This window comes from Notolabrus celidotus, chromosome 7, assembly GCF_009762535.1.
Source record: "Notolabrus celidotus isolate fNotCel1 chromosome 7, fNotCel1.pri, whole genome shotgun sequence".
Classification (NCBI taxonomy): domain Eukaryota; kingdom Metazoa; phylum Chordata; class Actinopteri; order Labriformes; family Labridae; genus Notolabrus; species Notolabrus celidotus.
This window is the reverse complement of record NC_048278.1, coordinates 5616691-5673529: the sequence shown is the minus strand read 5'-3', so window position 1 is coordinate 5673529 and position 56839 is coordinate 5616691. Positions and strand designations below refer to the sequence as shown.

The window sequence follows — 56839 nt, the reverse complement described above, 5'->3', positions numbered from 1 at the left end:
CAGTCATTAAACATCCTGAAGCAGCTTCAGAGTGAAACAATTTCTGCTTGAGAAAGTGACTTTAACCTCACTGTGTCACTCAAATCTCCTGACACTGCAAACTCAACCCATGTTTTCACTGTTTTTTGTTCTCTTGATTGGTGTCACTTCCTCCTTCACTGATAGCAGTTTGTCTTTTTTTGCAGAGGCAGACTCTTGCCTCTTGTAAACTGTTTAAATTAACTTTAAATGACAAAGTCGATGTATTATTGCAGAATATGTGACTTTCCGGTATGAAAGCCAAGAACAGCAGTCCTCAGAGTTATTGCTATCTTCAACTCACTACTTAATTTGTTATCTTGAGAAAACAAACCTTGAAACCCAAAGATGATTTTACAGTCCACTTCTTATCATGAGGAAACCAATCTTCTCTTTTAATGATCACAGATCAGGATCATCATCATGAAGCAGCATGCAAAGATGGCATCAACTGTAGCCACTCTATCAAGGAGAACCCATCATTGATCTCTTCATTATAGGTCACTGTCCTTCAGTGAGGCTTATCCAGGCGGTCCACTTATTAACCCTCTGAACAGTGATCATGAGCGCTGAGTTGAGGTGTGATAAACAAGCCTCACACTCATTATGGAGGTCTACATAGGTGTTAATACAACAGTTAGTTTGACTAAGCAATCTGATCAGACAAGCTGAATACTGTGCTGATATTTTTATAGCACAACTCACATGCTGCAGAACTATTGGCTTCTGCCACTGAGCTCCTGGCATATGCTTCAGCTACTAGACAGAGAGATACGTAGGCTGCATATTGTTTTATTTACATCACATGTACTGTTTTTAGCTCTGCTGTGATAATCTTTAACAATCAGCCTGTGGCCAAAACACAACAACAGTGATATTCAGTACAACATCACAACCTCAAGAGTGATATTACTTCAAGAATCATGAGACCTAAAGTGTTATTTTTCATCTTGACTAATCAATTCTTTGAATTTTGGTGAATCAGTTGTGGAGCCAAACTTTTTTTGACTGGAGTGGCCTAACTTTGAAACAAACCTATAAAAGTTTGGGGGTTTTTTTTGAGCATTTTCAGGTTTTCTATTTCATGTTTGTAGCATTTTCTGTTTTTGTATTTAATGTGTATTTTGTATGCTATGTTTGTTTTATGTGGACCCCAGGAAGATTAGCTGCTGCGTTAGTGGCAGCTAATAGGGATCTTGATAAAGGAATAAAGGGTGGCCAAACATGAACAGGATTATCTCCACTGATCACATCTATAGAAGATATTCTTTGATTCATATTTATTACTTTGAAAGGAAGCTGAACAGGGCGTCAACATTTAAATCTACTGAACTTAACTCATTAGGACTCAAAAAGAAGATGTCCAAAAGTCTGGAGATATTGAGACTTTTAAACGTAAACTAAAAACGTATCTATTCAGTCTGCCTTTTATGTTGGGTTTAACAATTGTATTACTTGAATGTTTAATATTGATTTTAATGTTGTTTTATTATTGTATTAATCTGTTTTTTTTATTATTTATCTACTCAATCTTCAACTCTTATCCATACCCTTTTTTATTTATTTATTTTAACCATTTCTATTCTTAATGTTAATTTGTTGCAAATATTTCATTTTAAAAATCAAGACAGCTCCTGACTTGAATGTCCTTACAAAAGCCTCAAATTGATTCATCTGCATCATCTCCTGTGTAAAAAAAAGGAGAGGCACCCTACTGCAGGCAAGATGGCGCCGCCACAACATCCACACCGGAAGTCCATACCGGATGTCCATACCGGAAGTGATTCTTTAACCCCCTCTCTACCCAATGCCGGATGCTTCGAACTGGAAGTTTCTTCTTCGTGTAGCGTATTGATTGCATTAGTCTGTCGCTGCTAAATCAATTAGCAGAAAGCTAGCGATAAAACAGCCTTCTCGAGACACGACACTCCAATAATTAAAGTGAACACACATGCACACTGCTCCTTCCATTGTGTGTGCGTGTGCTTGCGTATTGAAATGTATATTTATTCCTTTCTTCCAGATGCATCCGTCGATTATTGAAGGAGACCAGGGGTTGGAGTACACAAGTGTGTCACCATCCCACTTTGGCTGTCCCCTCTGCCCCAGCTTCACCACACGGAGTGCAGGAGTCATCAAGAGGCACCTGGAAGCTCATGTGACAAATGCAGTGCATTTCATGGGTATGGCCTTAAAAAATATCTTTTTGAGATCATATACCTTCACATGTCATTTTTAACGATACCTTGGTTTCTGCATGTCTAAGGTCATACTTTAACCAGTGTTATATTGTAGTTGCACTCCTTTGCAACTGTTTATAAGCTTATCACATAAAGCAAGTTTCTTTCAAGTGATCCCTCGCAGCACTCAGGGGAATTGTTTCACTTTTTGAAATAGACGTAACTGTTTATAGTAAGGAAAGATACATCTGTATATACTTTATTTATTTTTATATTTAAATATATGATGTTAAATGAAAATGTTTCTCTCAGATACTGGATGATTTTTAAAAACAATTACTCTCGCCCTTTTTTTGAGAAATGATGATCTGCAGATGCAATCTCCACTGCTCCAGATGAGCCAGATGTGGGTCAGTCAGCGCCGGCTACTGCTTCAGAGGAGCCCATTGCTTCAGAGCCCATTGCTTCAGAGGAGCCCATTGCCCCAACCCACATTAAGTGCCCGTACTGCCCAGTTGTCCTCTTTAAGAGGAATTTGGTTATACATGTTCAACGAAAACATGATAAAGAAAAAGACATCACGGAACTCAAGCTGTACACAGAGATCTATATTCACCACAAAAACAACAGAGGCTCCCCAGAAATGTGTACTGTACATCTATCATCAGTGGCTGACAGTGGTGCCTCAAGTTGAAATATTTTAGTCCTAATATTTTATGTTGATTTGGAGTTTGTAATAGCAAAAGTGCATTGTTCTTTTTCAAGTACAACATTATCAATACAAAAGGGTTAAGACATCATACATATAACATTAAAAGAACATAAAATAAAGTATAATTCTACATTTCAAGTAGGGGTTGGATGGAAAGAAACAGTAGCTATGTATACATTTGCAGTTTTTCTAGTCATTCTAATTGAAGGTTCCAACTTCAATGTTTTCATGGACGCCAAATAAAGTGATCTTGTTAAGACATTGGTGTACATGCATCAAGCATTCAATCTGAATAAAACTGTTTGACAAGCTCAGAGTGTTTACGCCCATCTAATGTCTCAAAATAGAAGGAGAAACCATTCCCTCCGTTTGTTCTTGTGGTTAATGAACACCCGTCACTGTGTCATTGTAACGTGTTACAAATTATGTTAAAAAAGAAACAGTCACCACACACCTCTACATTTTCCTCCTCCACTCGCCCCTGCACCATAGATAACATTCTGCTCTTCTCTCGTGACTGTGGATCTACTCTGGATCTGTATTTCATTCATTCATTAATCTATACATATGATCACATAGGCAGACAGCATGCAAGGTAATTTGGAACAAACACTACAGCAAACTGTACTGAGGTACAGTCAGGCTAACACAACATAAAATAACATATGACCCAGACAAAACAAGAGAGGCATATGCAGATGTCATCACGGCAGCATCATAATCAGCTTTAAGTATTTCAACACACACTCGGAACAAAAGGCTGCGCATGGCTGAGACGTTAACACTATAACTTAGTGATTCGTGCAGGCTTCTAAGTAACTTGAATTCTCAACAGCCTGTACACTTTTGGAGTCAATCAACTAGTCAATAATACTGATACGATTAAAATGTAAGTGCAAAAAAGTTCATAGAATTACGCGTAAACCTACGTGTTTTTGAAGGCTTTTATTTTGCGTTCACGTTCCTGTTTTTCAAGGCTTTTATTTTTGTAACTTCCGGTGTGGATGTTATTGCAACGTTTTTAGCTTTGTAACTTCCGGTATGGACTTCCGGTATGGACTTCCGGTGTGGATGTTGTGGCGGCGCCATCTTGCCTGCAGTAGGGTACTCTTGAAAAAAAGGGTTAAAACTGTGTAATTTGAATGAGTGCGTAACCAGCTAGCAGGGAATATTCCCACTACATTGGGTAATATATTCCCTATAAATTCTGATAATGTTTCAAGACAAGGTTCTGAGTGTAATATTCAAAGAACATCTTAAGGATGTTTATCAGTTTAAAAATGTTCCTTTTTTAACTATTAATGACAGAAGAACAGTTGTCTTTAACATTCAGGTCCAGTTTTGATAATATAATATTGTTTCCATAATGTTACTTAATCACAAAGAAGCAACATTCTCAAGTAACATGTAAAAAATGTTTTCAGGATGTTTCTGTCGCCTCAAATCACAACATGTTTTATTTAAGAATATTCTGTTGATATTTAATCAGAACAAAGATAGAATGTTTTATCTTTAACATTCAAAGGATGTTTTGATAACATTCTTTGGGTTACAGATTATTGAATGTTTTTAGAGTATGTTATCTGAGAACAAATTGTGAACATAAAGAAAACTTCCAGCTGAGAATGTTTGAAGAACATTAGGGCATAATATTGTCACTTAACATTTTATAAATGTTTTTAGTGGATGTTACTAGAGAACATTCTTTGAACACAAAGCAAACTTCCCGCTGAAAACATGGTTGGGTATAGGCCAAGTACTTGAACCCTGCAGGTTAAAATGATCTGGCTCTGTGATCGACTGCATCAGACCTGATCCTCTCCTCTGCTCTCTGCTATCTGTTGATCTTCCTGGATTACAGCAGGAAGCGGACGTTCTTAGAATAACACGGAGCTAACGAGGCTAACAGGGACAGCACAGACAAACACAAACAAACACAGCAGCTTTATTAGTCTGTTTCCTCTTCATACAACGTGACAGTTTGATAAACCGCCTCGTTTCCACACGGTTACCCTCACACAGGAGTGCGGGCTGCTGCCATGTTGGACGGGCCGGCTGGGTTTGGAGGCTCTTCCTTCCTCCGGGCTGAAGATGTCGGTGAGACTCGCTAGCTGCTCCTGAGCTCCTCTCTGCTCCTCTCTGCTCCAGAAGTCTGCTGTGGTGGCTCACTCAGATCAGGGTAAGTTATCCCACATGCACCCAAGAAGTTATGAATAGTTGTGCAGGATTAGCAACAGTATGTGAACAGTGTCTCTTTATTTTAGCAAGTCGAGTTAACTTTCCTGTTTGACAGCTTCACACAGGCCAGAGCTCCGAGTACTGATTTAAGGAGATAATGTTCATTTCTTTGTCTGCTTACTTTTATAAATACTTACATTTAATGAGCATGGATGGAGATCAGTCCAAATTACTACCCATGCTTTTTAAAAAATGTTTAAATTATGATGACTTATGTTGAACACAATGTGCTCAGGCTAAAACAACAGTGAAAGTTGCTATTTTGAGGACATACTTAGATCTTATTATGATCACTGTTTAAATATAATATTTAAAGTAAACGCACTCTACTGTAGAGATTCAGATGAGCTTGGACTTGGTGTGCCATAATAATAATACTTGGTTACAGGTAACAAAGTGCTTCACAATGGGCAATAAAAACAAGTAGAAATGCAAATAAAAAGAAGCAATACAAAACTTAATGGCATACAAACTTATGAATTAAATTCAATTATTTAATTTAATTTAATTTAATTTAATTTAATTTAATTTAATGAAACCACAATAAAAGCTTTCCTGTAAAAATGTGTATTGAGTAATGAAATAAAACAAGGGACTGACTCTGCAGGTCTAGTCTCCTTTAGCATGCTGTTCCAAAGTGTAGCCATCTCCCCTTTGGTTTTCAGTCGGGACCATGGAAGAGCCAGCAGAGCACTGCTAGAGGATCTCAGACCACGTCCTGCTTCATAGGGGGATACAGGGTCAGAAATACAGAGAGGGGCAGGTCCATGTTGTGTTTTAAAAGTGATTAAAGTGCCTTAAAATCAGTCCTAAAACCAACAGGGAGCCAATGTGTGGGTTGCTCCTTTGCTGACATACTTAATTCCTATTATGACCACTCTTTAAATAGCATTCAAGATCAAGATTCAAAGGTTTTTATTGTCAATTTTCACTGTATATACGAGACATACAGGAAAAATGAGATGCTGTTTCTCTCTTCCCGCTTTTAAATATCTAAAATTTAAATATAAATTAAATATAAATCATATAGCATTAAGATTAAATGCACTTTGCTGTAGAGATGCTGTTAATCTTGGACTTTGAACACTCCTCGGTGTGCCATAATGATCACTAGTGGCCAGAATATCCATATGGCAACATATCATCAACCTGTCCCTTTTAAAGGTGACATATCACGCTTTTTTCATCAATATATATTGGTCTAAGAGGTCCCCAAAACATGTATTTAAAGTTTATGCTCAAAAAAACACTTTGAAATCAGATTTTGGCATGCCTGAAGAACCCTCTTTGTCAGTCCTCCTCAGAACACGCTGGCTGTTTCCGAAATCGCCTACTATACTAGCAGTACGTACTGATATGTCCAAAATTCAGTATGTAGTAAGTAGTATGTGAACAAGAGCAAAATCTGCAGTATGCCAAAACTCCCCGGATGTCTACTGATTCGGGAAAATATCTCAGTGTGCATCGGACCAGTCTTCCTCGCGTACTGTTTCCCACAATGCACAGCGCTCGTTCTGCTTTTTCTTTTTCCTCATTTTTTGACGGGAGGAAATCCATTTTTGGGTGCTGTGAAAGTTATCAAATTACATATAAACCACTTCCTAACTTTTTAAATCATAAATGGATGCAAAATAAGCATTTTATTTATCGGCTTCGCCGTTGTTTACTTCCGCTTTCCGAAACCGGAAATCCAGCGAAGTCTGGCTCAGCATGCTGCATGACAGATCGGACAGAACAGTCATACTACATACTAAATTCCAACGCAGTATGTAGTAGGCAATACCTACTGCCTACTACATTAGTAAGTAGTATGTAGCAGGCCGTTTCGGAAACAGCCTCTGTTTTCTCTCTGACCACGCCCCCTCAGGAAGTGGATGTGGCCTCGGCTCTCCGGCATGTTGATCTAATGTTTACATGTTGGCTGAATATACACGGCTGCTCACAGATAGCGTTACTTCAACCCTCTGAATCTGATCCAGAATCTGATCCTGACTGAGAGGCGTCTGTAGCAGGACCTTTCTGAAGGATTGGTCACAGATTTAGTGTTTCTTGTTGTTTTATTTATCAGTATGTCGACGTGTGTCTTGGTACACAGCTACGAACATGTAGCTATATGGCTATGCTAACTAGCGCTAGCACTTATCCATGGCAAATAAAAACCATCCACTAGATCTTCAAATCTGCAGACGTGGGGAGTAAAACCGACCTCTGCCAGAAAGGCAGCAGGACCTTTCTGAAGGATTGGTCACAGATTTAGTGTTTCTTGTTGTTTTATTTGTCAGTATGTCGACGTGTGTCTTGGTACACAGCTACAGCTACAGCTAGAGCTATGAACATGTAGCTATGTGGCTATGCTAATTAGCGCTAGCACTTTTCCATGACAAATAAAAATCTTCCACTATATCTTCAAATCTGCAGACGTGGGGAGTAAAACCGCCCTTTGTGTTTATTAAGACAGCCTACAACTAGCATGCCTCCCTCCTAAGCTCCTTGTTAGCACACATGTGTGCAGGTAATGAAAAACAGAGGAGGGGTTGAGTTGTATTTTATACAGTCTATGGGCTGAACAAGCTCCGAGCTCTGACTCTGTGACAGACCGGATATTGTTGTTACGTAACAAAAACACGGAAGTCTGAAACGGCTCGTTTCACACACATTTACAGAAAGGTGGAGAAATCAAAACAGGGGCAGAATGGATTTTTTTCATTCTCGGGGGGTTTGTAGACATGCCAGGGACACATATTTCGGGTAGAGAACCATTAAAAAGTCCATTTTGCATGATATGTCACCTTTAATACTATATTGCCTGTGTGCATTATATATGTTTTAATTCAAATATAATATGGCATTTTAAACAGATTTCTCTTCTAATTGACCCACTGTGGCACAACTTAATGACCCCTCACAGCTCTGCTTATGACATTAATCTGCATATGATTATTTAGCAATTCATTGATCATGCTACGGTCGCTGCGTTGTGATGTTATCATGTGCATTGTATTGTATTGTGAGTTACTCTGCGATTCCCACCTCCAATAGTCACAAAAAGTTACTCCAAGCTTTTCTTTTAATCTTGATGCTGCAAAAATAAACAAAAACACTGTTGCAAAAAATCTTCATTAGATATGCAAACATCTGTAAAAATGATGACCAGTGATCTACTGCCAAACTGCTCCTCACTTTGAAGTCCCAAGTGTCAGTTAAATATTTGACAGTATCCATTGCTGGAAGTCAAACTGCACCGTCTGGTTCAGGCTTGGAAGTGTGTTGCACTTCTACTGGGTGTGTATGGGTGTGATTCAAAAACCTGAGCGACACATCTGAACACAAAGAGGCACATTCCTCTCGTACTCACATGAACTTTGATGACTTTAAGTGTGCACGACATCATAAACAATGCAGAATGAGGAAAACAGATCTGACAAAGTATCTGAATCCTAAATACATGGTACCATCTCAGACAACGCTTGTCAAAAGACGGTGAGCAGGGTCTCATAGAGCTCAGTCTGTAGCCTCAATTAACTTTAATGTAAGGTGACAAAATGACAATGTGACATGCTATTAAAAAAAAAGTGTCTTTCCAACATATTGTCCTTGTTCTTTTCCTCCCAGCTAACCCAGCAGTCCCCACAACATGTAAACATATTAACTAAGAGTAGCTGCAGTCTGGTGGGGATTTATCTTCATGTTCAAATGGTGTGAAAAAAAGGACAGTTCATGAGGCTGAATCTGATTGTGCAAAAACTTTCATGCTGACGAGTATAAAGTGAACGATGTAATTTATGTGACTGCATGGCACATTGAACCCTTTTTATAATTCACTGAGACAAAAAGCCTTTTATAGTGTTTCTAGTCTCCATGTTTAATTTGTAGTGAGGAACAAAATGCTTGTGCAGTTTTAGATGTCAAATGATTCAGTTAAAGGTGTCAGCCTCCCTGCCTGACATAGACGGGTCTCAGAGGCAGGGTCTCAAATTGGGATAGGACCTGCAGGGTAACTCACAGCACGATACAATGTAATCCTGCATTCATGTGGTGTCAGACAAGTGAGAAAAATAAGTTTCGGTGTTGAAAAATGCTCGTAAACATCTGCCCTAGTCAGAACAACACTTCAGAGACTCTGGAAAGAATTTGGTGATGGTTGATGGTAAGAAACGTTTTTATCGTTGTCATCAATTCACGACTTTCTGAGTTGAAAGAACATGAACACACCGAAGTCTGAAGAAAGTCTTCCTTACATGGAAGCTGTGATCATCTGGGGAGCACATGAATGCAGAATAAGATACACTACAGAGTGCATGACCAACAATGATAATAATATCACAGTACAGTGAGTCTGCAAAAATGTATTTATGTATTATTATTTTATTTTTTTAAAGTAAACTTAAGACATACCTTTTTAATCTACCTTTTTAATTTGGAAAAATTATTTATTTATTTTTAGCCCTAAGCTGTATTATTATTATAATTATTGCTCTAACATTTATTTATCTTATTTATTTATTTATTTATTTATTTATTGTATTCATCTGATCTTGTTAACACTACCTTATTTTAAACTTTTCTTCCCACTCTTACTTATTTTATTAATGTTACTGTATTGATTTTATTTTATTTTTAAGTTTTTTATTTATAATCATGCCTATAATAATTTTACCATTGCTGTTGTTTTCTGTCTCTCTGTTATTCTGTGAAGCACGTTGGGCTGCATGTTTTTAATTATGAACGGTGCTAAATAAATAAAGTTGAGTTGAGATGATACGTCTCAATATCTGATAAACCGAAAAATGCAAAATGCCCCTAAAAGGTAAAAAGCAGGATTAATGTCTTTAGCTCCACCATGGGACTCATGAAGTACTTCCACTGTCGTATTAAGAGTGAAATCTGTTACTAGAACTCTGTTTTTTCTTTATGAAAATATTGATATTAAGCCCCAGCAATGCACTTTCACTTCTTCTTTTAACTGAAGAAATGATGATGAACTCAGAGAGTTTGTTTTCATTTTCTCTTTGTCTTCTATAACAATGAATAGACCTCTCAAGCGCTCTGACTCTAGACTGTAAAGATTCATGGTGTCATATAAGCCCATGTGAGCTGGGCACATAAACATATTTATGACACGATGATGAAATACTTTAAACACCAATAATTCAGTCAGGATCTCTAGCCTTGTCACCATTTGAATCTTTCCTGTCTTCTTCTCCTCTCTCTGTGCAGGAATGACGATGCACAGCACTCCCGTGTCCCAGGACCCCTCCCATGGTGCAGGGGAAGGGGCGGAGCTAATGCACACCTTATCCAAAGAGACCCTGGGGTCTCCAGATGCCTCTGAGTTGGGGAGCCCTCGCTGCACTCCACACTTTGACCTCCTCAACATGGTCGTGTCCTATAAGAGGATGGCTCTGTTTCTGGAGCCCGTCACAGACGCAGTGGAGCTGGTGCGCTTCCTGCTCGGGTGTGTGTGTGTGTGTGTGTGTTTGTGGCTCGTTATAACATCATATGATATCATTGCTTCTGTCAGTGAATAGAAAGCTGAAGGCCATATTTAAAGAGTATTAAATGTCATGTGCTCCTTTAATCCCTCAGATGGAAGATGCCCGTGTGCTCTCTGCTGGTCTGTTTATTCGTCAACGTCTTCTTCTGCACTGTCACTGAAGGTAACATGAGGCGTTCATATGGGTGGAGCTTTTGTTTGGGGGTTTTTAGAAACCCTTTAATAATTAATTATGTCTCTGCTGTGCTGTGTCTGCCTCTCTTGTTTTAGTGGGCTGGTTTACAGTGGGTTTGGTGGCACTGTCGGCGCCTGCTGCCCTGGGTTACCTGCAGGACAGGTGTGGGGGCAGAGCCTCAGAAGCAGAGCTGGAGAAAAGACGCTTCCATGCAGTGCACCGCAGAGACCTGCAGACTGTGCACCTCACCAAACAGGAGGCCATGATGGAAGTCAAAGACCTGTAAGACTGGGCTCATGTGCTTCTTCTAGAATTATCAGTGTCCATGTTTATGATCATGATATAAACTTAAACAGTTATAGAAGTACAAAAGTCAAAGGAAACCTGATGTGAAACTTTAGAACACAGTTACATAAAGCTGTCTTTCACACAATTTTATAATAATAATAATAATAATAATAATAATAATAATAATAATCTTTATTTCTATGGCACTTTTCTAAACAAAGTTACACAAAGACACAAAAATAAACAATGAAAAAAGAATATAATAATAATAATAATAATAATAATAATAATAATAATAATAATACAAAATAATAAAAATTAGAAAATAAATAAATAAAGGAACTTCATAGTACTAGAATACATAATATGACATCAAGAGCAGAATCACATGTTTACATAGTAATGAAAGCCTTTGAATTCTGTGATCTGATTTTGGTGATCAGTGATTAATCGGGCAGCTGCATTTTGAGTTAATTGAAGGCGGTGAACAGGAGTATCAGATAAACTGGAGTAAAGGGCACTGCAAAAATCCAATCCTGAAGAGATTAAGGCATGGACGACCTGGCGCAAGTCGTTAAATGATAAAAATGATTTGATTTTAGGAAATTAGTTTGAGATGGATAAAATGTGTCTGCACTACCTTTTTAACCTGGGCATCAAAACAAAGCTTGGAGTCAAACAGCACATGGAATGATTTTAGGCATCATTTTGTTTTAATTGAACTTAAAGGGCAACTTAAACTGTAGAGAATAAAAAACAGATGAAAACTGAAAGATGAAGGGCAAAATTAAACCTAAGGTGTAATCTTGGACAGCACACAGCCTGTCCAGGGGTTTGGTGTTCATTTCATTTTACTAGGGGTGAGCCCGACTAAGGATTTTCTTAGTCGAATCTGATTCATCAGATTTTGCCCATAGTCGACCAATAGTCGAATGTTTGTTGTTCTTCCTTATTGACCCAAAGTCTGCATGATGGTGACCGCATGACAATATTACACATAACCCTTTGCTATTAAGAGACTGGTAGCTTAAAGTTAAAGGGACAACAGAATATTATAAGTATAAAACTAAGATTTTTTAAATCTATATTGCAAAAACAACGAGGTGATGAAGGAGAGAAAACTGAAATAAGGCTGCCATCCCTTAAACATGGAACAACGCGCCATTATAGAGAAAGGAATCAGGAGATATATAAACAGTGTTCACACAGAGGAGAGCAGCACTGTGGAGGGTAGTTTGTCCAACTTAAGGCTAAACATTTGTATAATGTTCAAAATCAAACCTGAACCAGCTAAAGGGTTTTTAAATCTCTTAACAGAACCTTTTAAAACAGTCTTTCATCGCGTCTTTGTCCGCTTGAGTCTTTTCAAATTGTACGTGAGGAAAACCATCGTGTGTACGGGCAGAAGTGCGCTCCTGTCTTTGTTGACTGTAAATCCTGTCTTTGAGAATATCCTCTCTGATGGCGTGGAGGTGGATGGGATGCTGTGGATTGTTTTTGTGTTCTTGCTCGTTCTTTTGGCTCCGTACAGGTTTTGTGTGGTCCGGTAATCCTTGATCTCACAGCTCTCTTCATGAAGCTGCTCCTCATCTTCATCACTAGTTTTTAGGATCAACTGAAGTTTTATTTCCTGACATTTTGAGCTGCCATGAACGTAGAAAGATTTAAAGACCAGCTGAGGTACGTCTGCTCCACAGCTCCCGCTAAATGGTCCACCTTTAATTACCAGGGGAGATTTAATTACCACTTTAAGAAGATTTAACACTTCAAGAGCTGTTCTCAGAATTACATTAAATAAATTTATATTTATATAAAAATAGGCTAAATGAGACACAATTTTTATGGGAAACAGGAAAATAGTGTAAAATTAGACATTGAGCACCCCCATGGTTTGAATGGAATGATCCACGTTTCATATGCAAATATTCGACTATGAGATTGGCAGTCGACTAAGGCTCGTTCGAACGAATCGTCGAATATTCGACTATTTGGGGTCTTCCCCTACATTTCACACAGGATTTTTGCAGCAGACGAATCATCCACAAACAGACCTGTTAATATCACACATTAAAACCCCTTATGAAGCATTTTAAGTTGAAAATTGTCCAAAAAAATCAACATTGTCAAGAGCTCAAGAAAGGCTTTGAATCGTGATGCTGTTGTACACTTCTATGAATACTTCACTTGCATTATAAAAAAAACTGCAAACCATCCTTCTATTTGTGCCATGTGGGCTGTGTGACGGTCTGTTAGATCTCTGTCAAAGTTTATCAAGATTTCCCTTTGTGTGAGAGTTGAGGCAGTTTGTCTGCATGTGTGTTTATGCTCATTGGTGGTCACTCCAGTTTGTAACGTGGTGTTTGTTTCTCCAGCATCAAATTTAGGGATGCTGTGGGAATGACAGATAATATTTTAAACAAAATAACAAAACTCTTGTAAAATCAGATTATTTATTTTTCTGCATTTTTTATTATCTCATCCTGGAGGCCTGTTTGATTCATTCCTTACCCCAGGACACGTTTGCAGAGCTGTTAAAAAGGAAACCCAAACTTGTGTCATCAACACATTGCCCTGGAGCTCAGCTTATGGCATCATATCAACAGGATAGAGGAACAAACAAGCTTGTTGTTTATGTATTACATCATTATAATGTGTCAATAAATAACTATTCTATTCCAGAGAGTTAAGAATTAACTCACTGATAACGACAAGAGTATCTTAAACAGGATGAGGAATAACAGGGTGTGCCCGCCTGTCAGATGATATGTGTGATATTTGTACACAGTGTTTGTTTGTGTGTGGGTAGAAGTGTGTCTTTGTTCTCACTCTGTGTTTGTGGGTTTGCTTCTGTTTCTTTGGCAGGTTGAAGCACCTTGACGACATGCTTTCATCAGCCTGCCTGTCAGCCGAAGCTATTTACAAGGTCCTGTACTGGGATAATCACACCAAGTCATCGAGGTCTGCACACGCACACGCACACGCACACGCACACGCACACGCACACACACACACACACACACACGCACACGCACACGCACACACACACACACACACACACACACACGCACACACACACACGATCATCATCTAGTGTACAAGTATTGTTGCAGTAAGCTAAACGTGGCATTTGTCTTCTCCCCCCAGGTTCTATGGAGGAATGTTGATCATGGTTTGTCTGCTCTATGTTGTTCCTGCCGGCTGGGTGATCGCTCTGTTCAACAGCACCATCTTCCTGTGGAACAGAGACTTCTTCAGAGGTAAGGTTAACATGTCCACAAGAAGCAAATGTGAACACAGATTTAAAATGATATCGCTGTAAACTAAAAATCTTCTGCTGACAGTTTTGTTGGACCTTCGGAAGCTGACCCACATGGGCCAGACTGAGGCCTTAGAGGGGGCAGTGGAAGACCAGGAGCTGGGCAACTTGTTGGACAGGACGCCCACACCGACAAGTATCGAGGTGAGAAGACAGAGAGTGGTGGAGAGAAGTGCCTGCTGGTGTTTATACAGACTGATTAAATTAGTGCGATATACTCCACAACCTGCCATGACCATCAGCATCTTATCTAGCTAATGAGACATTGACACATGATGTATGGAGTGACTTATTTCTGATCAGATTTGAATCTCCTGCTACAGAACATAGGCTTAGACAGTTAAGGTTTATTTACTTGGGTCTTATATAGATTTATAATAATAATAATAATAATTATTATTATTATTGAGTTTTCTCTCTCTCTCTCTCTCTCTCTCTCTCTCTCTCTCTCTCTCTCTCTCTCTCTCTCTATCTTGTGACCACATGAGAATGAACATCTAAAAGGGAACCTAACCAGAGTGTGTTTCTGTGCGTTTGATGGCAGGACCTGTCTCCTGGCAGTGTGGAGGAAGCGGAGGAGGCGGAGCCTGATGATGAATTTAAAGACGCCATTGAGGTAAACACTTCTTTAAACTTAATTTGTCCCTTTCCTGCAACATCTTTTTTTTTTTTTTCATGTTCTGTTATTTTTGTGGTTTTCTTTTCTGGAAATATTAACGTCTGTGTGATAAAACCAGATCACACAGTAGAATTAGAGACAAACCAGGCAGCTGAGTTGTGGAAGACAATTAAAGTAAACTGAATGTATCTGAGCTTAATTTGGAGTGCCATGGCAAAAGTAGGTAAGAATAGAATTTGGATTTTTGACTTTATAGAAATATACATTTGGCATAAACCTGTCTGGAAGAAACCTATATATGTTAAACCTTCCCTCTCACCACACTTTACGTCCTCTTTTCTTCTGCTCTCCTCTGAACTCAGGAGCATTCACTGTCCCTGCAGGTGAGTGTCACCCCCCTCTGGTAGAACAGACTAGTGCTCTACCCCTCACTAAACTAGCTCTGCAGTCCTACCCAACACATGAACGACAGCTCCATGTGTTGTAACGTGTCAGTCTTGTAGTTCTTTGCCCCGTAAAGCATGGTTTGGATAGAACCCTGTGTGCACTGTCACTTTGAATGGCAGCGTTTGTGTAACATTGTTTTCATGTGTCGTTCTGCTTCCTGGTTAGGAAACCCCTCTGGTCTTAGTGGTAAGTGGATTTCATGTGTTTGTCACACAAGCATGAGTTAGGTGACAGTGATAGCAGTTATTGCTTCATTCAGGGTGCTCATTCATTTCTGGTCTGCACTCCTGACATCGTTCATGAGACATTCTGCATGAGTGAAATCAGTTGTTGTGTTTACATACAGGTGTACTGCTTTTGAACTCACACTGAGCAGGACTAAGTTATCCTGAGAGCAGGGCCTAGATAGAAATGTGTGCCATGGCATGCCGCACCATGTGCCACTGCATGTGCCAGGAATTTAGCAGCATGTGCAGGGGTTGATGGTATGCCAAATGGGCTCCAGCAGCTGATTGCTAGGTCATCTAGGTACCGCTCACAGGTAGAAGGCCACTAACAGACTGTCACACCAGTACCACCCATGATGCATACAAAAAATGTCATCGATTTTGCTTTCCTGCCATACATTTTTGCAATCTTTATCTTTATGGTCAACATAAATGAAACATAGTGACTGTAAGTGAGTGTAAACATAGGAATGAAAACACTTCCTTGTATCTAAAGAGTGTTTTTTTTGGTGCCTCCATGATGACAGGAAGGTTATTCCATAGCCAATGTAACCAGTGTGTATTTATAAAGCACCATTCATACAAAGAGAAATTCAAAGTGCTTTACAGAGTTAAAAACAAAAACCAGAACAGTAACAATCAACAAAAACATACAGAAAACACTTAAAACATTAACATTTTATATGCAGCCAGTTATGTTTGATCTACTCTCTCTCTCTCTGTGTACTTATGTAACTTAATGTACATAGTAAACAGTGTTGGGTCTTATTATTTATTTAAATTAGGAGGGATTATTCCAAATAATCAGCTCCCTTCGCTGCTCTGAAGTCCTTAACTTGCAGAGTCTCACTGTCCCGTCGGACACAGAATCACAACTGATCTCGTCTTAACCAAAATGAACCTCCGCAGGGTGCCCGTATGCCCAACATCTAATTGTAGATCCAATATCAGGTTAATTCCATAACGCCATACCTTGTCAGAAAATATCCAATTTAAAATATGACATTAAAAAAACAGAAGCATTAAAACATAAAACATTTTAAAATTGAAGATGAAGAAAGAAAGAAAGTAAAATTTGTTTAAAAAATGTCATTAAAACTCAGTTTGTCAAAAGAAATTAAAAGTTATTGTTAGCCTAGCCATAGTAGCGGATAATATTTATTGATATAAGAAAGACATCATGTGATCCCACGTGACATCATTACTTACTTGGGGAGATATCAGTGATGGAAAGTGGGACCACTACAGAGATCTGCATACCAGCATAGCAACTGGCAGTGCTGCTATCCCCCACCTAGCATCAGCTGCTGGACTACCGGCACATGCAGTGGCACGTGGTGTGGCATACCAATGGCCTCTTTTCAGTCTCCCTGTCCTCCTTCTTTGTCCTCTTACTCTGTGGTCCTCCATCTGATAAAGGTGTAGTTGTGCCTTTGGTTGAACTGGGGAGTAAACCTTTAAATACAGAAATATGCAAACCTATAAATGTTTATAGTTATAGAAGTATAAACTATGCTATCATGTATTTATATGGTCATAGATAAAACGATGCAATTAAGGCGTTATTCGACACGGGGGACTTTACCCAGGAACTACGTGCATTTCAACCAGTGGACTTAGGGTCTAAATTTAATTCAGGGGGAAGATAATCTCCCCCCTAAAAAGCCCCCGCTAGGGGGGTAGTACTTTTCAAAGGTCCCAGGACTTTTGGGGGTCAGGGCCTGCAATGCTGAACGTGTCTCATTGGTGGATTAACCGCAGTGTGTTTATTCCGCCCGCCGTCCACAATAACATCACACACATCTGTGATTCACTTGATTTCTCTTTCTTTCATTAGTTTTATTTGTTCTATCTTTTTTGTATGTGTGTGTACTTTTCAAAAGAAGAAGCTGTGATTCTCTTGATTTAGCAGCTTGTAACAGTAGTCTTCTCTCAGCCCACCGTGAATGCGTCTCTCCCGGTGTTACAGTTTTAAAAGTGACCCTGTAAACTGGAGACCTTCAGCTGAACGTGTCAGTGTTTGTGGAGTTTACACAGCTGTTGAAACACAGAGGGAGTTCCTGGGAATGCAAACTAGTTTAGTTTTTATTAAGATTTCAAAATATCCTCATCAGTTATTTAATGATTGTCTAAAGACATTTATGAGGGATGCATCCGTCTGAAAGTCTCCAGTTAACAGGGTCGCTGTTTAAACCAAAACACCGGCCGATCTCTGCCACGGCTTTTTGAGTTCAAAAGGATTTTAAAGCCGTGTTGAAACGTCTTTGCTACTCGCGCTTATCTCCTCCAAGTAGTTCTTTGTTCCAGCTCATCAGAGGTGGTGTCCTTATTTTTGCAGATAGATGAAGTGTGGCTGTAGTTGTATTTCTCCCCTGAAGCTTTACTTCTTCTCATCATCACGCTTTATTCATGCACTAGCTTAAAGCATAACCAAGAGTTAGATTATTTAACCCGACTGCTGGGCTCGGCTCTGTCTCCAGACTAGGTTTTAATACTCCTGAGAGCCAGCCTGTGTTACTGTAGCTGAAACCGTACCTAACTACCTTCTCCTTTGACTCCCCCTCATTTCCTGCCTCTCTCTCAGGAGGACGATGACGGGCCTCTTGGCGCTCCTGAGTACGACACCATCTCTGAAAATGGTCTCTTGAGCCGCAACGAGCCAATACGCGCCAAGGTGTCCAAACTGACAGAGAAGCTACGCAAACGCTACCCTACCACCAGCACAGGTCAGTGCGCTCTGACTCATCCACCAGTTTGTTTCCTCTTATTCAATCACAGTTTTATTCTGAGCACAGTCTCATATCTTTGCTCTGAACAGATGCATTACATAATATGTGTCTGTCTTTTCCTCCACAGGCAACTGTTCAAACTGTAGCGCCGTGTTCTCGGTGCTGAAGAAAAGGGTGAGACTGAAAACTTAAGAGATAGAGGAGCCAGGGATATATTTGGGTGGCACGTCATCAATGTATTTAATTTTATCTCAGTGTTGGCTCGCTCTGTACTTCAACATGGTGTTTCTTTGCTTCACAGAGGAGCTGCAGTAACTGTGGCAACAGCTTCTGCTCCAGATGCTGCTCCTTCAAGGTGCTGAGGTCTTGCATGGGGGCCACAGGTGAGACTGAAAATGATAACTGCATTATTCAAAGTAGGGATGCACCGAAAATTCGGCCACCAAAAGTTTGCTGCTGAAAATGGCCCAAAAGTGCATTTTCGGTTTTCGGCTGAAAGACTTTTATCACCGGAACAACATGGCGGAAACAGAATGTTTTGATGACGCAAGCAAAAACTGTGTCCAGTACGTGCTTGTCTGGATAAAGGCCAACATGTCTGCATCCGTTCTTCCTTTAACTGCAGCACTAAAGCGTCTTCTAAGCAAAGAGGTTGAGACGGACCACGCAGTGAAAACAATGAAAAGTACACCCTCAGAGTCTGTCAGCACACGTTTCACTGAGATCTATTCAGATCCTCTGCACTTCATCAAGACTGGACTTGATCCGCGTTATAAAGATCATTACTTGGATGTGGGAATAAAGCAGCGCGCGCAAGAAATGATCCAGGCCACGATGGATGCGGAGAACCCGAAGAACAGAGCGCAGAAAAAAGGACTCGTCTCTCTGAACCAGATGAGGGGCATGCACCCTCGTTGTCTGATACGTTCAATGAGATCATGATTTTAGTGAGGTTAGTACACAGTCAGAGCCAGAAAGGCAATGATAGGGGCAGGGGCGTGTCATGAGCTTTTGACCGGGGGGGCCCAACTGAGGCTCTCACATAGGCAGGGGTGGCCAGTGGATTTACAAATAAATAACATTGACCCTTTCTGTCTTCACAACCTACCTTCATTAAAGTATTAAACAGTTGTTATATTCCCTTTGACTTAAAACAAACAACCATAAAGTGGCATACATCTTCTGAGCTTAATTCTTTAAGGACTTACAAAAGATGTTTTTTCAAAGTCACATTTGAGGGCACTTATAAAGAAATCTACTGTCAGCCTTTTAACTCATCCCAAATTATAGATTTTAACAGAAACCCCACCTCTGGCAAGGCGAACAGCCAATCATAGTTTAAATCCAATTGGATTTCAAGGGGTGCCAGTGCCACCCTTGGCCGCCCCTCGGGACACGCCACTGTGTAGGGGAGACCAGGGACAGTTGTAACATTTCTAACATTCATGTCTATAACTTTGAGCTCCTTTAACCCAGTGTGTTCAAACTGCTCTACAAACTAGCTTCAAGTGTCTGCTAATAAATGGCCTAGAAAATGCCTGTGCAACACAAACAGAAAATGCATGACTTAATCTCAAATCCAAGGAGTGAAATGTTACAACTGTCCCGAGTCTCCCTACTAAAAATTGGCATAATAATTTATTTCGGTGTTTCGGTTTTTGGCCTTGGTTTCCTTATTTTCAGTTTTCGGTTTCGGCCAAGAATTTTCAGTTCGGTGCATCCCTAATTCAAAGTGTTTTTTCATAAAGAGATGAATGAATTTCATTTTGTTCTTCCTCTGAAATGATCTGATTCTCCTGTTCTTGTTTGCTCCTCAGCTCCAGAGGCTCAGAGAGAGACTGTGTTTGTTTGTGCTGCCTGTAATACCTCCCTCAGCAAGTTACAATGAGCTGGCCCATCTCCAGCTGGAGATGATTCACTGTTTGCCCCCAAGGCCTACTCCAAGTCACTGAAACCCTCTCATGCCTCTGTTATCGAGCGAGGCACTTCTGTCCGTCAAAATACCTCCTGTGTTGAACTCCCACCCCCTCCCTCCCTCCCTCCCTCCTACACTCACCTTACCTAAACCACTTGCATCCCTCTCTGGAGCTACTTGTGTTGCTTGTCAGACTTCTCCTGTATGAAGTCCAACATGTCCTCTTTCATCTCTTAAATGAAGAACTGGACCTTATGAATCATGAGACTTTTTGCAGAGCTCTAAAATGAAAGGAGCTTTTCTCTTTGCTGAGCAGAGGGAAGGTGGAGGCCAGAACTGAGCTGGTGGTGTCAGTTGTTACAGATAAGGTTATGGGCTGTCAGTCTTTCTGCTCCTTCACGCTTTGCCATGCCACAAAGCTGATTCCTCTTAAATATCTTCAGCCCTGTGTAGCAGATGAAGTGTACTGTAATGCAGAGAGGACTTTCTGTGACAACACGAAATACGGTTCTGTATGTGCAACCAAAAAGAAGCCCTACATGTGTTTTAGCACCTCGTTGTCTGCAGGCCGCCCAGTCGACTTTATCTGAGTTTGAGCCTGGCCTCTTCACCAACCTTCACCACACTTACAACCTAGCTCATCAACAGAATCACGTGATTAGTTCTAGGTTTGTCGGTTTGTTGGTTTGTCTGAGGCTTCAGAGGCAGTGTTTTCCCGTTTCTCTTGGCGTCTACTATCACTGCACCCAAAACATTCCTCTTGTTACCGTGCACATGTTTTCCCATGCCTCATGTTGGTAAATGAAGGGGCATTTTGCTCAGAGAGCTACATTCAAGAGCACAAAGCAGTTTTAATAAAACTCACCGACTTTGTTGAGGTTTGTTTCCTTGGCTGGTGTTTTCAGCAGCTTACAAAACATGAAGGGAACAGAGATGAATCTATGATAACTGGCAGTGAATTGAAAATGACTGCAGTGATTACGTTACATGTTTGATAAGTTACCTGTGATTGTTTCTGAGAGTACAATGAACAAGGATTTGTTTAGTGGACTGACTTGGTCTACTCGTACTGATCAAATTTGTGCTTCATCCTGGATCTACTTCTCCCTGTGATGACAGGTTAGACTTCTGGAGGATAGCTGCAGAGTAGAAGTAATGAAAAACTACTCTAGGACCCTGTTGCTCATTTATTCCTCGTACTGGATCAAAGTTGACCTAACTGGACTAAAGTTGTTAAATGATCTGATTAACCAGCTCAAGTTGTCGTAAGAGCCTCACACTCTTGCAAGCGGGACTTCAAAGAACTAATGTGGAGGCGTTAAATCCGATCATGTGGATCTTGGTGGTGAAGTAGTTTTAATCATGATTCAGACACAGATGATTGTAACTGTTTGCTTTTATTGTAATCACACATAAACTGTTATTATGAAATGTTCTACTATATCTAATATATTTAATTTAAAACTCCAGAAAGTGCAAATTATTATTTGATCCTTTTCTCTCTGTACATATTGTCCTTATTTTATGGATGAGAAATGACATTATCGAAATAAACTGGGATGGTTTGATTACCGTCAACACAACAGTGTTTATTGTGTTATTTTGACCTCATCTTGAAACCTCTGCTGGTGTTCTTTTTTTATTTAGAAGAATAGAAAAAGAGAGGCCAAAGTAATGACTCTAACGAAGACGTGCAAATGTAAATAAAAGCTTCATAAAGCATAGTGTCAACATGAATGCCAGCATTATTAGTGGACTCATACAAATACCTTGACACAGTGTTTGACTCCAATTTAAAATTCACAGAAAACAGCTGATTTTAAACACCTGATGCGCAATCTAAATTATTTAAGAGTCTACACCATCCATGCAGTTCATCAGGGAAGGGCAAAAACCACCAGCCCCCAAGAAGATCAAGAAGGGCCTTTTCCAAGCAGAACAATCGTGGAAGATGAGAGTGGACCTGGGAAGGAGACTTGTCTTCCCCCAGTTTGTGCAAACATCGCTGAGGCCCAACTTGGTCTTATGGTCAGAGGAGTCAAAAAAGATCATCCTGATCAAACTGACGGTCCCCTGGGAAGATGGTTTTGAAGACTAGCCTAGCGAATTCCCAATTGAGGTCGGTGCAGGGGTTTCCTGGCACAGTCTGTGTGGAAGACACTCAGCGCTGGGAGTAGCAGGAAGGGAGAGGAAGACAGCTGTCTTCAGCTGCAGGTTGGGGGAGGCAGTGGAAAGAGCATCTTGTTGGCTCTGGAATAGGATGGAGGAGTTGAGCTGGGGGCTAGGAGAAGATGGGCAGTGACTGGCCATCACTGCCGGACCCGCCAACTGGAGGGCATTGTGGTTTAGGGTTGAGACGCCCAGTGAAGGTTGGACACCACCTGAAGACATCTTCTCCTGGCAGAAAGTGACAGTCATGCAGTCATGACTGAGTATGTAGCCTCATCAAAGATGTATTCAACAGAGTCTCAGAGAACATTTGATCCAGTTTGTATCCCTCTTTTTTTGAAAGTCTTTTAACGTTTTGTTTTATCTGCTGGTTTCATGGTCTCTCTTTGAAAGACAAGAACAGTCTGAACTGTATTGTTAAAGTCTGCTCCAAAAGTATTGGTGTACAGCAGCAGGATCTGGGTTCCCTTTGGAGGAACCGCGTCACCAATAAAGCCAGATGGATAATAGTCCAACCTGGAAACATCCGAGCCAAGGAGTTCTCTTTATGCCCTCCGGGCATATCTCGCTCCTCTGAGAAAAACAAACAAATACTCAAATTATTTTATTCCTTCTGCCATCAGACTTCTAAATGCTGATAACAGTTTTTAACAGCTTGTAACAGATTGTCCATGTAGTCCATGTGAAGTTGTGAATTTATAAGATGGTTCTTAGTATTTATTCCTCTCAACTGGGTTTTAAAAAAAGTTATATTAGTCTATTTTATTTATTCTTTTACACTTTATGACAACCCCATCTTGCACTGTTGTTGTCACTGACGTGTTAACTGTTGAGTGTTGTTTGTCTGTTAGTGTTCGTGCTGTTTATCGACAAGCTGGTACACTGCAAACCAAATTGCTCTCTGGGATTAATAAACTTATCTGAATCTGAATCTGAATCTGAATCTGAATGAATACCAGTGAATTTATAATTTGTTAAGATTTTTTACAGAGATTTACTTCCATTCAGGCTTCACGTTACATCATCAGTACCCCTGCTGCTTACATCTGAGCAACGAGATTACCACCAATCCAAAACTGTGCAACTTAAACGTAGCTTGTCTGAACTGGGGACAAAACTAAGAACTACTCATTATTACCAACTCTAGTTTTTAGGTTTCTTAATATAAGGGAGGCTGTTCAGATCTGTCGACTGTGAAAACAAACTTAAAATTTATTTTAATCCATTTAGAGTTTATTAATTGAAACGAATAAAGAATAATCATTGGACTTGGCCGTTCATGAGCCAACAGTTAAATTACGCTCTCTCCTGACCTTCATTTGGGTGCTATTCTGAAATAGCAAGGTATTTAAAAGATAAGAAAGCTCTAATTCATCATCATTCATCAATTCCAAACATCTGCCATCATTAACCCTTTGGACATAAATTAAATGTCACAGTTTCTACATGATTAGATATTCATTAAATATTTAAATGGGCAGATGTTTTCTTTCAGACTTTGTTGTAATAGATAACCTAACTAAAAGGGTTAAAGCCTTTATTTCTGCTCCGACCATTTGAGATAAAAACGTTCCTACATTTTGACCCTGCTGTTTAATGCCTAACTTTTGGGACTTAGTAACATCAGCTGCTATTTTCAAGATACAAAGTTATGTCCACTGTGGAGTCCCTCAGGTTCCTGGGCACTATCATCTTCCAGGACCTGAAGAGGAGACCCATATAGACTCTGTGGTGAAAAAGGCCCAGCAGAGACTGTACTTCCTCCGCCAGCTGAAGAAGTTCAACCTGCCACAGGAGCTGCTGATACAGTTCTACTGTGCAGTCAATGAGTCTGTCCTGTGCTCATCCCTCACTGTCTGGTTCGGTTCTGCTACAAAATCAGACATGAGGAGACCACAACGGACAGTCAAGACTGCAGAGAGGATCATTGGTGCCCCCCTGCCCTCCCTCTAGGACCTGTACTCCTCCAGAATGAGGAAAAGGGCAGGGAAAATCTTCACAGAACCCTCTCATCCAGGTCACCACCTCTTTGAACTGCTGCACTCCGGTCGGCGCTTCAGAGCTCTGAGCATCAAAACACCCCGGCACCGGAGCAGCTTCTTCCTCAGGCCGTATCCCTCATGAACAATCACACTGTAAACCACTAAAGACTTGTGTGACAGATTACATACATGGGCAGTACTTTGATTTCTTGTTCAATACCTCAATAACCACGTGCAACATTGTAATTAAATCCATAACATAATTCATTATTATATTCATCTGCTAAAATCTGCATTGAGGCTAATTTATTGGTAACACTTTACAATAATGGAACAGTTTTCTCAGTGAAATAATGCTTAATTCATGATGAATTTCTGTATGAATTAATAATGAATTCCTATTGTTCACCATGAACTAAAGATCCGGTCTGACTTCATGTAATGACATGTTGTTATATAAACACGCATGTGTGTAAATACTGTATTTATACATATACCATATATATATATGTATGTATATCTATATGTATATTACACCATTCAGTTTGTTCTCAGAGATATGACATTTTAAAATTCACCCTGAGAGGATGTTCATATACAATTATCCTAAAAAAAACTCCTATGCCCAGCAAATTTGGTCAAATCTGAACTGATGTATGAAGTAACTGTTAATTACCATACCTTAACTAATGATGTATTAAACACGTTGTCATTACATGATGACATAGTGACAGGATCATTAGTTCATGGTGAACAACAGGTATTAATTATTTATTTATACAGAAATTCATCATGAGTCATGCATTACTTCAACATGAATTAAGCATTATTTCACTAAGAAAACTGTTCCATTATTGTAAAGTGTTACCATTTTATTTATGTCTTATAGTCATTTTATACTTCTTTGTACAGAAAGTATTTTTACCTAGAATTTTTATATTCAGGTTTCTATATTTATTGTCCCTTCTGTCTTGTTAAGTATCGGTGTTCCAATCACCACGTCAAATTCCTTGTGTGTTGGAGAGAGCTCAATTGGCAATTAAGCTTTTTTTTATTCTTGATTCTTAATGAAGGTGGACTATAAGAACAGGAGACAGTGGTCACTGTACTGGCGTAAGCCCCTCCCCTCTGTCTCTCTTACCCCGCCCCCTTCTCTCCTGCCCTTCCCCCCTCCTCTCCTCCAATCCTCCACTCCTCCTCTCCTCCAATCCTCCCTGTGTCCCACTAAAGCGATTTCAGCGCATGCAGCCAGGGACTCGTCCCTGCAGCTACGGATGGCAACATGGCGACAGAGGTAAGCCCTCTCATGTTATCTGTCCATTTTTTTCAGCTGGAGGTTTTATTATAAGACAAAATGATAATAAATACCATTAGAATAAAACGAGCGCGGGGGCAGGGAACACGGTCAGAGAGTGCAATGAGGCTGCACACGATTTCAACTCAATCTAAATCACTACTGTCCTACATTAACATGCCAGTCTGTCCGGGGCTGCTCCTTTTTGTTCCTGTACGCGTGCTCTGACATTTTGAAGGCAGCACATCTGTAAGTCAGCTGAGCTTCATGGAGCAGAAATGTGGGAAAGAGCGAAACAGCGCTCCATGTTAAGCTGTTTTGGTGAAAGCAGAGCTGTTGTTGTCTGTTGAGACGCCCTGTTAATCCGGTGATGGGCCAGTGTATGGACACTGACCACACACAACGCAAACACACTGTGCACACACACACACACACACACACACACACACACACACACACACACACACACACACACACACACACACACACACACACACAGACACACACACGCACACACACACACACACACACACACACACACACACACACACGAACACTCACGGAGAGGATTCAGCACCATGGACAGCAGCCCTGACCTTCCTCCCTGCATGCTTCTCTCTCCTCCATCTGTGCTCTCACTTACAATAAAAACACAACGTAATTTAGTAAATTGATGATTACCCAACATGCACTGTGATGCAATCAGCATGTCCAGTATTTATACGAGATCACAAGTGCTTGTGTGGCTTTTTATCCATCAGCCTCATCTTGTTCAGCCTGATCGATCTGTTGTACTGAAATGTTGTCCGTCTCCTGCAAGCTTTACTTCCCAGCAGGACCAGAGAATGGAAGCGTGTGTGTGTGTGTGCGTGTGTGTGTTCGTGTTTGAAAGATAGTATGTCCAATACCGGGCCGTGCTCCAACAGAAAACAGCAGCAGACACCGGGCCACACAGTGATTGATGACACCTTGTTTGCTTCTCCTCCATCATCCAATACCTCCAAATCAGCCTTTGTTTGTACACATTAGAAGTGAACAGGTGCACTGAGAGCTGGAGCTCACTCTGAGGATTCATTGAATACACACTTTATCAAATTAACATCTGTCCCTGTGTGTGTGTGTGTGTTTCATCTTCCTCAGTTCCACAATCTGCAGGAGTTGAGACACAGTGCGTCTCTGGCAAATAAAGTCTTCGTCCAGAGAGACTACAGTGAAGGGACCACCTGCAGGTTTCAGACCAAGTTCCCCTCTGAGCTGGAGAGTAGGGTAAGGACACGTGCATGGAAATGTGGATTTGTAGCCCTTAGTACTTTGTAAAACAGCATTTTATGTGGTGTGTGTTTGTTTTGAACAGAACAATACAAAAAAAACTATACACATAATAAACCAGTTGAACTTTAAGTTATCAACAAAATCACTTTTAGAGCTTTTATTGTGAAGGGAAATAAATACCTGATCAGGAGTAAAGCCTGATATTCTTCAGCATCCATTCTATGCTGTAGGTTTGCGTAACCCCGTAGATACGCAGAAGCCTACGTACGTAGCCTGATGTGCACTTCCTCAGAAATATAAGAACTTATTGAAACAATGCAGACCACAAACCCGCAAGTGATTGGTCGGCTGCGTAGCATCATATTTCCTACATGGAGACAACATTTCAGGTACTGATTCAGGGGCCTTACATTTGGTCTCCTCCAACATATCCTGCCTTTGTTAAGACCATAGACTGTATAAGATATGGACGTAGTATCCGTGATGTCACCCATCTGTTTATGATCATCTTCTTTGGATTTGTGTGTATTTGGTTTCCGGTACTTCCGGAGCCAGCCTCAAGCGGATCCTCGATGAACTGCAGTTTTTAACACTTCCGCATTGGACTCATGTTTTTAGACCAGAGGTTGCCGCTTGGTTTTCACATCCCAACATGACATTAAGAGAGTTTTGCTTAAAGCCCCTGGAAGGAACTTTTAGTTTGTTGATTTTGGCGCCCCCTGTGGACGAAGCTATAGATCTGTGTTTGCAGATTTTATCCTGTTTTGTGATGAAAAAATCTCATCCTGCTGTCTTTTAACAGTCAAAAAGAAAATTTCTTCACATGAGCTTTAAGATCTCTGTGTTGAAATGATATAAATGTGATAAACACATCCAACAATATTGCAGGAATACTCCCTGTAGGATTCTCACCAACTGACCTTAAAGCATGCCCCCTCTGTTTCCATCTTCCGTCTGTATTTGTAGTGTAAATATCAAATAGATACAAAAGAAAATATCCCAGCCACTCTTAAATTTGCTTCTCCTGACTTTTTTGTCTCCAGATTGAGCGGACATTGTTTGAGGACACCGTGAAAACACTAAATAACTACTACACAGAGGCAGAGAAGATCGGAGGTCAGTCCTACCTGGAGGGATGTCTGGCCTGTGCCTCAGCATATCTCATCTTCCTCTGCATGGAGACACGCTATGAAAAGGTTAGTCTGCTCATCTGGTGAAAATAATCAACATGTCTGGGTTTCCACATCACCTCTCCTTCATCTCCTGTGTGTGTGTGTGTGTGTGTGTGTGTGTGTGTGTGTGTGTGTGTGTGTGTGTGTGTGTGTGTGTGTGTGTGTGTTTTTTAGGTGCTGAAGAAGATAGGGAAGTACATCCAGGAGCAGAATGAGAAGATCTATGCTCCCAGAGGGCTGCTCATCACAGATCCAATAGAGAGGGGAATGCGTGTTGTATCCTTCTTACTGCTTTTTGTACACCAAATCATTGGTATTCATATTTTCAGTTTGAATAATCACACTCTGCAGCAGGTTCTTGGTCCCTAACTCCGCCCCCATCAGATAGAGATCTCCATCTATGAAGACCGGGGCTCCAGTGGCTCCAGCTCAGGAAGCAGCTCTGTTTCTGGCAGCACTGCTCGATGACCGGGTCCGTCCCAACAACCATGTCCGCCTGATCACTCACAACCCTGGAGGAGAACTGAGGACAATAATTCAACTCTTGTTCCAACACTTGGCCCACACATCCAAAAGCTACCCTCACATAAAGGACTCACTAACTCTCAACAAAACTCGGCACAATGCTCCTTATGTGCCAACTCTTGCTAAAATTGTTCAAGCTTTTTCCACAGTGACCGCTGAAACTACGCACCTTAGTAGTCTCCTGCAAAGCAATGTGAATACCCAAACACGGTTTTGTTAATCTAGGATGTCTCCGTGAAAAGAGAACATCTTTTTTTTTTTAGTGACACTTTTTGTGATTGTATCTTCACCCCCTCTACCAAGTTACCACAGCTGTGTGTTGTGAGAAAAGGATGCAAGGATGTGAGAGAGGAAGGAAGTGTTGAGGCAGGAGAATGGACCACACACCTCACCGAAACCTCATACCTCAGCCATTGTGCAGTACTCAGCCTGGCGCCAACCGAACCCGACCAATCAGGAAGCTGGAACTCATCATCACCCGCTCTGCACACCAAGCACCGGCTTCACTTTTTTAATCTGTATCTTCTTCCAAGTGTCTAGCTTTTAGCAGGTGTAAGTAGACTGAATAAGTATTAAAGTAGCGCACTAGAAAATTTCACCCCCCTGAACCTTCACCATCTGTATAAATGTCCATCTCCTCCTCCCTCTGCTGATGTATCATCCCATCTGGTAGCAGATGAATGTTTTCCAACCTGTCAGTGTATTCTGTAGCAGATCTTCCATTTTGACACTTAAAGCCTATATTTAATTCTTTTAGACATTCAAGCACATGACACGTGCACTAATCTAATCCTCCTGGTTTTGATATACGAAGCCAACTCTTCCTAAATTGTGATTATGCAAAGCTATACTGTGCTTTAAGAGCAGCAGACGAAGGATGGGTCAAAAAGTCTTCCTGCATCTTACCTTAAAGATAACCCATCCTTGTGTTCCCAACAAACTTCCAAAGATCAACAACTGCCAAAAACTGGCTCCGAAATGTGAATGTCTCTTATTTTGGTGACATTTTGTGCAGGAATAAACTTTCGTACTGCTTATTGTTTGATACATGTGGCTATGAGGTAAACGACTGGTGTCTAAATAAAAACTCTTCCATCAAAGCTGTAGAGATCAAACCTTTTCTTAATAAACCGACTACTTGATTGACTTGTATGTTGACTCGTCACAGAAGGTAGCTTGTGTTTATAATGCCATTAAATATTGGACTAGCTTTATTAAGGTTTACCAGCAAACTGTGTCAGTAATCCAGCATGAAATGTAGTGAGGCTCCAAAACTGGAACTCCTGAATGGAAGCAACCATTCACTGTAACTTGTTGCTTGTTCCTTACTGGCTATATTAGTGGGTTAGCGTTTATATAAAGATAAAAGAGGTGATGCCAATGAGAGTACATTTATGCTTTTTACAGTCTGGTGTGCACAGTGAGTCATTTAGAAGCTAAAAGAAAACATTTTTTCCACAGGAAGAGAAGGAGTACTGAGCCCCTCTGCTGACATTTTAGAAAAAATAATCATTTTTAGCCAAGTGATAATTAACCCTACTGTTATGTTCGTTTCTTAGGGACAGCAATAATGTTCCTGGGTCAACTTGAGCCCGGGGCACTTTTTTCATGTACATTTGATAGTGGTTAGGGTGAAATATGTAACACAGCTGCAAAGAAACATTTAGTATTTGACACATCTGACCCCTTTAGCCTCCACTTTGACTGCAGGGTCAAATTGACCCACGAACAGTATCTATGTAATATAAACATGCAGGGGGGGGGGGGGGGGTGCAAATATGTGAAATGAATTATTTTCATTTTATATGTCGTTCACGCTAATTAGGCGCAAAAATACTTTTAACATTTTGTTTTAGATTTTATAACTTTAAAATGGGTCAATTTGACCCACAACATAACAGGAGGGATAAGTAATGGGAAGAGATTTCCATTTTGTGCCCAAGAAATAGTCATCCGGGCCCTCAAGCACAAGAAAATTTATTTTTCTTTACAGTACAAGATTTTCACTGTTATGATTTTTATTTGTCATTGTTGTGGAAGCACAGAAGTTTATTCATTCATTCATTAAAGGATTGATGTGTGACAAAAAATACATTCAGTGATATGGCAAACAGCCATTGTGCAGCTGTGCAGTGAAATAAAACTTGTGATAGATAAAAAAGATAAAGAGTCAAACATGTCAGCATGTGTTGTAAAGAAAAGGCTTTTAATTGTTTTTAAAATATGCAGTTTGTCATGCTTTGGTCAGAAAATCTTCATGTTTGCATACATGCTCAACAGAATATTCATCCCTGCACTGATACAGATCCATCCAGGCCATGATACTGGTCACAAGTCTTCAGTCTTATAAAAGGGGGACTAATGCATGCATCCAGCTCACCAGTGCTCAAGTCCAAGCTGAGTGTGTGCACTAACTGTACCTCTGTTCCTGCACGTCACAGGAAGTCTTTTAGCTTGACAAAGGCATGCAGCGCTGAGGAGACTCTGACTCACTGCATCATTGTTAACCTCAAGACAACCATCCCCTGAAATGGGCCAGAGCAGAGAGCGCCATGACTGAGTGCAGCAAAACTGCCCTACATGAGGAGGCTTCAAAGGCGGTCACAGAGGCCGAGCGGAGACCATCATAAAACGGAGCCAGCGCTGCATCGATTGAGGAACGGAAACAGAGAGAACAAGGAGGGGAAACAGGAAGTAAGAGATCAAGACAACACAGCTCAGATAAAGGACACTGATGGAGATGGTGGTCTTCAGGAAGAATGATAAGAATAGGAGATAAGGGATCATTTTTTCTTTGTATTAAAACAGGTTAGATGTCATATTCAGGTAGGTGCATGTTTTTGTGAAAGCTGAGTGCATTTTTAAATCTTGTTTCCATGAATTGATAATCTGACCATAACCATTTGAGGTGTTTGTAGCAGTGCAGAAAAAACAATAACCATGACCCAGAGGAAGCAACATTTAATACAGAAAAGTTCAAGAAAAACAAATAACAACACTAAAGTTTAAAAACTACTCATAGAGTAAAGAAGAAAAGGCCTTTGCTTGAAGCACACATCAAAAAAAAGAATTTTAAAATCATGTCATGTTTCCCCCGGAAAGGTTCTATTGACTTCTGTTTGACAATCCTCACAGATCTGTGGAAAAATGAACAAAAAATCAAAAGGAAATAAATTATATGTGTACGTTTTTTTCCCCCAAAAGAAATCCTTCAAAAAGCTACGCACTAAACGTGCTTAAAAAAGAATGATCTTACCTGCACAGCGGCCATTCCTGACAGTGAAACCTTGGCCACACTAAATAGAAAGAGGACAATTATTCATTTATATGCAGACTTTATTGTTTTCATATTTTTCAGAAAGTCAAAGGGGTAAAGCTTATGTGTTTAAAACCCTCTGGCTGAAACAAACTTGACAATGATAGAGGCAGAGAGGCTCACTGTCTCTCCATCGTAGACTGACTGGAATATTACCCGTATCTATAATTCATGATGCAGATCCTCTCTGCGTACCTGCGTGTCATTGGCAAGCACAGCCGCCCCCCCCTCTGTGGGATAGGCCACTTCCAGCACCGAGTTCATCTCAACAGGCTGCACGGTGCGAGTGAAGAAGCTGCCGTCAGGCCAGGAGACCTGGAGCACCGTCACCTGATCGTTTCCTGAAAATGATGAGATCATCGTACATCACATAAAAAGTGACATCATCAAGGACAAACCAGGAGGTAATACTTTGAAAGGGAGAGAGAGGATTGTATTCTCCTGAGTTGAGTATGAAGCTGAAGCTGGTATCAGTTTTTACATGTGACTCTCATCTAAAATAATACAACTACACAGTTGCCAAAATAAATCCACTCCATTAAATGTGCCTCTACTGAAAAATGTGTAAAATGGGTTTGATGGCATCAATCTATGCAACCTTTCAGTGAGAATATACTTCCCAGTGTCCCATTTTCTTTCAAAGTTCGATCATTTAATACATAAAAGAAAGTTACCTAAACCAAAGTGGGCGACAGGCTCCATCTCACACAGGTACCCCGAGCCTCCGTCGATGATGCGTGTGTGAGCCCCGCTCTGACTGGTGAAGGCCGTCACCTTGGCTCCCCGAGCAAAAGCCCCAAACTGGGTACGAGGGATGACCCGCAGCCAGTTGTTGGATGAGCCCTGATGAGGTGAGACAGTTTAGGATGTAGATCTTTAGAAACAAACACCAGTGATGGAAAGTAACCATTTAACTAAAGGCCCCTCCAAATATAACTTGATTGATCAGTTTCCATTTACATCACTCCATCCTTTATTATACTCCTGAATTATTCTTAAACTCTAATAAAGATCAGGAAAATATTGTACTTATGTTTACCTGTAAAACTGAGTTATATTCTGGATTGGCGCTATCCGATATGGGATAATGCAAACATTATAATTTACAGTATATTCTGTTTTTATATACTGACACCATATTCTGCCTCTGACACAAGTCTCAATATATCAGAAACTCAAGACAGAGAAATAACAAGGCAGTAAATAATAACAAATATCACCTCAATCGCTGCCTTTGATATAATAATAATAATAATAATAATAATAATAATAATAATCTCTATTTCTATAGCACTTTTTTAAACAAAGTTACAAAATGCTTCACAGAAAGACAAAAAGATAAATAAGTAAAATAAAAAAAATATATAATAATAATAGTAATAAAAAAAATTGCAAAAAGAAAATCAGAAAAAAATAAATAAATAAAGGAACTCCAAAGTACCAAAATGCATAATAAGACATCAAGTGCAGAATAACATGTTTACATAGTTATGAAGGCCTTTAAAATATATATATTTTAAGAGGAGATTTAAAATGACATACAGAAGTAGCACGCCTTAGTTCAGCTGGTAGTTTGTTCCACAGTTTAGGAGCCCTGACTGAGAAAGCCCATAAGTCATCATTACCACCATTACTAACGTTATTATTATTGTTGTTATCATCAAGGACTAAGCAGTTTTTGATTAGGCTTTGTCGTCCTGTTTTTGTTAAATAAAGTCTGAATAAAACTGGGTATCATAGTTTTTTTGGTTGTCATTTTTTAATCATGGTGGTTTATTTTTAATTTTTTCCTTGATGAACTCATAAAACACAGATTCCTTTTAGAACCCTTTGAAGGGTCCCAACTCACAGGGTTAGGAACTTGTTGGGACAGTGCTGCTTGTGTTTATTTGAGTTGCAGTGTGTTGAGTTTCAGGGCCAACCTAGCATGTATTGGTTGATACAAGCTCTGTCTCAGTGACTACACCAGTACAATGCTGCTGAAACATTGATGCATGAATAAAATCAATCTATCTAATTATATGAACTGATGCATCAGTTAGAGGAGACATTTGACTGTGAATAGAGTACTTTTACTTTGAAGCTACAACTATATCAAGCCTATAATCCTTTTTTACTCACAGAATACTTCAGTACATTTGGTCAGGAGGACTTGTAAATATAGAAGTACTGTTGCACTTACTCTGTATTAAAGTAAAGGACCTACATGAGTTTTCGGACACTGAAAAACACCATATGCACATACACACCTGTGTGACCTTAAAGACAGAGATTGGCTGCTGGGCGCTCTCTCCATGTGTCAGCAGCAGGTCCAGTTGTCCGTCCCCATCCAAGTCTGTCACAGTGCCACCTGTCCAAACAGGAAACACTGCTTTCACTGACCCGCTCAATAACAATAGGGGGGAGGGGGCTTTCTGCCTCTACTGGATAGAACAGCTTGAGAGAGAGGGGGATGACATGGGCTAAATCATGTCAGGGACTGGGAACTGATCCTACAATTAGAGCAACGAGGATTATAGTGTCTGTAGATCGGGCACCTGCTCTACAAACTGAGTCAAACCATCTGTCTTTATCTTTTCCAAACAGAGAGGGAGGAGTGTTGGAACTGAAAGATATTAAACAATGTTGTTAAATGTCATCTTTTCTGAGTTAAAACATGGCCGACCTGTTCCTCGTCCCTGTGGCTCTGCAGCATCTCCCACGTTGAGCGCCTGGATTAAAGGGTCTGCGCCTGCTCTCCTTGACACCCTGAAAACAAACACACCAGACATTTAAAATAAGTACTTCAGTAAATAGCATCCTGGTATGTGTGAGCGGTTTGTTTCAGATTTACATAACAGTTGAAATATTAACCTGAACACTCTGTTCGGGGAGAATCCGTTGTAAGCGATGTTGTTGAAAAACACCTCCAGCTCCTTGTCGTTGTCAAAGTCTGCAGCGATGACCGTGCGTATGGGTGAGGGAGAAGCGAATGCTGTGGTGGCTACGTCCTGCACATCAAAAGAAACAGTCAGGTACAGCTTCATCAACTCTTCCATCAGAGTTTCATTATCACTCTTTCTTTACTTGGAATTTAGAGTTGCTCCTCTGCAGGTAAAGTCTGTGTGGGCCGTTCCAGTTGCCATACACGATATCTGTCTTTCCGTCACCATTGAAGTCTGCGAGTGCCAAACCTCGGCCATGCTCGTAGGCGTCTTCCACCCCTGTGGACAAATTGTTATAAGACGTAGTGTGGGAAAATCATCTGATCTGATAAAAGAAACACTGAAATTGGTAGCATACAGGTGGCAAAAATAGAAGAAAGAAATGAGTGGGTTAGAATTAACACCTGAACACCAATTAAAAGTATTTCTGACTGTGACTAACACAGGACTTCAACCAGATCTGTGTCCGGTCTGTCTCCGATCCGCTACAGTCCGACTCCATGCTCTCTCGTCCATCAACAACCACCGGTTTCGTTTTCGGAACGCAGCCAAGGCAGGACCGCCGGGCATCTGGAGTCATGTGATCAAGGTTTTCCGAGGCAACCAATGAATCAAGGATTCTTCTCTTCCTCTCCTCATCCATGTTGTCTTTCTGGTCCTCTGAAAACCTCTGACCTGTTGACTCCAGGCCTGGCTCCGCTCATCATGACGGTTTGTTGTTGTAGTTAAGTGAAATACGATCTTGTGATAACACAGAGTGTTTTATTGTGAAAACTAACCGGATGTTTCCTTTTGTTTTGGTGCCTGACTTCCTGTCCAGCTCCATCTGCTCTGTTGAGATTGATGCGGCGTGCTCCGACATCCAGCAAATATAGAAGTCTTGTGTATCTGATCCGGAGGGCTCAGACCTTTTTTTTTAAGACCTGCTGGATTCAGAGACGCAGCCGGAAGGCAACGGAGTGGAAGTTAACACATTGACTAGAATAGAAACCTATCAGATCCGGTGGCGTGACGGATCGGAGACGGACCGGACACGGATCTGGTTGAACTTGGCTGTGAACCTCCACCCTTTCTTTTATACACACCTGACTGTCGAGCCACTTCCTCAAAAGTCCCATCTCCTTTATTCCTGAACAGGAAGTTGGGTCCATTCTCATTGTCACAAAACACATCAGACCTGAACTCGCTCAGGATCGGCCCCACCGTCACTCCACGCCCTCCTGCACAACAAGAAAACCGTAAGCACCAGCAAACTTTCAAACATTATATACTCTATCTCCTCAAACTGACCTGTCAACTTGTTAACCCCGGCCTCGGCAGCCACGTCTGACAGAGCGATGACCCCGTTGGTCACATCACTGGCGGACTCATCCATTTCCAAGAGAGCATGAGCACCGATTCTGCCATTGGCATAGTTGGCAACATAGATGGCGTAACGGCCTGTTCCCTGAAAAGTAAAATCAGGGAGAGTGGGAATAAGAAATCACGAACGAATGAGAACAAAGTCTAAGAAAGTTGTTTCCCTTACCTTCCTGTCAACACACGCCACAGAACGCCCCGCTCTGCGTTTAGCAACGCCTCTACGCACATTGAGCTCATCACTCACAAGATCTTCATAGCGCCCGTTGCGGAACTTGAAGAGCTTGTCTAAATAAGTTGCCCGCCCTGCACGACAAAGGTGAGGAATCCTTGAATCAGCGGATATCACATCACAAGGCAAAATAATAATATTTCACATATCCATCATTTACCAGAGTAGGCGCCATTTGTGTTGAGGAAGAAGATCTCCTCACGTCCATCTCCATCCACATCACAAGCAGTTACTCCAATAGCCATTCCTCCTGTGTCCCTCAGGGCGTAGTACGGAGAATTGGCGTCATCAATGGCGATGTTTACCAGCTTGTTTTGTGTGCGGTCATACTTCAGCACAAGGTTTGGCCCATTGTACCTGAGTGAGGGTATCACATACGTGTCAGTTCTGCTTATTGAAGACTTTTTTCTAAACGAATCAAAAGCTATTTCCACTCTTGAGCTACGTTAAGACTCACCCTGCCACCACCACCTCCAGGTCACCATCCCCGTCCACGTCTGTGACAGCCATCCCGTAGTTAAGTTGTGTTGGGTTGTTCAGACTGTCAGGAGGAAGCAGCGTCTGTGTCACATCCTGAAACATGGGCTCCAAGTTCTGGGTGTTGGACTGATCCCAGAGTCCAACCAGGAGGACCAACAGACCTAAAACCTGCATCACTGCAACCTGGTGAGGCACAGAACAGGACTGCATCATAATAAATAATAATAATAATAATAATAATAATAATAATAATAATAATAATAATAATAATAATAATAATAATAATAATAATACCTTTATTTATATATCACCTAAGAATCAAACAAAAAGAGAACTCAACAGTAGAGAGAGCTTGAACAACAATTAAAATCAGACATCAAGAAAACAAACACAAAAGACCCAAACAACGATTTGACCTGACATCACAGGCAACCCAAGAACCCGACAATATGTACTGAGACCAGAGGGACCAAGAAGGTAAGACAATTAAAAGCAGAGATGTGACATCTGCGAACGAGTCGGTCTTTTGAACGGCTCTTTTAAGTGAACGATGAGAACCGATTCCCAGTTGCGAGCCGTTCATTTGGGAGCCATTTTTAAATGCAGATTGCCCACACTGCCTTCACGTCACCTGCGTGCCCCATGAGTCTTTTGTTCACACTTATTGTCTACACTTTGTTATTGTTTGCATTGTTTTGATGTGGATTCGAGTCAAGGAGCTGAGCTCCTGTTTGTAAAGTAGTTCAGGTGTAGAAACACCAGGTGGGTAGTACAATTTTGCATTCACATTGTTATAATGTCCTTTATTCTAGTTGTATATATAAATTGTACATTTATATACATTTATTCTTATTTCTTATGTTCATATTTTTTCTGTATTGTTAAAATGTTCTTGTGTGGAAAATGTTACAGTAAAGTTGTTTTGCATGGAAGTTATCTGTAGCCTGCGTAGTTTTCATAGTGCCACAAAGTTTTTTAGGTGAGGGAAAATTCAAAATAGTGATCTCACTGTGGAAGCATGGGGATATGGAACCATCTTATGGAATGTTTACCATGCCAAATTAAATTATAATCAATATTTCAGAATAATTCTCACCAATAGCGTATATATATATTGGTGGGATGTGTAAGTTTGAGTTATTCTGATCCAAATCTTATCTTATAACTGCTACCAGTGATTGTTTCCTTGATAAAAACGTGTTACCCCTGGTTGACTTCTAACAAATAAATCAATATAACAATGAGCCAAAGAGCCAGTCTTTTGAACGGCTCTTTGAAAGGAACGGTTCCTCAAGATCCGGCTCCCTTCAAAGAGCCATAAATCCCTCTCTAATTAAAAGTATAAAAGGAAAGAAACATTAAAAGGGACTACAAGCTAAAAAAGGTAAAAAGGCACTAAAAGAGGGGTGAAAGCAATAGAGATAAAATAATCAATATAGATACAAGATTTAAGGATAAAAGTGAAGAAAGAAATTAAAATAGAATAAATGAAAGCTAAGAAGCTAAAAGACAATAACAAGAGGTAAAGACATAAAAGCATTATGTGCAGATAAAAGCAGTAAAATAAACAAATAATTCAGGATGAATAAAAGCAATAAAAGCAGTAAATATTAAAGAGAGTAAATTGATTAAAGGATTGATGGGATATAAAGTAGAATGATGAAGGCAGTAAGAAGTCGACATCACATAAAAGCAAGTCTTTAAAATGAGTTTTAAGAAGGGATTTAAAAGATGATACAGATTCATGCCTGCATAATTCAATATGCTGATGATGCAGTGATCTGTGCATGAAGCAGAAACTACACTGTATAGAATTACTAGTGATAGCCAGAGCATGTAAGACTACTGTCATTGGTTTCCCCAATAATTAATTTATTAATTATATTAAATTCTAAGAGAAGAACTGGAGTAATCAAAGTTTAGTCACAAAAATCATAAAGAAGTGACTATCAAATAAATCAAAATAAAATAAATATCATTATATATTATATATTGTCATGTCTCTCAACCGCCTTTTATTTTTCTGCAACACTTAAATAAAACAATAAATAAATAACTCAAGTTTTAAAACCAATAAATATTACTTGAAAAGCATAATAACTTTAGTACGAGGTCTTTCTTGCTTAGTACAGGTTCAGGTTCAAGTTACTTTATTTGTACATGTAAGTAAACTTGTTTAGCAGCCAGAGATCATTACAGAGTTACAAGACAAATGTCAGATAGAACAAACTACTTTTATGTGCTTAAAGCTGCTGTTGGTATTCACAGAGTAAACATCTGTTCAGAGAGAGTGAATTCGAATGTCAACACTATCCCTCCCAACCAGATTTCCTCTCAGCCCCCTAACACAGATCGGCATGTGCAGTCATGATAGTGCCGGACTCATAACCAATCGGAGGACGTAGTAGGGGCCGACCCTTAACCAATCAGGACAGAGGATTGGAGATTAGCTATGATTGGTCCGTCATAACGAGAACGAGGGGAATAATAACATTGCTTGATACAAAGGCATTGGAAAACAGATATTCGGTATAGTCTGAAATTACTCCACTTACTGAAGAGTACCGATGGGTATTATGACCTTTTCTCCAAACCCAGCAGAAAAAAAGTAATGTTTTTGACACCAATCTTACCAACAGCAGCTTTAAATAAAATAAAATAGATAAAAAAAATACCTCTCAAGTTTTAAAAACAATAAATATTACTTGAAAAGCATGGTATAACTACTTTAGTACGAGGTCTTTCTTGCTTAGTACAGGTTCAGGTTCAAGTTACTTTATTTGTACATGTAAGTAAACTTGTTTTGCAGCCAGATATTAGATCATTACAGAGTTACAAGACAAATGTCAGACAGAATAAACTACTTTTATGTGCTAACATATCCTAAAATTAATACAACAATAACAATTACAAAATCAACAGACATGAAAAAATTATACAAGTGTCAAATGTTCCATTTAAAGGTACTGCAGTGAACACAAATTATGACCCATTTCGAGGAATTAAATAATTAGCAAATAATTTTTGTTACCAAAATGCACAAGTATTTTCTGCAGCAATAGAGTTGTTTCTTAATACAGATATATCCCTTACTGTAATATTTCTACTCTTAGTTACATTTCGCACCACTTAATATTTTATTTCGAGTAATTGTTGCCAAGATAATCTTCTTTTTTTTTGTCATTTACGATCCTTTCCTCCTATTTCTTGAGCAAAGAGTCATGCTGGAGTTTCGTTATTTCTGCAGCTTACCTGCCTGCTCCGTCCGTGTCTGGAGATGGAGAAGATCCGGCTTTGCTGTGAAGTGTGAATGCATTCAAAGCCTTTTTATATCACCACTTGGCAAAAATTCTCCACCTTACACAACTAGTGCTTTTAAATTTTACGAAACAGCTTGTGTCACGTGAAGAGGATATAAGCCAATCAACGGAGAGCTGATCAGAATTCTGACTGATGATTCGCTTGTGCTTCTGTGGGCGTGCCTGTGTAACCCGGAAGTGTTGTAACCACGATGCAAAATCAACACAGCGAAACCAATATTCTACTTAAACCCTTTCTACAAAAGGAGACTATTTATGGCTTTGTCTCAGAGAACAAAGAGTATGATTTTTTTGATTAATAATATCCTCATCCTAGCGAAATTTCACATACATAAATGCAAATATATGAAGGTAAATCCTAGGTTTTATGTTTTACAATGAGTTTCTCTCCTTCACTAAAGCCCTTAAAATAATGAAAAGCACACATGCTATGAAATTGTTCAACTTGATTAACAAGTATGATCTACAAAGAAAGCCCTAGCATTGTGTTGTTTGCTTTTTTGTTCTTTTTTTCCTCCCTTCTTTCCTGTTTTATGATTGTATGAAATTTTCAGACTGCACTTTATATGGTTTCTAGAGTTACTTTTTTCCAAGAGATATATATTTGTTTAAATGCACTATTTGCACCTGTTCATTACAAAAGAAGTGATTGTGAAGGATGTTTGCCACAATGTTTTGTAAATTGATTTTGTTAATACAAAATAAAATAAAATAAAATAAATGAAAAATCTAAAAAAAATTAGTGATTGCAGAAAAAATCTAATATTTTTCCAACGCATCAGGCTTCACCTTAAACATAATTAATGCAAACTGTTTGCAATACATGACACACCACTGAGAGATATATGCAGTATTCCAATCAAGTCAGAAATAAAATACCTAGGAATTTATCTTACAAAGGACCAAAAACAAAATCAATCCTTAAATGTGGAAAATAAAATAAAGGAATGCAAGGCCAAATTAAACTCATGGCTTCAAAGAGACCTTTCAATATTAGGTCGAATATATCTAACAAAGATGGAATCCTTATCTAGATGTATTTACCCAGCATACTCTAATGCCATTCCCCAAAAAATTATAAAATCTATCAACCAAATAAATATGATCTTTATTTGGAGAAACAGACCACACTATATGAAGAAAAGTGATATAACTAAAGACATAAAGGATGGTGGCCTACATGTTATTGACTTTGATTGCCTTAATGGAACCCTAACAATTAATTGGATAAAATCCTGGATCAATCGCAGCAACTCTTTCTGCTACTGTATCCCAAATCATATATCGAATAAAGTTGGAGACTTGAAGTTTCTGTTGACAGCAGACTACACTATTGATAAATTATATGTTTTGCTGTCAGAATTTCACAAACAAATACTGTTATATTGGAAGATGTTATACCTACACAACTTTTCACCCCATAACGCCACTCTGTGGAATAGCAGATATATTTTACATCAGAACAAATCTTTATTATATGCAGACTGGCATCAGAGAAACATATGGTTTATAAGTGACATAATGGATACAGATTGTAATCTTCTGAATTAGGAACAATTCTGTGGCAAGAATTATTTCAACCCCCCAGAATCTGATTTTATTAAACTCCGCAAAACACTTCCCCAACTATTTGTAATCCTAACAAAAAATATAATGACACACCAAAGAATAGCTCCACAACTACCTTCATTTTCCATTCAAGGATTGTCAGTCCTAGATTTAAAAAAATGTAATAATACATTGATAAGAAATAATCTTAATGAATTTCTATTTCCAGGTAGACAGAACAGGAATGATATTTTACACAAATTTGTCAAAAAATTAAGAACGATGTATCTTGCATTCCCTATAAGCAAAAGATACACACTTTAAAATTATGAACAATACTTATCCTTCTAAAGAATGACTGTGTATGCTTTAAAATTTACGACAATTTATGCTCCCTTTGTGAAAATGAAGTGGAGTCGACCGACCATGTTTTCTTCTCATGCCAAACTGTGAAAACCTTCTGGACTGCTAAAAAGTAAAAATCAAATCCATTCCAATTAATATGTCCAATTATGTCAATAAATGACATAACTTTTGGTTTTGATATTAAAAATAAAAGTGATGAAGTCGGCTGTAACATACTCCTGTGCCTCTCAAAAGTCTTTATTCATAAAAACAGCACTATGAAATCTCCCCCAAAATTTGTTGTTTTCTAAATGAATTCCAAATGTACCTAAAATCATTGAAAAAAAGGACCAAGAGCACTTAAAATATACGATTTCCTAAAATAATTCCTCATTGAATTGTAAAATTATTCCCTTTCCTTAGTCTTGATTTTGTCTGCCTGTGTTTTGTTAGTCTTGATTTTGTCTGCCTGTGTTTTGTTAGTCTTGATTTTGTCTGCCTGTGTTTTGTTAGTCTTGATTTTGTCTGCCTGTGTTTTGTTAGTCTTGATTTTGTCTGCCTGTTTTTTGTTAGTCTTGATTTGTCTGCCTGTGTTTTGTTAGTCTTGATATTGTCTGCCTGTGTTTTGTTAGTCTTGATTTTGCCTGCCTGTGTTTTGTTAGTCTTGATTTGTCTGCCTGTGTTTTGTAATTGTCTATCGTTTGATTTGTAGCTGTGAGGTCTTACTGTGTCTGTGTTGTGTACTGTAGGTACTTGCCTTGGGACTACGGATGAAATTGAGTATCTGTGCTAATCCCGGTGCATTGACGCTCAATGCATTAATGTTGATTAATGTGCACTGTCACAACTCAATAAATAAATAAATAAATAAATGAAAAAATGAAAATGAAATGAAATAATACAGTTGAAAAAAACAAACAAACCAACAACTAATGAACACCACTTCCCAGAATGCACCGCGGTCTCCCACGCCTGCGTCATGTGTGCGACAAAGATCTGTTACTAAACAAGCCAGACACGGGTGAGCTATAAAACACCATTTATCATCATTTTCCGGGTTCTTATACAAGTATAAACTATCAGAATGACTAAATAATATGTTTCAATGTTAATTATTCGATACATCTTTCAGTAAATATCGCAGCTACTACAGGATGTAGCTTAGCATTTGAGCTAAAGTAATGAGCTAACTGTAGATTACTGCAATCCAGAAGTATCACATATATTTAGTTATTTATTATGACCTATTTCTTTAGGAATCTACTCTATCAAGCGCTTTAATTGATAGTTAATTCATAAAGGGATTAAGCTCATATAAGACTGAAAATGAAAATGCGGTGGTATTTGCTCAAGCTATCCAACGAGGTAATCTTTGTTGTCATGACTTTCTCTCCTCTCTCCCTTCCTTTGTGCTCCAGATGTTTTGACATAGTTTCATAATGGAGTTGGACCAGCCAAAAGAAGACTGTGCTCCAGCCCAGCCAGCCCCTGAAACTGCATCTCAGAAGCCAGGCCAGGCTTTAAATGTCCCCAAGAAACGACCTCAGGACTCCAAAGACAAAGCACAAACTCAGGGAGAAGTCAAACCGAGACCCAGACCTCGCTACACGGACAAGTCTAGAAAAAATGCCAAAAACAAGAAGGACAAAGCCGGAGCATTGGAGAATGGAGCGCCTGCAGCAGGAGGAGAAGGTGGAGATGGGGTGCAGGAAGGTGACGGTAAACCTGATGTGAAGGAAGAGTGGTCACAAGATACAGCGAATGGGCATCCTGATCTCCCCGGTGTAGAGGGAGATGCTGCTTCCCAACCGGAGACGACAAACCTCGAGGAAGAGAAGGGGGAAGAGGAGAGTTGGGACACCTTGTTCAATGATGATGGAGACTGTCTGGATCCACTCTTACTTGAAGAGGTGAGAGCCCTGTGGATGCCTTTTACATTCACACTCATTTGTTCGTTCATATCTACTCTGTTGTGAAAATAATGAAGCCTAATAAGTGAGAGTTTCAAGTCCTTACCTCATCTCTCTTTTCTCTGTCTTTGTTCCCTCACTCCTCTCTCAGCTGGCTTTGAAGGAGGGCAAAAAGAAGGGATCGATCCAGCAGCCCGAGTTTGATTATTACAACACGGACCGGTATGTCGACGACGACGAGGACGACATCGATCTCACAGAGGATGAACTTGCCAACATCGTAGAGATCTATGACTTCCCCGCCGAGTTCAAGACAGAGGACCTTCTCAAGCTATTCCAGGAGTACCAGTATGTATAAGTCAAAGTACTGCTGGGAGCTTTGAAACATGCAGCTGCAATACAGCTCCCTTTCATGATCAGGATTTAACTTTATGAATGTGATGTTAGAAAGACGAACGAGCATGATTGGTCAAAAAAACACAAATTAGAGGCCAAAATGTGTTTTTTTAAGCTAAAGGTTAACCAGTTAACTATAACCTGACTGACTCACAAGACTCTAAATTATAAGTTTGTCTGTTTTTGTTTTACTTGCACTTTCATTTTCTCATTTTTAATCTGTTTTCAGACAAAGAGGCTTTGACATCAAGTGGATTGATGACAAACATGCGCTGGGCCTCTTCTCCAGCCCTTTGGCAGGTTGGTGAAGTGCTGATTTACAAACAATAATCAAGGTTTGGTGTGTATTTGCATGTGTGTGTATAGGTACTAGGGATGCAAATTTCAAGTATTTTCCGTGATCGATCTTTGGAAATGTTAACGATCGATTAAAGCTAGGGTTGGTAGTCACGGAAAACTAGCATGAGTTTGAATGTAGCATTTCCTCAGGACTCCGTCTAACCCCTCCCCCTCCCCTTGGAGCTCCTCCAAAACGACGCCCCCGCGACCATATGATGGTGACTGATTCAAAACCGGTCCTCACCAAAACATTATCATAGTGAAAGTTAAAAATACAAACAAACATGGCTGCTGTTAGTACTTACAACTGTCATTCTACCATTATCCAGTTGTACTGGTGACACGATATCAGGAGAAAAGTTATAACACATATATAATACTGTAACAGCTCTACTGTTTGTTAAACGTGTTCAGAGTAGATGTTCTTAATTCCTACAGTGTTGACGGTTAGTGAAGGCATCAAGAGAGGTGTAGAGTGTGCGAGCGGCAGAGAGGAGAGACAAGAGGAGAAGTTCTTCATTCATTCAAACATTGATTGTTGTTTTGTTGGTTGGCGTGATCACGGCCGACAGTGACCGGTTATCAAAGATCAACATGTTCATGAATCGGCTCGTCATCACTACAGCGTCCGGACGGACGCTACAATACATATACATTTTGTGTAGGACTTACTGAACGTCGTTAATTCTTTTGCTTGTCAGAGCCCCCGTGGTGAGAGCTTTTTAGACTCTGATCTGGACTACAGTCCTGAGCAAAGCATCTCATTGGTTCAGAGGGGACACGCCCGAGGTTGAGCAAGAGGAGCAGTCAGTAGAGTCAGGGGAAGCAGAGGCAGGGGACGGGGATTGCATGCCGGGGAAATGTTCGCGCAGGAGGCAGACAGAACGGCAGGGCGGGATTTGATTTGTTTAAAAATTGGACCCTAAAGGCGGTGATTGGTTGGTGTTTTCCCAGGTTTACTCCAGCTGTAGATAGCAGCTTTTCTTCGCTCTTTTTTAAGAACACATTATGTATTGATTACCATCAGGACATAAAGATAATTTTAACCAGTATAACAAAAAGTGTATCTAAATCTGACTACCAACCCCAGCTTTAATCATTAAAAAAAAACGTAAAAGTTTTCAATGTCAGAAACTTCAAATGTCAGTTTTTTTCCCCTGAATCAAATTTTCCTTCACAACACAATGTATATAACTGACAGTATTGAATATCTACGGATCATATTGAGGTGTTCAAAACTTTAAACACGCTCAATATCAACGTGTGGAGCAGGCTCATAATCTCTGCAGACATACAGTCATAAAAGTGAAGGCTCAGACTTCAAGGGAACTGAACAGAAACATATTTCAGACTCTCAGTGTTCAGTTTTCTGTCTACTCGTTCTTATTGAGAACAATAAGCATGTGAACGTGGTCAGGTGTCGGTCGGGAGCACAACCGGGTCATTATTAGTCTGACAGCAGAGAAAAAAGCGCTAGTGGAGACCTGTCACTCAGCGGCAGCCCCCAGCTGAACGTCAACACCTTCAGTCAGCTGATTCACATGAAACATGCTTTAAACTTAAAACACCTCCCTGATAGCAGAACCAAATATGAGACCACATGATGTTTGTTCCACGTGAGAGAAAACCGAAACAAAAAAATGTGTTTGAGTAAGTTCTTAACAATCAATTGTGATGATCAATTGTTGACATCCCTAGTAGGTACTTTACAATGACATTACTGTCTGCAGTAAATATTGTTGTGCCACATGAGAGGAAATCTGTTAAATAAAAAGTAGGGATGCACCAAAAATTCGGTCACTGAAAAATTTTGGCCAAAAATGGCCAAAAAGTGCATTTTCGGTTGAAACACTTTTTTCACCGAAACAACACGGCTAACTAAAGAGATCAGCTCCTCTGATGCATCTGTAGCAGACGTTCTTCCTTGAATTGCAGCACTACAGCGTCTTCTAAGCAAAGAGGTTGAGACGGACCAAGCGGAGAACCATTGACCCTTTCTGTCTTCACAACCTACTTTCATTAAAGTATTAAACAGTTTTTATATTCCCTTTGACTTAAAAAAAAAAACATGACAAAGTGGTATACATCTTCTTTAAGGTCTTACAAAAGATGTTTTTTTAAAATCACATTTGAGGATAAAGAGCCTAGAAAATGCCTGTGCAACACAAACAGAAAATGCATGGCTTAATCTCAAATCCAAGGAGTGAAATGTTATAACTGTCCCAATCTCCCTACTAATAATTGGCATCATAATTTATTTCGGTCTTTCGGTTTTCGGTTTTGGCCAAGAATTTTCATTTCGGTGCATCCCTAATAAAAAGGATCAGGATGCATGAGACATCTCTTTGACTAACTGCATATTTTGCATCAAGAAGTTGTTAAGCTGTGATGCAGAGCTGAAGTATAATAATGCACGATGTTTGAGAAACAGGTTTGAATCTCTTTTAGTCAATGTGCTTTTAAAATTCACATTTTGTAGATCAACACTTTGATTTTTTAAAAATGTGATATTTCATTTTCAGCCGGGGAAGCTCTGCGAACAAGACATCCTCTCATGAAGTTGCGACCTCTTTCCAAATCCTCCTCTGCCATAAAGGCTGAAGCTCGCAGCTGCTCAGGTACATATAGTCAGAGTGTTTGAGTCTGTCCTTTTAAAAGTCCAAAGATTACTATTAACTAACCAGCCTCTGTTTATCCTTCTTCCCTCTCATCCTCAGACTACCTCCTGCCAGCCAAAGAGAGACCTCAGACTAGTGCAGTACTGGCTCGCAAGCTTGTGATGGGTGCGCTCGGTGTAAAGAGCAACCAGACGAAGGAGCAACGAGATGCAGAGAAGAGGAAACTCCAGGATGCGAAAGGTAATTACAAAGCCTTTTTTACCACAAGAACGTTACTCCAATCAGCTTTAACATTATGACCACTGACAGGTGAAATGAATATAATTATCTGGTAACAATGGCTCCTTTCAGTAGGTGGGACATAATAGGAAGCAGGGGAACATTTCATCCTTAGAGGTGATTGTTGGAAGCAGGAAAAATGCCCGAGTTTAAGGATGTGAGCGACTTTGATTTGAGCCAAAATGTGTTGGCTAGACGACACGGTCAGATCATCTTCAAAGCTGCAGCTCTTGTGGGGTGTTCATGGTAGTATTGTAGTACTTGAGACCGATCTTGGTCTTGAGACCACTTATTTAAGGTCTCGGTCTCGTCTCATAATCGAAAGCATTTTTACTCGATCTTGTCTCGGTCTCCGACTGGGCGAGCTCTGTATTTTATATCAAGACTGGTCGAGACCACCACTGATTCACTGTGTCCCTGTCTTTACTGTGACAAGAGAGGAACCCCCTTGACAAAATGATTGACAAAATGATCCTGCTCAGCCACCGCTACGACCTCCTACCTCTCCTTAGATCACAGGAATCAGAAACACCGTTTTGAACTCTGAAATGAAGCGAAAGTTAAACTAACGACCAAAACGAAACTTAAGGAGTCAAAAGTCTCACGGCGCGTCAAAAGAAAGGCAACAAAGACAAAAACAAACCTTGTTTGTTGCTGTTAATTGTATTTAAAGCAAACTTAATGAAGATAAACTGAAGTCTTTTATTTGGTTAACTCTCATGATGATTTTTCATTGATCTTTATGGTCTCGTTCTATCCCGGCCATGGTCTTGGTCTTGGTCTTGGTCTTGGTCTTGGACATGTCTTGGTCTCGGTTAATGTGGTCTTGACTACAACACTAGTTAATGGTCTGCAGAAGCCAGTACCTACCTTTCCAAGGAAGGAAAACTAAGGAACCTGTGACAGGGTCATGGATGTCCAAGTCTCACTGGTGCTTCTGGGGAGCAAAGACTAGCCCCAGATGGTCTGATCTAACTGCATCTCAAATTACTGAAAAGGTTAGAACTGATTCTTATAGAAAGGTGTTAGAACACATAGCTGCAGACCGGTCAGGGTGTCTATGCTGACTCTGGTACACTGCCAAAAAAGGTTGCAATGGGCCCATGAGCATCAGAACTGGACCACTGGCTATTAAACTCAACTAATTTAAGGTGCTGACTTGTCCTGAAAAGTTCCTTTCAATCCAATCATGCATTGTGGGATGTGCTGGATCAACAAGTCTGATCCCTTCAAGAGGTTGTATGGGCTGTTTTAGCCCTGACTTTATCAGAGGGGGGCTTCATAATGTGTGGCAGGTGGTTTTGATGTTATTGCTGATCTGTGAAGATCTTTGAGAAACAAGAATTACAGACTAAATGTGTGTGAGCGAGTACCCCAGTCCCAGAAAACCTCTTTGTTAATGCAACAAATCTGTCTGAGCTTCTGCATTATGCAGTCTCCACCACAAGAGGGAGCTATGACTGTACTTTACTGAAGAAGATGCAAAGACAAATTGCCAACTGATGCCAAGAGAAGTTTCTCTGCGTCCACTACCAAGCAGGTCTATAATCAGCTCAGCAGCCATTTCCCTTCACGGATGGAACATAAGTATATAGGCGCAGAAAACCACAATTGGTCGTCCACTGCACAGCAAGTCAGGAAGTCCGGGCTTGAGTATAGAAAACTATAAAAAACCCTCCTTTGTTCTCAGACTGGGTGCTCTGTAGCGCTCTTTATTTAACGTCACAACACACAGGGTGACTGTCAGAGAAGTGCATCATGTTCTGAACACAGTGTCCCCAGAATAAATGCCACGTACGGTTTTATCCACAGATAGTTAACCGATGCCTCTCCGACAAATGCAGAGCAACAAATCACCTGTGAGTTATTGAGCTGGGTTCATCCTCTGACGTGTCCAACTGTCTGTCTCTGTGTCTCATCTTCCAGATCAAAAGCGTCTAGCAGCTAAGCAGAAGGAAGATGCTTGGGAGGGGAAGTGACGGGACAGAAAACAACCCCCCGTCTGTGGATTCTCTGTTGTCTTTTTTTTTTCTTTTTTTTTTTAGATTCCTTGATTCAGCAAAATGAGGACTAGTCTGCGTCCTCTCCTGATCTGTTTTTCTCAACTGGCCACTCCTTCAAACCACCGCACTTCCCAAAAATGGATTCCCACAGTTTTCCCTTCTTTCTGCCGCAAACCTTCCCCAACTATAATTGAACTTCTCATCATCCATTTCCCTGCAGTGTTACATCAGATAAGAGTCCTCCTCCCCCGGTTAACTTTATGCATACATCCTATGAAACGCATCTCGTATTCCATCCATGCAGGGATTGTTGCCTCTAGGCCGCGGCTAACACAACCTCACCATCCTTTTATATTTTCTAATAATACTGTAGCAACTTTATAGTCAAGCATGGAGTCCAAACATTTGTAAAGGGTCACAAATGCTTTGTAATACTTATTATTGAACAGTTATTTGTTTGTCTTTATTGTGAAGTTTTTCATTTTTTATAGTTGACGAAGTAAATATCGATGAAACCTCCTCGTGGGGGCCGTAAGGCTTTTTGTTAAGGCTCAGCGTTATCAAATCCAGTAATGACAATACACTCGATGTATGAAACACTGCTAAGGCTAGACTTTCATTTAATACATGGATGAAATTTAGATTGAGATTGAAAAGTGGTCGATGACGCCATATTACGATGGATCAGCAGTGTGTGGTAGTTCAATGGCGTAGTTCATTCCTCCAGTATGCCACTACGCATTCGTCTCTAACTGATGTAAGTGCAGCTCAATGATGGAATGCATGTTTCTCTGTTGAGAGTATGATTGTTTGATACCTCCTTGATGACAGACAGGAATTAGTAGCGCATAGAACACAATCCCACTTAATCTGTAAGGAAATCCTTAACGTGGAGTTAGCATGTCTCCACAGCAAATGTATGATTGCTGTAGTTTGGCTGCATGTAATGATTTAATGTGGGATCATGTTCTACCACTACATACTCTGTCTGGCCCGAGCAACAACCTCCAGTCTTAAAATATGAGGAAGATCTAAAAACTGCAGTACCTCCAGCGTCCACTTGAGGCTGGCTGCAGAGGCCCCGTAAACCACATACACACCCATTCAAAGAAGCTGATCTTTACATTACATTTTGAAATGTCTAAAGCCTGGTTCAAAAATCGGGGTGATGCTTTTATACGTCGTTATTTTTGAGGATATCTAACGTACGAGATTTACAGAATAAGATTTGACTGACAGGCAGGTGCACTTTAGCTGTTAGGCCTTGCTTCAACTCATTACCTCTTGCACGATGACTGAATGTTTGGTTGAGTCAGCGTTTTCAATCTGGCGACTGCCAACGTCTGCTTCACTAACCAATGGGTGATGTTCATTGATTATGCAATCTATGGACTGGCCACAGAGACTAGGCTAACAGTCTAAGGCTAAATTACTTTTACGTTGTCACAGAGGTACCAAACAATCGCTCTTTAAGACTCATAAAAGACGGAGAAGAAACTATGCTGCACTTTTGATGTCATTAAACGTGTTGCAACACCACTGAGGGGTCTGGCTCATGCCCCCCTCTTGGCGTGCCATTTGCCGCTTTTTGATCTAATGTCACTCTGCAGACATGAACCAAAAATATAACGATAAAAGCACATTTCAGCTCACCTCCCATCATGGAGATATTCATCTAATGGTAGCATGGTACGCTAGGTCAATGAATTCAACAACTCTGGGTGTAATAACATTCTTCACATGGCTTTAAATAACAAATTTGTGGTCAATTTTAATGTCAGTCCTTTTTTTTTTGTCAGTTCTTAGAATGTAACAAAGCCTTTTACCCGAGAGGATCAATGTTTATTTAATAAAAGTAAATGTTCAACTTCAACTCCTGCCTCTTAATTCAGACTTTAATAATCCAGCTTCCTGAAACACAGGACCAGGCTCTGGAAACGCTTGTGACAGCCGCCTCCTCTGAGGCTTCACCCAGCAGCCGACCGCAGAGCATGTGGCACTGCGTCTCCTTCACCTCCTCAGCCAATAATTAAGTCTTATTCTTGGAGACGTTGGAGAATGATGCAAATTTGTCATTTTTACTTTGCTGCAAATTGGTGAACTTTTCATCAATGTCAACCAGACGCTGTTTACTTTGGTCTCCCAGCTGTAAGTGGATATGTAAACGCAGTAGAACAGATTGCTGGGTATGAACGTTTCAAATGATGATCATTCATAATTTAATTATAGCATCCATAGAAACGTAACTCTGCTTTCCAGATTCTGTATGTGCTGTCCATCAGCGCTGGAGCTAACCCCGTATGTAACTGTTAAGATGACTAAGACCGTGCCACGTGGCTAATTAAAGTGCTGCAGCATCAGAAGAGGCTCTGTTGTGTGTTCAGTTGATGTTTTTTTAAAGTGCTTCACAATAAGATGCATATTTTTCTGTAGTTTAAAATACTGCAGGTATCTTTCCCTGTTATCCAAAGGTGTAACAAGAGGAGTGTTTAAAAACTAACACTGACTCAGCGTGGTTACTTTTTATAATAAGTTATCTACAGAGTGCTTTTGCATGTAAAACATTTTAAAATATCCTCATCATTCAGTTTATAATGATACAAACTATTTTGGATTTTCACCAGAAACCAGTTCTTGCGTACAATGTTGTCCGCTGGCAAACTTGTGCATCTGTTCTTTATCAGTTTTACTCCTTCCTTTATTAATGCTTCATGAGGATTTGGTCTTGAGGGCATTGAATGCTTAAAAAAAAACAAAAAAACTTTTTTTTAAAGTAAACTTTTGTAAAACTCTTAGAGTAGATCTTTGGCATTACATAAATAGTAGCACATATTAATCCTGGTTTATACTTGTGCATTGACTCTACACTGTAGGGGCTTTCGCAATCATCAACACTACATACTTGTGTTAGAGTGTTAACGTCGCTCTGCAATACTCTGACTGAACACTAGTTGGCAGGGCGATTACTATGCTAGTCATAAGGCCAGTTTTCGGTTCTGCTTCTTTATTTTTTATACTTTAATATTATACATACATGAGGTACATTTCTTACAGGTTCGAACCTTTTTAACACAACATTTAGTTTTAAATTTTGTGACCCTCCACCTATACAAAATCATAAAGTAAATTATGTAAAAATATAAGATAAAAAAAAATAAAAAATAGAAGGGTATATGATCAAAACTAGATTTAAAAATATATAAATAACAAAAAAATAAACAAATATATAATTCTCTGCTTCTTTGTGCACAGGACACCATGATGACTGAGTATGAGCGTAAACTGCTGCAAAGATGGTGATAAAAAACAAGGATACATTGGAGGAGACTAAATGTGAGGCTCCTGAATCAGTACCAGAAATGGTATCTTTATGTAGAAAATATGATGCTACCCAGCCGACCAATCACTTAACGGTCTGCATTGTTTCAACAGGTTCTTATATTTCTGAGGAGGTGCACATCAGGCCATGTACGTAGGCTTCTGCCTATCTACGGGGTTATGCAAACCTACACCGTAGAATGGAGGACCGGTTTTGAATCAGTGGCGCTCGTGCATGTGAGCGGGGGCGTCGTTTTGGAGGAGCTCAGAGGGGAGGGGTTAGACGGAGTACTGAGGAAATGCTACATTCAAATTCATGCTAGTTTTCCATGGCCACCAACCTTAGCTTTAAGGAAACGCAGACAGGATGAGGACATCATTTTTTCTTAGTTCTGATTTTTAACCATGAAGTTCTTTTAATACATGACATTTTGATATAGTTTGATGTTCATCCTCAATTACTCAAAGTAGATTTTACTGTAACGTGACCTGTAGATGTCCAATCATGAAAATTTAAGACAATACAAGAATAAAATGTAATGTAAGTAGATTTGTTATCACTCATTGGTGTTCTTTATTTGTAGCATGTGTCCTCCTCCTCCTGAAAGCGATGATGTTGTGTTAATTGAATCCATTTCCTCTTATTCTGTTGTGTTTTGAACAGCTTCATTTCAGCAGCGACCTCCTCTTGAATAATCTCCTTACATGACTTTTTCAGCGTGCAATAAAAAACAAATGTGGACAAATTTTCATCTCGCCTGTGCCAGATCAGCGGTAGACCTCCCTGCGCTCTGTTGTTCTTCCAGCGGCCCGGCCCATACAGCTGCTGCTGTGCTTTACCATCGTCGTGTGAGATCTTAGCACTGCCTATAATCTCACGCTTTACTGTGGCTTCACGAGGAGGTACTGTACCGCAGAGCAGCCAACTGGGTACCTCACACACAATCGTTGGATTTACTACACAAACACAAACCACGAGCAGGCTTGTAGTTTTATATGAGCCCTGCTTTAGACCTGCTGTAGTGACAAAGTGTTGTGTCATGGAGCAAATGATATGAGAGGCATGGTCCAAATTAAAAAATAATCTCATGTCCGACCACAAGAAAGACTCTGGGTGTTATATTTCCATGCGCAAACAGCTGCCAGCAAACACACCTTACATCACTCTGCTTCAGTGGCATAAAGAGTCTGTTGGGGCCTTCGGCAGAAAGTCACAGGCGAGCCAGACACGGCACGCACACTAGTCTTACAAAGTGTCTCTCCCCCATAGGCTAGACAAGCAGCATGCAGTCATTCACTATTTTACTTCATCGTCATTATCTGCTCCACATTCCACTGTCTCGCTGTCTTCTTTCCTCTTCCTCCTTTCTCTCTTCCTTCCTCACTCCCAGATGGATAAATCCTCCTTAAAATTTTCATCGAATGATTTTCATTAAGACACTTTTGCACAAAAATCATTTCAGAAATAAGTCATGTTTTTCTTTTGCCGCAAAGAAAAAAACTTGTTGCTGCTGCTTTCATGCCTCTGATTGATTATGATGATGTTTTATATATGCATGCATCAGCTCAATGCCTTCACTCTCTGCTCACCGTGTCTCACAAGTTTTGAGTCAGGATGTCAAAGTGTGCGTCAGGATCCCCTGGAGAGTCTCGAGACACAAATGGGCAGGGGGGGGGGGGTCGTGATATGTTTTCTGGAATGTTTTTTTTTTTAAATGATCCAAAAATAGTACATTTTACCCATTATGGTATAAAAACATGGACAAAAATAATAGCTAAACTTGAAATAAAACCTTGAAAACAGAAACATAATGAGTTTTTCTTTTCTCCAGATGACTCCTCAGTTTAGGGTTAGTGAACAGTTAATTATCAAAAGCATCAGTAGCAGCAGATTAATTCATAGCGGCACAGTAAACACAGCCACATGCTCATATAGGTAGGCAAATTTTCTGCAGACCAGCTAAATGAAGACACATTAAATCACTTTGAGGGACAGTGGGGGTTGCAAGTCTTTGTCACCTATATTTTGGGGGTCATGGGCTGAAAAGTTTTGGAACCGCTGCTCCCCCTGGTGCTCCCTGTATGCTTGAGTTGGCTGGTCTGCATTGTCTACCCATAGACTACATCACTGGCATGTCCTTGTTTATAAGGCAATTCTTAACTTGCTTCCCTCTTATTTATGCGATTCTATTCATCTAAAAAATACTGGCAGCTACAGTCTCCGCTCTGTGACCCAGTCACAAGACTTGTTTTTGCTTTCGGTCCCCGAAGGCGTCTTGAAACGGGTAAAAAGAGTTTTAGATACGCTGCTCCTGCAGCCTGGAACCTGCTGCAGGAGAGCCTGGGTTTGAGTGAGCTTGTCTCTTTAAATATTTTTAAAAGCAGACTGAAGGCATTGGAGGATGCACCAGCTTGTAAATGCTTTGACTGATGACTTTTGTTCTGAAATACATGATATGTTGTCATCTTTTAGAATTCTGTGTTGTTTATCTGTCTTTGTTGGAATGTGCTGCTGCCAATCTTGACCAGGACACACTTGCACAAGAGATTCTTAATCTCAATGTGGTTTTCCTGGTTGAATACATTTAAATTAAATGAAATCAAATTTGCATGCAGCACTCTGTATTGAGTGATGTCAGATGAAGCTTCCACACACAGGAAGGTTTCCTACTGTCACTGCGAACTCTGCACTTCTGAGCCTCTGCTGTGTTTCAAAATGCTCTCTTCCTTTTTTATAATTCCAAGCTTATTGAAACAAATTGATTACTACACAAACAAGTTATTCTCAGTAAATGGAATAAATGGTACATGGTTGTATTTATAAATGACTTTCTCTACTCTTCTGACCACAAAGTGCTTTTACATAGCAAGGCACAGTCACCCTATCACACCACATTCATACGCTGATGGCAGAGGCTGCTAATTAAAGCGCCATCAGTGAAAACTAATCCAATTCACACAGATGGAACAGCCTCCTGGTGCAGTTTGGGGTTAAGCTTCTTTCCCAAATACACTTCGGCTTGTGGACAGTGAGACCTGGGACCTTCCGATTGAGAGATGACTGACTCTACCACTGAGGTACAGCCGCCCCACCTCACACTTTGTTCACAGTGATATTTTTAGAATCAGCCCATTTCACTTAAAGCTCTCATGAGGTTTTTGTAGCTGATTATGAAATGGACTGAAATCATTCATGATATCTCTTAACTAGCTACGAAAGCAACAGAGACTGTCAGCAAATAAAATAGTATTTTTGAATGCAGGATAAATGTCAGACAAGGTGATGAACTAGCTTCTGCCAAACAGCCTCTTTTTATAGCTTCTACATTATAAAATTCACAATGAATGAAACACAAGAAGGCAGTTACACTTTTTTTGGGGTTAAAAATCCCTTTTTGCGCATGTACGGGACAAAATCATCAAAGAAATAAAAGTACTGCTTTTTCCACAGGGGGCGTCAAAATCGACAGGCACTGAAAGTTCCTCACAGGAGCTTTAATTGTCGGGGACGTGCACAAAAATACCAGATTTACTTACATATCAACACAGTATCTATCTGAAGTCCCTGCCAGTGAGACTGTTTAGTCTGTTGAGATGATAGTACACACCTAAGAGGAGACTATCTATGAGGAGACTAACTATGAGAGAAGAAAAAACTGTATAACTTGTATTCGCAAACA

General features: G+C 40.0%; 4 protein-coding genes and 1 long non-coding RNA gene across 9 annotated transcripts; 4 read left to right on the top strand and 1 right to left on the bottom strand.

The window, feature by feature from the left end:
* Positions 1–1816: 1816 nt before the first annotated feature.
* On the top strand, positions 1817–2861 carry LOC117816192. Its single transcript, XR_004631906.1, has 3 exons — positions 1817–1959; positions 2042–2201; positions 2557–2861. It is a non-coding gene; the product is annotated as an uncharacterized LOC117816192 (long non-coding RNA).
* A 1840-nt stretch (positions 2862–4701) lies between these two features.
* Positions 4702–21943, top strand: zfyve27 (zinc finger, FYVE domain containing 27). 4 transcript variants are annotated; one of them, XM_034688201.1, is made up of 14 exons: positions 4702–5089; positions 10366–10603; positions 10735–10805; positions 10913–11099; positions 13968–14063; positions 14250–14362; positions 14447–14565; positions 14966–15037; positions 15403–15423; positions 15653–15673; positions 18299–18440; positions 18571–18617; positions 18745–18826; positions 20261–21235. In XM_034688201.1, exons 2-14 carry the CDS (start codon positions 10368–10370, stop codon positions 20329–20331), a joined length of 1278 nt encoding a protein of 425 aa, XP_034544092.1. In that variant the 5' UTR covers positions 4702–5089; positions 10366–10367; the 3' UTR covers positions 20332–21235. The 4 variants fall into 4 exon arrangements, with proteins under 4 accessions (XP_034544092.1, XP_034544094.1, XP_034544093.1 ...); XM_034688203.1 differs by lacking the exon at positions 15403–15423 and having other exon boundaries at positions 20261–21943; XM_034688202.1 differs by lacking the exon at positions 15653–15673 and having other exon boundaries at positions 4752–5089.
* Positions 21944–25664: 3721 nt separating this feature from the next.
* Positions 25665–29914, top strand: golga7ba (golgin A7 family, member Ba). The gene is made up of 5 exons (XM_034687057.1): positions 25665–25803; positions 26944–27069; positions 28119–28271; positions 28422–28523; positions 28632–29914. The coding sequence occupies exons 1-5, from the start codon at positions 25792–25794 to the stop codon at positions 28713–28715; spliced, it is 477 nt and encodes a 158-aa protein (XP_034542948.1). The 5' UTR covers positions 25665–25791; the 3' UTR covers positions 28716–29914.
* Positions 29915–30959: 1045 nt separating this feature from the next.
* Positions 30960–43074, bottom strand: crtac1a (cartilage acidic protein 1a). Of its 2 annotated transcripts, none has more exons than XM_034687054.1 (14): positions 43054–43074; positions 37061–37266; positions 36764–36960; positions 36541–36677; positions 36303–36459; positions 36098–36232; positions 35155–35291; positions 34942–35078; positions 34754–34836; positions 34338–34438; positions 32763–32931; positions 32284–32429; positions 32029–32068; positions 30960–31909 (listed from the first exon to the last, which is right to left on the bottom strand). In XM_034687054.1, the coding sequence occupies exons 2-14, from the start codon at positions 37255–37257 to the stop codon at positions 31902–31904; spliced, it is 1644 nt and encodes a 547-aa protein (XP_034542945.1). In that variant the 5' UTR covers positions 37258–37266; positions 43054–43074; the 3' UTR covers positions 30960–31901. The 2 variants fall into 2 exon arrangements, with proteins under 2 accessions (XP_034542945.1, XP_034542944.1); XM_034687053.1 differs by lacking the exon at positions 43054–43074 and adding an exon at positions 40336–40476.
* A 172-nt stretch (positions 43075–43246) lies between these two features.
* r3hcc1l (R3H domain and coiled-coil containing 1-like) lies at positions 43247–52201 on the top strand. The gene is made up of 7 exons (XM_034687056.1): positions 43247–43317; positions 43715–44206; positions 44358–44554; positions 44832–44902; positions 47464–47559; positions 47659–47799; positions 49765–52201. The coding sequence occupies exons 2-7, from the start codon at positions 43736–43738 to the stop codon at positions 49815–49817; spliced, it is 1029 nt and encodes a 342-aa protein (XP_034542947.1). The 5' UTR covers positions 43247–43317; positions 43715–43735; the 3' UTR covers positions 49818–52201.
* The last annotated feature ends 4638 nt before the right edge of the window (positions 52202–56839 follow it).

What these genes read in the sequence shown, in the direction of transcription:
- zfyve27 (XM_034688201.1), top strand. Translation starts at nt 10,368, where the DNA reads ATGACGATGCACAGCACTCCCGTGTCCCAGGACCCCTCCCATGGTGCA. An exon ending in CTGGTGCGCTTCCTGCTCGG is followed by an intron (nt 10,604 to 10,734) that starts GTGTGTGTGTGT and finishes TTAATCCCTCAG; the next exon opens with ATGGAAGATGCCCGTGTGCT. An exon ending in AATTTAAAGACGCCATTGAG is followed by an intron (nt 15,038 to 15,402) that starts GTAAACACTTCT and finishes CTCTGAACTCAG; the next exon opens with GAGCATTCACTGTCCCTGCA.
- golga7ba (XM_034687057.1), top strand. An exon ending in TGGAGACACGCTATGAAAAG is followed by an intron (nt 28,272 to 28,421) that starts GTTAGTCTGCTC and finishes TGTGTTTTTTAG; the next exon opens with GTGCTGAAGAAGATAGGGAA. An exon ending in TAGAGAGGGGAATGCGTGTT is followed by an intron (nt 28,524 to 28,631) that starts GTATCCTTCTTA and finishes CGCCCCCATCAG; the next exon opens with ATAGAGATCTCCATCTATGA.
- crtac1a (XM_034687054.1), bottom strand. Translation starts at nt 37,257, where the DNA reads ATGCAGGTTTTAGGTCTGTTGGTCCTCCTGGTTGGACTCTGGGATCAG. An exon ending in CACAAATGGCGCCTACTCTG is followed by an intron (nt 36,678 to 36,763) that starts GTAAATGATGGA and finishes TTTGTCGTGCAG; the next exon opens with GGCGGGCAACTTATTTAGAC. An exon ending in TGGCGTGTGTTGACAGGAAG is followed by an intron (nt 36,460 to 36,540) that starts GTAAGGGAAACA and finishes TTTACTTTTCAG; the next exon opens with GGAACAGGCCGTTACGCCAT.
- r3hcc1l (XM_034687056.1), top strand. Translation starts at nt 43,736, where the DNA reads ATGGAGTTGGACCAGCCAAAAGAAGACTGTGCTCCAGCCCAGCCAGCC. An exon ending in AAGCTATTCCAGGAGTACCA is followed by an intron (nt 44,555 to 44,831) that starts GTATGTATAAGT and finishes ATCTGTTTTCAG; the next exon opens with ACAAAGAGGCTTTGACATCA. An exon ending in GAAACTCCAGGATGCGAAAG is followed by an intron (nt 47,800 to 49,764) that starts GTAATTACAAAG and finishes CTCATCTTCCAG; the next exon opens with ATCAAAAGCGTCTAGCAGCT.